This window comes from Solanum pennellii, chromosome 4 (genome assembly GCF_001406875.1).
Source record: "Solanum pennellii chromosome 4, SPENNV200".
Lineage (NCBI taxonomy): Eukaryota > Viridiplantae > Streptophyta > Magnoliopsida > Solanales > Solanaceae > Solanum > Solanum pennellii.
Genome location: NC_028640.1, coordinates 64,648,294 through 64,713,306, shown reverse-complemented (window position 1 = coordinate 64,713,306; position 65,013 = coordinate 64,648,294). Strand labels below are relative to the sequence as shown.

The 65,013-nt window shown below is 31.0% G+C and overlaps 4 protein-coding genes and 1 pseudogene across 5 annotated transcripts; 2 read left to right on the top strand and 3 right to left on the bottom strand.

The window, feature by feature from the left end:
• The first annotated feature begins 11,209 nt into the window (after positions 1-11,209).
• On the top strand, positions 11,210-16,829 carry LOC107016096 (low affinity sulfate transporter 3). The gene is made up of 12 exons (XM_015216579.2): positions 11,210-11,802; positions 11,870-11,918; positions 12,000-12,207; positions 12,295-12,466; positions 12,560-12,628; positions 13,424-13,654; positions 14,116-14,242; positions 15,009-15,295; positions 15,380-15,573; positions 15,857-15,948; positions 16,062-16,138; positions 16,388-16,829. Exons 1-12 carry the CDS (start codon positions 11,383-11,385, stop codon positions 16,529-16,531), a joined length of 2,070 nt encoding a protein of 689 aa, XP_015072065.1. The 5' UTR covers positions 11,210-11,382; the 3' UTR covers positions 16,532-16,829.
• A 1,911-nt stretch (positions 16,830-18,740) lies between these two features.
• Positions 18,741-22,286, bottom strand: LOC107017359 (annotated as a pseudogene).
• Positions 22,287-24,458: 2,172 nt separating this feature from the next.
• Positions 24,459-26,432, bottom strand: LOC107017180 (protein NEN4). Its single transcript, XM_015217451.2, has 6 exons — positions 25,594-26,432; positions 25,471-25,517; positions 25,323-25,386; positions 25,153-25,230; positions 24,893-25,072; positions 24,459-24,808 (listed from the first exon to the last, which is right to left on the bottom strand). Exons 1-6 carry the CDS (start codon positions 26,119-26,121, stop codon positions 24,719-24,721), a joined length of 987 nt encoding a protein of 328 aa, XP_015072937.2. The 5' UTR covers positions 26,122-26,432; the 3' UTR covers positions 24,459-24,718.
• A 2,386-nt stretch (positions 26,433-28,818) lies between these two features.
• On the bottom strand, positions 28,819-35,398 carry LOC107018133 (bifunctional aspartate aminotransferase and glutamate/aspartate-prephenate aminotransferase). Its single transcript, XM_015218520.1, has 10 exons — positions 35,037-35,398; positions 32,531-32,765; positions 32,340-32,433; positions 32,158-32,261; positions 31,270-31,518; positions 31,053-31,166; positions 30,828-30,911; positions 30,297-30,467; positions 30,003-30,116; positions 28,819-29,199 (listed from the first exon to the last, which is right to left on the bottom strand). Exons 1-10 carry the CDS (start codon positions 35,171-35,173, stop codon positions 29,059-29,061), a joined length of 1,443 nt encoding a protein of 480 aa, XP_015074006.1. The 5' UTR covers positions 35,174-35,398; the 3' UTR covers positions 28,819-29,058.
• An 8,853-nt stretch (positions 35,399-44,251) lies between these two features.
• LOC107018273 (general transcription factor IIH subunit 2) lies at positions 44,252-56,421 on the top strand. 2 transcript variants are annotated; one of them, XM_027916637.1, is made up of 6 exons: positions 44,252-44,449; positions 45,507-45,571; positions 47,882-48,146; positions 49,101-49,562; positions 49,777-50,149; positions 55,372-56,421. In XM_027916637.1, the coding sequence occupies exons 3-6, from the start codon at positions 47,886-47,888 to the stop codon at positions 55,518-55,520; spliced, it is 1,245 nt and encodes a 414-aa protein (XP_027772438.1). In that variant the 5' UTR covers positions 44,252-44,449; positions 45,507-45,571; positions 47,882-47,885; the 3' UTR covers positions 55,521-56,421. The 2 variants fall into 2 exon arrangements, with proteins under 2 accessions (XP_027772438.1, XP_015074195.1); XM_015218709.2 differs by lacking the exon at positions 45,507-45,571 and having other exon boundaries at positions 44,253-44,449.
• Positions 56,422-65,013: the final 8,592 nt, after the last annotated feature.

Sequence of the window (65,013 nt, the reverse complement as noted above, 5' to 3'; positions counted from 1 at the left end):
CGTGGAGCAATTTGAGTCCGAGCTTGGAGTTGTGGTGAGCTGCTTGGCTGTTCCGTGGCCCACACCCCCCTCTATTTTTTATTTATTCTGTTATTAGTATTCAAACAGGATATCCCTTATGTTAGATTTGTCAATTAGTTTCAGACTTGCATCGAATTTTAGAAGCTCTTGTACTTAAGACACCAATTCTTGGGGTGATATATTTTATCTTCCGCATTTCGTACTTATAAGGAACTCAATGTTGGAAATTCTTGCTAAGCGTTGGTCTTTTTACTCATTTGTTGGTTTAGTTGGGTTAATATGTTGGGTTGGCTTACCTATTGGGTTGGAACATAGGTGCCATCACGACTTGCAAAAATTTGGGTCGTGACATCTATTTATACAGTTTCTCATTGAACACTTATGTAATGTTCCATGTTAAGATTACTAATACTAATCAATAAATTAAAATACTGACACATTTAATATAATGATTAATTTTCTTTAGAGCACTGTTTAACTTATTTCATGTGTCGGACTCATAAATCCACTTGCAAGATATGTATGATATGGTAAAAACTTATAAGCTTCTCAAAAAAGCATGTCATCAATCTCTATATCGAAACATGAATTCGATCAACTAACTTATTATTTCACCAATATATATTATTATCATCTAATCTACTAGGTATATTGATGTATATCAAAATATTACATTTTAATTAATCAAAACGATAATTAATATATACAAATCATAATAATTATATCAGGATTGAGGATATAAATACATTTAACATTTTAGAGAATATAACTTTGTCAGTCAGTCTAAAACAACTATATGTATCTGATCCCGTTCAATACATACATAATGCATTAACACAAGATGTTGGAATTATATTGTTCCGATAATCAAGATAATTTTATATAATCTTGCGCTACAAAGTTTTATACTTATAAGCATCAATGATTTACTCATTTGTATATAAGCTAAAATCGTACACTAAATAATTTGCTATATAAGTAAACAAACATCATAAACAAATATATGATCTATTAAATTTTTTATTAAAATTTAATAAATAATTATTATTTTATAATATATGATTAATAGTACATATCTCACATTTTAATCATACTTAACAAAAACGATATTCTTCTTGATTTTTGTTTTTGCTAGTCATTAAGATATATTTATAATAATCAAGTTGATTACTTATTATGATATTCTAGAGTTGATATAGTTCATCCATAGTGGAGATGTGTATAGAGACTGAAATATGGGGAAGATGAACTAGTTGGTCATGATTTGAATAGGGAAAAAGCGTACACCATTAATTTAATGGAAAATGTGGTAGGTTGAGGAAATCACACGACGTGAAGTGGAATATATAGTATTTACACCTTTTGGAGGAACCAAATTAAATGGTCAATTTGTTGCTTGTACTCTCAATTTACGTGTCAATCATTTAATTTAACAAACAAATTTAAGAAGAAATAATTTTTTCGTGGTCCTAAATAAATTTTAGACATTATAAGTATAAATCATTTTATAAAGGATAAAAAAAGTCATAATACTAAACATGATTTTTAATTTAACTTTAGTTGACAATTATAACCATTAGTTTTATTTTTGATATGTATAAATAGACATTTAAATTAATATAAAATTGAACAAGTAGACACATTCATTCTAAATGATAAATCTGTGTTCTATATGGGCATCCTACATGTATTATGTTATGTAGGACATGTGTATGTACTTGTTCAATTTTATAAAGGCCTAAGTCATCTGCAGCCACTCAAAGTTGTCCGCATAATTCATTTAGACACCTCAACTAATCCTTGTGCCAATTGAACACTTTATTTGTTCAAAAGTCATTCCTATTAGACACAAAATGCTGACATGGCAAAAAACGTGTAATTCACTTTGCTTGAGCGCGTTAATTTATTAAAAATAATATTTTTCCTTTTTTTTCTTAATTTATACCCCTAAGTTAATTTTAAAAAAATTAATTAACAAAAAAAAAAGAAGGACAGTTCTTCTTCTTCCCTATTTCTATCAACCCTACCCCACTCCACCCGCACCCCCATACCCATGCACCAACGGTTATCTTTTCCCCCCACCATTCTAATGATTTCAAAATTCTTAGCATTTTGTTTCGTTATTTTTTTTTTCTTTTTTTTTTTGTAAAAAAAAATCTGCTAATTTAATATGTGAGAAGAAGAAAAATTCGAACACTGGAGTTAAAAATTGATCGATATTCGTCCATCTCTATTTCGATCACTCCGATTGAACAAACATCGCCACTCATTAATTTATTAAAGATGATATTAAAAAATTCAACATACTTTCAATTTTTCTTGGTCATGAACCTTAAAAATAATTTATTGACGTTTATTTATTTTCACAAAAATCTCAAAACGAATGGAGAATAACAAATGATAGGAGAATAAATTTGAATGGGAGATTTTTATTTTTGTTATCTCCATTATCAATGGTGAAATTGATGGTGGCTGCTGGGGTTCACAGGGTAGAGGAAGAAGAAAGGTCAAAGAGTTAGGTGGGGGTGGGGGAGATTTTCTTTTTAAATATTTTTGTAATTAATAAATAAAGGCTAGAAATTATTTTTCATTTTTTTAAATTGAAAAATTATATTTTATTGCTAGACTGGGTCCATGTGCCAAGTGTCATAATTTTATTTGTCATTGTTTGAAGATAATGCGCGTGAATTACATGCAAAATATTTTAAAAAAAAGTTTTCGTTTTATGTTCAATAGATACATATTCTTTAATATTAAAGTGTCTAATAGGTAATAGTCTTAGTTGAGGTGTCTAAGTAAATTATGCGAACAACTTTAAGGGGTTGTCAATGACTTAAGCCATTTTATAAAAGTTCAAGTGTTTATTTGCGCACACTACAACAAAAATAATTTTTAACGATATTAAATATTGACATTAAATGTCATTAGAACCAATGTCATTAAATGTTTTAAGACATATACAAAGAGTGTTAATTGATACTAAAAACCAATTAACGCTAATAATCATTTTTAATGTAGTGGCACAATCAATATTGAAGAGAATAGATATATGCAAAAATAAAATTAAAAAGCATATTAAGAATTATATTTTTTTTTTTTAAAATTATGTCACATAATTGGGACAGAGGGAGTACTATTCTTAGATTCTTCTTCTAGTAAACCGCAAGAATAGAATACCATTACAATCACGATGATACCTCATAATTAACCTTAGTGGGTTTTTTTCTGGCTTTTACGTGTTGTTCAGTATCCATATTGGAATTTGATTATTTTCGATTCGTGTTGCGTAAGGCCTCACTAAGGGGAAAACACTCTCTACGAAAGATTTTTTCATACCCAAAACTCGAACCCGAGACATCTAATTAAGGAAGAAACTATCTCATCCACTACAACTCATCATTTGATGGCATAATTAACCCTAGTTAAGTCAATCTAGCTCATATCTCCAAATGCTACAATTATCCCTTAATTAGCATGTAGGTTTGGATAAGTTGAATAAACCCTTGGTATGTATGATTAGTTCTTCTCTTTTTCTCAAAAAAAAAAACATTATTATATACAGTCTACCATTAACCTTGTGAAGATCATGCTACTTCATCCATGACATATCACATCATGACCAACCTTAAAGCATTGGTAAATGAATAGAGCCTGTTAAATAGGCAAGGTGGTAATAAATCTTGTATATGGACAGGATATTTGGCTAAATAAGTAACATAGGGTTCACCAATTCCACAAAGTAAAATAGTTGTCCTCTGACATAAAGGTATTTTAACTTTTCATTAAACTAGTAGCACTTTAAATTATTTATTCACTAACTAATAGCGTCATCAGAATATTGTGGACCGTGGAACACCAAAAGAGAGTTGATTTTAGAATAGTTTTACTCATACATGTACTAGTTTTACTCATACATGTACTAGTAATTAATAATTGAGCACAAACAACAGTCAATTTCTAAGTGCTATATTGTTATTTGAATGTAGCTTCGGATTATGCATGTCTATGTGATCTATTTTGACTTTAAAGAAACACCATCAAATATTTGTACCTTTTATCATTATATATTCTTCGTCAAATTATATATTATTGAAGATATAATCGGAGTATCAATCGATCAGGATTGTGATAGAATGGTAAGTATTTTTATATGTTTAACCAGCTTAAGTATATGAAGTTGTCTTTATTAGAAAGTGTTTTACCTGAATATGAAATTATTCAAGACAAATTAGAATTTAGTCGGACCCCATCAAATCAAATGAAAAAAAAAAACAATACAATATATTTGTTATTTTTCTATATCCTTGATCAGATTTAAGAAAACAGAATTTGCAATTAAATAATAGCTTTAAATTAATTTTGAAATTACACTGTGTGTACTTTATTGTCTAAGATGTTGGGACTGATTCCTCACATGATATCGAATGGAACAAGTGATTCTGTAATAGCGGTACTTCAAGTTACAAAATTTTAGTGAACTCAAAGAATGATGCAAATCACACTAAACACTTTGATTTTATTTTAAAAAACAATATAGAAGAAGAAGGGAACAGGATTTCAAATCTTTTTTCAGTGTGTAAAATTCGAGATAAGACATCTAAATCAATTCCTTCATTTTTCATTTACACTATCAAACCATCTAATCCTTTCCCTTTTTTAAGGAAAAAAGTTTGAAATATATTCGAACTTTGATCGAAATTGCTATAATAATTTCGAACTTTAGGAACCTTTTACCTCTGTACTATTTAATAGTGTATTTTAAAGGTATATATGTGTCCACGTGGATATCATAAATATTGCATCATTATAAATTGTAACTTGCCCACATGGACACATATATACCTTTCAAATACACTATAAAATAGTATAGGGGTAAAAGGTCATGCTCAAAATTTGGAAATGTTACAACAATTTCGGTCAAAGTTCAAATATATTTCGAAGCTTTTTCCCTTTTTTTTTCTTATATGGTGCGCATTAGTTAATAACCCTCCATGTTTGTAACATTAGAGTACTTTTGCCCCCCTTCAAACTTTTATCTCTCTTTTCAACTTCTCTACTGTAGGATTTTTTGTTTATAATCAACAAAGAGAGAGAACTAAGCATTTCATACACTAGACTGTGGAGGAAATCAATGTTAAAAAATGACTAACGTTCGGAAAAAATCAAATTGCAAACATGGAGATGTTATTAACATAATATATACGAGTCCGGAGCCTAAAGGGTATAAAATGTTAATAAAAATTCCAAAATGGTATATGAATATTTATTTTAACCAAAAGGGCAAAATCGCTGGAAGGGCAGCGACTTTGCTTGCCGGAAAAAGTAAAATCGCTGCCTTGGCAGCGATTTCTAAAATATTTTTTTTTAATAATTTTTTAATAAATCGTTCCCTAAGGAGCGATTTTCTTAATTTTTCATTTGAAATTTAAAAAAAATTAAAAAAAATAGGAGCAAATCGCTGCAAGTGCAGCGATTTGTCTCCAATTTTCTTGCAGCGATTTGCCTCCAATTTTCTTTTATATTTTTTTAAATCAATTTTTTAGAAAAATTTGTTTGCTACTTATTTTTTAAAAAAATTATTTTGGAATAAGTAGTAGAAAAATTTAAAATTAAAATTTCTTTAAAAAATTTAAAATTTAATTTTAAAAATTGTAAAAAAAAAAAAATTGATTGGAAAAATAAAAAAAAATAAAAAAAATTGATTGGAAAAAATTAAAAAAAAATTGGAGACAAACTAAGAGCAAATCGCTGCAAGGGCAGCGATTTGTCTCCAATTTTTTTTTATTTTTTCCAATCCATTTTTTTATTTTTTTATTTATTTTTCAAATCAATTTTTTTAATTTTTTTTTTACAATTTTTAAAATTAAATTTTAAATTTTTTAAAGAAATTTTAATTTTAAATTTTTCTACTACTTATTTCAAAATAATTTTTTTTTAATAATTTTTTAAAATAAGTAGCAAACAAATTTTTTCTAAAAAATTGATTTAAAAAAATATAAAAGAAAATTGGAGACAAATCGCTGCACTTGCAGCGATTTGCTCCTATTTTTTTTTAATTTTTTTTTAATTTCAAATAAAAAATTAAGAAAATCGCTCCTTAGGGAGCGATTTATTAAAAAAATATTTTTAAAAAAATATTTTAGAAGGCAGCGATTTTACTTTTTCCGGCAAGCAAAGTCGCTGACCTTCCAGCGATTTTGCCCTTTTGGTTAAAATAAATATTCATATACCATTTTGGAATTTTTATTAACATTTTATACCCTTTAGGCTCCGGACTCTAATATATACCATGTGATCGAACAAAGATGACTTTGAGTCTAAGCTCAAAAATAAGAGACTATTTCAAACCTTTTCTCCAAATATTACAAAAAAATGTTTCTATAGATGCATAGCATTAGAAGTTCAAATACTTATTCTTAGTCCTTCATAGTTGTAGCATACTTTTTTATGAGCAAGACAAGAAGATTAACTTGAAACTTGTTTCATGTGTGCTTAAGTTTGAATGAGGAAATGGTAGGACTAATTGGACAATAAAAACCTTTAAAGGAGATAAGAATTTGATGAAGTATTACATCAATATGCAAATGAAAGAAGCAAAAATTGAAGCATTACATCATTATCCCTTGGTGACCTTTGCATAGTTGCACTCTAGGCACTAGCTAAGTTGGTACCATTACTATTTTGTAATTAACATTTTGTGGGTGGAGAATATTTCACTTTCTTATAAACTTGTAGAAAAATAGAAATAATAGAGAGGGTACACTTCACCTTTTCTTCCATTTTTCTAGGATTGACTACCTCAAAATTCACGCAATGCATCATGAAGACAATATTACATTCCAAGTGCTCAACATAAGTCGAATAATGAGTTTTTTCAAAAAAGACGAAAATGTACTACCTACTGAATATTTTGTTGGGTTGGTATATTGGATACAATTGTTTGTTTCACAATTTTGAATTTTATTATTTTAACTAAAGCAAGGGTTAACTTCGATCATACAATTCTATTTATACTCTATATTTCTTTCACTCACACTTTAAAAACCTTAGTGTTAGAACGAGAAAGATTTTGAGAATCGACAAATAGAGGAACAAATGAAAGAAACAGGTTGCACGACGTGTTTCTTTCAGACCGAATCCGACTTGGATAAGGAGAACGTCAACCACGGGAATTAGAAGTTATAAAGTCGTGGAAGTATTGCTTTTTCGACCAGCAACCAATACAGAAAGTTTCCTTTTATAAAGGAGTTCGCAAGCAAAGTAGTTTTATTAATCAAATAAGAGTCCTAAATGAAGAAGGAAATCTACACAAAGAAGGATTTAGCGACCAATAAAGTTTTCTTATTAACTCAAGGAAAACTGCTTTGTCATTTAATTAAGGAAAATTGTGTGGAAGGTTTTTTCTATCCAAGTCCTACGTGAAAAAGGATTTCGAGTAAAACAATGTTTGAGGCAGTGAAAACAAAGATTGGTTTGAACAAGGAGTTGAAGATACGGCAAAGTCAAGTTCGAGTTGAACAAGACTTTGAGGGGATTTTATCTATAGGGTGTTAGTTTCACTTGAGAAAATTGCGCACTTACATAGAGAGAAGATCAAAACACGATCAAGAGTTTGAGATAGTTTTGAGATTTACTGGGGAGTGTTGCCTGTTTGTAAGGAAAAAATTGTAAGATTGTAATTAAGAGTTTTGATTACAATTGAGTGTGTGTAGGATTCGTCTAACAAGTTTGAGAAACTTGACGGACAGTAGAAGACTTAAACCTGGGGGGTTTTGTCTTGGATATCTAGGAATTAGAGTTTATAATTCCTTAGGTTACATAGGTTTGTAATCTTTTGTTGAGACTTGGAGTTTAATAACGTGGAGTTAAATCCTACAGAGGTGTAGGTCGTGGTTTTTACCTTTCATGAGTTTGGGTTTTTCCGCGATAAAATAATTGTATCATTATTTTACTTGCTTCACAAAAAGTAACTGTTGTAATCACTAAAAGAAAACTGTGAATTACATGAGAATTTTCCTGTGAATTAGTATGAAAATTTGCAGGAAAATAAATTTCCTGCGAATTTTCATGCTCCCCAGAAAAATTCCCATGTAATTTACAGTTTTTTTGCAGTGAACCTGTAAAGAAACATATAGAATATACGTGTTCCTTAGGCAAATTTGGGGGTCAGAATTCCAACACTTAGTGTAACACCCCCAAAAATTTTAATTAAGTTAAGATCCGATTCATTCTTCATTTATGAATAAAATCGTACCGGGTGATTCCTAAATTGTTTATATATGTAAAGGTAAATTCTTTAGTGTGTGAATGATTTTGGATATCAATTAAGGTCACTAGAATCTTGTAGCACAAAGTTGAGTTGAAAGTTCTCTTGCCAACTAAATTGTTGATGTAAGATTCTAATTGGGTCAACTTTAAATGACCATATCTCTTAGTTATGTGGTCGATAACCTATCAAATTAAAGATATTTAAATCTTCGTTCCGACGCCACCAATTTCGCAACGATTCGAGTTTTGAGTAAAAAGTTATGACCATTTTAGTAACTTGATATAGTGCAATGACGAATTAGCAGATGGGAAAACGTTAAAAGAGATCCTTTATGTCTTTTTACCTCTAAGAAAATCCTAAACGAAATTCATGACTAGTTATAGACCCAAAACAATCAGATTTTCATCTCTTAATTCATCATTTTCTTCTCTCTCAAAACCCTAAGAAAAAAAACAAAGTAGAAGACTCCATTCAACATTCTTTCAATCTTCTTCAAAAACCTTATTCTTCCAGTTATGTAAGGCTATCATAGTGTTGTACTAGTTCGTCCTCACGTCCTACATCTACTTTCACATCAGTAAAAGAGTAATCTAGGATTCTACCCCTAGATTTGAGTATCTTTGAGATAAGTTGATTTTGAGTTCTTGAGTTCCTAATTCTTTTTGAAATTCTACTCTTAATTATTGAATTTCTATGAGTTATGCATTAAGATTTTTGACAAAAAAATTTCATGTCTATATTTCAACATAAACCCTAGGAATTGAGTATTCTTGAGATGAGGAGTGTCCTTGAGTTATTGCGTTCTTGAGTTCTGAGTACTGAGTTTTCATATTGCTATTAAGGCCCCTGAGTTGAGTCATTCTTGTCGTTAATTTTGTATGAACCCTATGAATTGAGTTATAAATTTTGAGAAGTTTTTTCAAGCCAACATTTGAGTTATAAACTGAGTTTTTTTAGAAAGTAAAGATGAGTTTTGAGAAAGAGTTTTGTGTAATATGATTAGTATGATAATTCAGTTTGTCATCAATGTATGAGCAATATGGTATCTAGATATACCATCAATGTTTGTTCAGTATGATTTTCCGAGCCACCATGATCATATTAAAATATAATTTTGATATGTTTTTTAGAAAGATTTTTCTAGTAAAAATTGAGTAAGAGCATAATGGGACCATGTATTTTCAGAGCTATCAATTTTTACATTGATAAAAGAGAAACTGAAATTTCTAAATGAGTTATAAGTTCAAAAGATATTTCAAGAGCAGTTACCTCTTTTAAGAGAGTAGTTTGAGCTATTATCTCAAATCAGAAGAAGAGTTGTGTTTTTAATTAAACATATGAACATGAATATATATTATTGAGAGTAGTATTGAGCATTAATATATGATGAGTCATAAACCATGTATATATGCCAACTTGGGTAAAGGACCATACTTTTTAGATGATTCTTTATTACTTTTTAAGTATAACTTAGTGGATCCACTTAGTTGAGGTGTTCTACATCCCGGCATGGTAAAACACAATTCTGACAGTGTGGGCAAGGCGTTGTATCATCATGTAGCTCATAGTGATGGTTGTCGGTTAGAGAATCTCCCAATAGAGTTAAAGTGTATTGATATATATCATTTATTATGTTGATTTTAGAGATGAGAAAGTATTTTGTAAAGATTTAAATGATTTAAAGCCTTTATTTCGTTACATTCAGTTTGAGTACATTAGTATCTATCGCAGTCTTTCCTTTCAGTTATTTGTTATTCAGCTATATTACACATTCAATGTATTGATGTCATTTGACCTGCATCTTTTAATGATGCAGATACAAGTTCTTAGGATCCTCAACAAGAGTTTGTTAAGATCACTTCATCCGCCCGTCTGCTGAGTGAAACCTCATTGCTTTCAAAGTACTCTAGTTTTATGAGTTGTTAGTAATAGTTTTTTTGAAGAGTTTTGGGTCTTGTTCCGACACTCATCTTTGTATACTAAAGGCTTCGTAGAATAACAGTTGAGAGTCTTTCAGTTTTAGAGGTTTTCTTAAAAATTTATATTTCATACTTAGTATATACAGTAAAGTTTTGAGATTCAATAAACTGTTTTAAACGTTTCTTTAAATTTGATGTTTATGTAGGCTCAAGTTAGTCTTCTGCTTGTAGTCAATCAGAATGAGGGTTCTCTTGAGGTATAGGAGTGATTCTCGAGTGTCGGCCAGGTGTAGGCTCGAATTGTGACACTTAGCTTGTTTGATGCTCTCTAGTATTTCTCACTTTATCTCTTATTTTTTTTGCTTATTTTGTTAACAACTAAAATATCTATTTTTATTTATAAGTGGTGACAAAAGAATCTAATGAGAAATATCACTATTCTTTGGCAAATGGTGTTATGTGTTTCGCAATTCACCATGTTTTTTCTATATAAACTAGGAGCAAGCATAACGTAAAGTAACAACTGTGCTAACCATTTGGTAGTAAAAGCAGGTGAAACATATAATAACTAGTTAAAATTAGGCATAATAGATAAACATGACTCTTAACTTGGCTTCAGTTGACAAATATGAACTTTAACTTTGGGTGTGACTAGTAGACACTTAAACTTGTATAAAAACTGAACAAACAAATACATTCGTCCTACATGAAAGTCTTTTGTCTTGCATGGCGTCCTACATTTATTATGTAACATAGGACACGTGTGTGAACTTGTTCAACTTTATACAAGTTTAAGTGTCGATTTATGCACACTCAAAAATTGGAGAACATAAATATCAGTTAAAGAGCATATTTTTCTTATTTGTTGCGGTAATTTACCTTGCAACTCATTTCTGTTACGCGCAAGTCAAATCCCTTTACTAGCCCTAAAAGGATGATAAAGTAAAAGAAAAAATACGTTTTTTAAATAAGTGAAACACTTTTGTTTAGAATAAATTTTAGTCAGAAAATTAATAAAGCTGATGAAGCCTTTTAAATAGTTGGAAGGTATGGTCTGAAAAACTTCAGCTCTGTTAAAGGTTTTCAATTCACTTTGAATCCTTAGCAAGCTATTAACTTCATCTTGCAACTTATATTTATTGTGTAAATAGAAACGAAACGAGACGAAGAAAAATGGCGGTAACAAGAGAAGGTGAGACAGAGTCTTCACAGTTTACACCAAATACTGATCCATCAAACACAAAAGAGTTCTCCGGAACACTTCAATCTTTTGCTGATAGTGAGAAAGTACAACTTTCTGTGTTCTCCCAAACACTTCAAACACCCGTTGCTTCTGATAGAAGGCGCGATTGGGTACTTAATGTGCCCGAACCACCAGGACTGTTATCTAATCTGAAAACTTATTTCAAAAAAACACTACTGTGTCCTCTTGAAAACAAGATTCAATGCCTTGGAAAGCATCCTGTTTCTGCACTCGTTTCGATTCTGAACGTAATATTTCCACCACTTTCTTGGTGTAAAGAATATAATGTCACAAAATTGAGAAGGGACATCTTGGCTGGTTTAACTCTTGCAAGCCTTTGCATCCCTCAGGTAAACTTAATTTACTCTAATAACATCTGTCCTGTTTCAACATATTGATCTTTGGTTATTCATGTAGAGCATTGGCTACGCGACTCTTGCAAAACTTGATCCTCAATATGGCCTGTGTAAGTGTGATTCTTTTATATTAGCTAAATGGTTATGAATTTAGACTAAAAACATATTACTCACAATTAATTCCTCATCAGACACAAGTGTTATTCCGCCGCTTATTTATGCTATGATGGGGAGTTCAAGAGATATAGCAATTGGACCAGTTGCTGTTGTTTCATTACTCTTGTCCTCAATGGTTCCGAAACTTGAAGATCCTACTACTAATCCAATTGCATATCGAAAACTCGTGCTTACTGTTACCTTCTTTGCCGGTGTTTTTCAAGCTGCTTTTGGACTACTTAGGTAAAAAGAATTACACTACATATATAAGGTCCAAAATACTTTTTATGTTTACCTCCAAATTCTGACTCGGCCACTGATTAATAACAGGTTGGGATTTTTGGTTGATTTTCTGTCACATGCTGCTATTGTTGGTTTTATGGCTGGTGCTGCTTGTGTGATTGGACTACAACAGCTCAAATCACTGCTTGGGATTTCAAATTTTACAAACAACACAGATATTATCTCTGTCTTGGCTTCTATTTGCAAATCAATCAACACTGTAAATTCAATTTTTTCTCAATTACAATATTTTTTATATTAGCTATACAATATATTAGAACAGCTAATTTTAATGTTTGTGTTTTTTTGGCAGTTGAATCTTTATAGCTTTATAATTGGGAGTTCATTTCTGGTCTTCATCCTTTCTACCAAGTACTATCTGGCAAGTAACTATATCCTTTTTATAGCTGTAGTTTCACTCACCCTATTTTTGAATCGGAATATAATTATAAAATTTTAATAGATTTCAGTAAGAAAAATCTTAAAAGATTAACTCATAAAATTTAAATTTTGAATCCGACTCGGATCTTTATCTGTTACTCTTAGTCCATCACAGACTGAACGAAGAAGGTCAACTTCAGCGGATTAAATGAAAAGTTGTGATAGTATTGGCGTAATTCTTAAAAAGTTGTAGAAAAAAGAAGAAATACTATCAGAAGTTGTGATAATTTAGTTATTTGGAATAGGAGCAGGGATAGAGTTGATTACGAGTTGGAATGAATCATTAATCTTTGCTTAAATTTTGTATTTTTATTTTTAAAATCACTCTATATTGTGACTATATGTGGCAAATTTTGAAGGCAAAACCCATAAACTTTAATGGGTCATTGTGAAAATTTCAAGATTAAGTTTGAGATTAAAATTATACTTTGTTTGGTTAAAAGTATGAATTTAGTCCGGGATGAATTTATACATTCAACCAAACGTGTAGGTACAAATTTAATCCCAACCTTAATCCTGAATATCCCACCTTATCGCACTCAACTTGATGTTATTAGTCCAAAAATTATAATATCAGGAGTTCAGGACTATAATCCCCGAACAACTTTGTCCACGAATCAAATGGCCCCAAAATTCTGGCTTCGCTTCTGACATAAAATATTATCTACCATGTGTTTTGGTCTATATATATTTGAGAACATTTATCATTTTTTGAACACCATGTTGATATTTTCAGGCAAGAAAGTACAAGAAACTGTTCTGGTTAGCTGCAATGGCACCACTGCTGTCTGTAATAATGTCAACATTACTAGTTTTCTTGACAAGAGCTGATAAACACGGAGTTAAGATAGTGAAACACATCACTGGAGGGTTGAACCCAAGTTCACTCCATGAGTTGCAATTCAATAGTCCACATACTGCTGAAGCTGCCAAAATTGGGCTAATTGTTGCACTTGTGGCACTCACGGTACGAAGCATTGTTTTATTAAGATTAAGATGCTTGAATCTGAATATATATCTATATATTAAGAGTTGTCTACTAAAGATGGTTTGTTTTTTCAACATTAGAATGTGCAAAAAAATAAAAAATTATATTTATTTAAAATTTAATTAAATACTAAATTAATTGATAAAATCTTTTCTAAAATTATATGGTTGTTGATGGTGGTTAATGGTTGTGAGTGTCAATTTGAGATCAATGGTATTGAGTATTGACTAATGGTGGTGTTCTAGTGCTGATAGTACTACTTGACTAACATTAGTGGTTGATGATAGTGATAGTTAGTGATGATGGTGAATGATGACAGGCGTAGTTGACAATAGTGATACTAAATGATCATTGGTGGTAGTTATTGTAAACGATGACTTGTAATAGTGACGGTTGATTGTAGTTTATTAAATTTCTAAAAAATAATGTTGAACGTACAGGAAGCTATTGCAGTTGGACGATCATTTGCAACTATGAAAGGATACCGTCTTGATGGAAACAAAGAAATGTTGGCAATGGGTGTTATGAACATTACTGGATCATTAACTTCTTGTTATGTTGCAACTGGTCAGTCTTTTATTTATACTTATTATTATTATTATTATCATTTTCAAACAACAATGTTTATAATTGTTCAGTAATATTTTCCTTAATATTTGTTACTTACCAAAGTTTGTCTAGTCCCAACTTCAATGAAATGCATAATCAAGATGATTTAAATGTAAAATTGCAAAAATATAATACAAGTACTTTTAAGGGAATTTTAATGATATAGCAAACATATTGTATTACGTATTTAATAATCACAGTTATATTTTTAAAAAAAATTGCATTCTATATCTATACTTCACTTTTTTAAAAATTACTACATTGTATCAACCTACTATCTTGTATTATCTTGTATTTTTATACTGTGAATGAATATATACAATACAAGAGCGAATGATATCCAATTAAATCGCGCTCAATGTTTATATTAAATTACATTAGTTACCTAAATTAAATAATAAATGGAGGTGATAATATATGTTAATAATCATAAGTAGTCATGACCTTGTAGAAACAAGTTGGGCTAGGACCTTTTGTTTCTTTTATATTCTTGTTTTCGGTGTTTATGTCAAAAATATTATGATAACTTACATAAATTTCACTAATTTAGAAGCTAAATTCTTAGATACCCCTCTAGTTTGCAATATTACGTATTCAGAAACATGTATGTTAGGATAGATGGGGTAAAAATTAGGTGTAGATTCATTGTATCCAAATAGATTCATATGTATTTGTGATAGATACAATCTGGCTCGGGTCCCTAAAAGTTGCATGGTGCATGCAGGGTCATTCTCAAGAACAGCAGTGAATTTCAGTGCTGGTTGTGAAACAGCAGTGTCGAACATAGTGATGGCTATAACAGTGCTAATATCACTTGAATTTTGCACTAGGCTATTGTACTTCACTCCAGTAGCCATATTAGCTTCTATTATTCTGTCTGCTTTGCCTGGACTCATCAACATAAGTGAAGCTAAATACATATGGAAAATTGATAAGATGGATTTTCTTGCTTGTGCTGCTGCTTTTCTTGGTGTTCTTTTTGTATCTGTTGAGATTGGCCTTCTACTTGCGGTATGTAATGTAACTTTCTTCGATAATCACAAAACTAAGAAACTTGTGGTGTTTTTAAATAAATGTTTTAAATTTTTTATTCAGGTTGGTATATCATTTGCAAAGATAATTTTGAACTCAATCCAGCCTGGGACAGAAAAACTAGGAAGGCTTCCAGGAAGTGATTTGTTTGGAGATATGGAACAATATCCCATAGCTACAACAACTCCTGGGGCTCTTATTGTTAGAGTCAAATCTGCTTTGCTTTGTTTTGCAAATGCAAACTTTATTAGAGGAAGGTATGCTTGCCCCAAAAATATTATTTACAAGTGTTATTATAAGTATATTGTTCTTTTGGTTTTTTTCTCTCTTGTATCAATTGACACTAACAAATACTAACAAGTAAAGAATATAGCGACAGTCATTTAGCGCAATCTGTAGCTATATTATATTTAGCGACTCTGTCACTATATACATTAACTCAACTGCTGCTAAATATTTTTGCAAAAATAAATATTGCCGCTATTTATTGCCATTAAATGTGTGCGATCTAATGCCTTCAATTTGTTGTTTATTATCCAGGATATTAAACTTGGCACTGGAAGAACAAGATATAGGTGCCATAGAAAGTGCTAATCAAGATAGAGTGCAACTAGTTATTCTTGACATGTCAAGTAAGTATTGTCCAAGCTAAAGCTTGTTTGGTGTAATTTATAATGGCATAAGTTATTGTCAATATATAGTTCTTGACTAACATTCAATCAATTGTAAATGTTGATGGATGTAGATTTGCTCAACATTGACACATCTAGCATAGCTGCTCTTGAGGACCTGCAGAATGACCTAGAATCAAATGAAATGCAGGTGACTATTAATCCTCTTCAATTATATGTCTAAAAAAAATGAAAAATAAGTATGTACGGACAAATCTCTCTATAAAATTCATCCTGTATAACAACATTGCAGTATAACAGCGTCAAGAATTCTTTGAAACCGATTTGACATGTTACATCTATAATAACATTTCGTAGTAGCAACCAAAAAATATCTGAACATATGACATTGTTGAATATACACAACATGAATGAACTATTGTTTATGTTTGTTTTGCAGTTGGCACTAGCTAACCCAAGGTGGCATGTGATACACAAATTAAGGCTAGCCAATTTTTTGAAGAAAATCGAAGGGAGGATCTTTTTGACCATTGGTGAAGCCATTGAGGCGTGTTTGACCAGTAAGAACATGCTTCCTATTTGAAATGATCTGCCCAAGTTAGAACACCACAATGTTCGTCTTTTTGAAGTTAATGTTCTCAATGGTGAATCGATCAATAATTGATTCTCCTTTTGTGTGTATATATTCAAGAGGACACTAATAATAAGGAGCTAATACTATTATTGCTCCCTGTCATTGTATTGTAAGAACAAATTAAGTTGTGGCGTTCAATCTAGCTTGAATTGAACATTATCATATCATGTTATAATATATGTGTATGTTTGAAGTTTCAATCGGTAATAGATGCTTTGAGCACTGCTCACTGTGCACTTCTGCTGAACATATTGCGCTATGCTTTCACAGTGACAGAGCATATATATCATATATTATGAACAAAAAAGTTGAAAGTTGAATTACGATTTTACCCCTTCTATAAATTAAATTATTATAAAATATTTAAATATATGATTGTATAAGTTCAATTAAAATGTTAATGACTTTTAAACTTCCTAATATTAATTCCTAATTAAATATCTACTTTATTAATATTTATCATCTATAATCGATATGTATATAACAGTTTTAATTTATTTTTTTTAAATAATCTCTACTTGCTATACTTTTCCTCTTCTGACAACTTTTTCCTTCCGCCCTCTCATAAATAATATAATTGTGTGGATAAAGTACTATTATTTATGATAAATAACGAAATTTAATAATTTAAAGGGTGCAAATCTGTAAAATGGAGACACACACATTGATAATGTCCTCTTGATTATTATTAAAAAATGACTCTAGATTCATAAATTTAAATTCATTGATGCTTAATTACGTGATAAGAAGTTTAGTTGTTCTTTATACATGGTTTGCTAACTTCAATTATCTTTTTCTTATTCTTCATTTATTTATTATTATTTTCTAATTACTTATTCAACTTTTTTACTCTTGACATCCATAACTCTCATCTTTTCATATTCATAACCTCCAAATATTTAAACTAAAATTTTATGATATCTTTTGATATTCCTTCTAATTAATCTATATAAATTCAACTTCTTTATATCATGAAACCCCTACCAAGATTATTAGGCTATAATTTTTATTCTATAGTTAATGTAGATGAAAAAAAACTCTTAAATTTTGATAGGATATAAAAGAAATCGATGAGAACTTAGAGAGTTATGTACTAATTTTGTACTTATTTTTTCATCTATGTATATATCAGTCTTATAAGAATAATGTTTACATTGTATTTTTTCTCAAGTCTGTTTGTCTCTGTCTTTTTTTTTTCTCTATTAGACTTCTAATTTAGTTTTTTATGTTTTATTGCCGTAAGTCTTTATTCTTATTTTGTAATTGTTATATTTTATTGTTCAATATAATTCACACACACTCACATTGTTCTAACGTATCTATAAAAGTTCACATGAAACACACGTGCGAAGCATGTGCTCAGAAACTAGTATATATATAAGATCAAAAACCATATATCTGAATTCTGATGTTGATCAATAGGCTATTCAACATGGGAAAAACTCCTTGAAATCGTCTGTCATAAAAAACTAAATCAAGTATTCCCTAATTACTTTGGTTCAATCGTACAACCAAAATAGGAAAAACAAAACAAGAAAAATGGTAAAAGTTCCTTTAATTGAAATGAATATGCAAAGAAAAATGGTAAAAGCTCCTTTAATTGTTTTTTCAAGATTGGTTCAAATGGTACAAAATGTGAACTTCATGTGTAGAAGAAGCAGGCAGCAACAGAAGAGAACAAAGAAGAAGAAAGGAGGCAACTTTTTAGTATTTTCCATTAAAGAGAAGCTTGAGGTTTTCTTGTGTCATCTTCTGTTTCAGGTTCAGGTAGGGATTGTGTTATCTTGAGAAATTTTTGCTGTTACTAATAAGAGGGGCAATTGACAAAAGGGATATTTGACTTGCAAGATCGAAATGTGGAGTAAGCTATAAGAAAAGAAGAAGAAAAACATATTAATAATTCTTGCAAGTAAATAGACTTTAAGGTAGCTTTTGGTGCATTATTTTCGCAATACTATGACTAATGAGACTTGATCTGAGGGAGTAATAAAAAGCTTTGCGAAGATATAAAGACTGTAAATAAGAACAGGATTTTTACTGCACAATAGGCTACTTCTTGGAATTCTTTAGGATGCTTCTCAAATTCCAGAAACCTGACTTTGCACTTGTGTAAAGACATTTAAGGTCACTTGGATAAAAAGTCTTTAGAATCATAATGCACAACTAAAAACAGTGATTCGACTGAATCTCAAGATTACAACTACAAAAAAAAGGTTTCAATACATTTGTAGCAAAGCTATCTCGAGAAATTATCCTTTGGTTTGGGTCAAGCAAGCACCGGAAGTAGACACCCTTTAAGATGTTCTAAACTTATCAGTTGTATGTAGGAGAATCCCATTTTTGATTATTAATATGAGTACAGTTATTCATCTAATTAAGAGACATACTATTCTTGTAGTAAGAAGTCTTATGATTGTCAAGTTATGGCTCACCTTTTCAAGTCACATTTGCTAGCCCTATGTCAATTGCCATCGAGTCTATGTAAGTAACAGTTGTGCGCTTGTTGACAGGTATAAAAGGCAGGAAGTGCACTTCTCGAGTCTTACCTCTAGCCTAGAGAATAAATATAAAAATTCAGGTATTAGTCATCAGTCAATGCACTTCTCTGAAAATGAAAGTTGCTAATGATTCCTATCAGAAATGACAGGATGAATTAGCCTCTAGCTCGGAATATGTATGAAATAACTGAAAGTAGGATCTACAAGTGAAAATTAGGAAACATAGAAGAAATGCAGTTAACTGGTAATATAACATTATTTTACAATTATACAGCACCAGAGGTGGACGTATCCATAAAGAAGCAATCAACTAAAACGGGACTTCTATCAGAATTTTTTTAGCAACCCATGATATCTTTCATCAAATCTAACTCTTTCTACCACTAAAACTTTACACCAATCACAAAATTTCAACTAGATTCACTTTTGAGCACATTGTAATGGAAGTTCCAACAAATTAGTTACTAAGGAAGGAATTTGAACAGTACAAGTCTAATAATATTAAGTTTTCTCACTAATCATACAAACTGAAACCTATCAATCTATGAGGTTGAAGTATTAAGTATTTACTAAAAATGTAGTAAGATGAAGTCGTGTGTTTACCTCTTATGGACATCCCTGAACATGTCGATCAATCTTAAGCAAACCAAAAAACAAGTCTCCTGAACAATCTGTTTGTCAACTCCAGAAGTGGCAACTTTCACTTCCATTTCTTGACATATCATGAGGCATTCACAAGCTTTGTGCATCGAGTTACGGGATCAACTCCTACTCGAAGCCCAAGTCTAACAAGTTCTGGGATATCTACAGTTCCTTGAAGCTCCAAATCAGTAATAGCCCCTTGGTTTTCTGCATTCTCTTCCAATAGGTTTTGCACACACCAGATTCCCCACTCCCTTAAGAAAGGATTATCTTCATCTATAACACACTGTTGTAGCAGTAAAAGGATCCCATTTTTATCCCTAATCTCATCTTGGACGTACCTTCTCCTATAAGCACAATTTCCAATGATGGCAACAATATCCTCTCCGGAAACCTTGGTATGGACAACACCTAAATGAAGAACATACTGTCCCCTCCTTGATCTAATCCTCCTTCATTGCTTTCCTTATTGTTGTTGGAGGTTCAAGATCCCGAAGCAAGTTCAAAAGAAATTGAATAAGCCCAGAGGAACAAGTATGCCCATGACATCCTTTGAACTTTCTTCCTTCGAGCTTGTCAAGTGATCAGAAGCGCAAATATCTCTCAAGATGGTGAGAGAGTATCCTAGAACATCAATAGGAGCAACCCCACAGGAAAATCACTTTTCCCTCTTATTGAATAGTCAACGACCACAAAAGCACTCTTCAATATCCCAAAGATACTTAAAGCAAAATCATGAGAAACAACAATATGCTTTACTCGCTCATTCAAGGTTTCTGAAAATATACTCAATAGATTAGGCTGCTCAATAACAAATTGATCAGTTACATGTGTAACAACACCATTGTTCTCAATGGAAGGAAATGAATGTAATTTGAAGAAAATTGATGAGATGTAGGAGCCCTCAATGCAAATTTTTTAGAGTAACAACTTTAACCAAACTTCCTTAAGATCAACTGCAAAAGAGTATGAAAGCATAAGCTTACCATAATAATCAAATAACAGAAGTTTTGAATAAATATATCAGAAGTTACAAAATTAACTGATCTTTACCAGCTGATACAGTACGCAAAATTTCTATCAGAATGGGCAACCCTTGTTCCGAACATAAATCTGTTAGCAGTCCATCTGTATTCCGAACATAAATCTGTTAGCAGTCCATCTGTACCATCACAGCAAGTGTAAATGACCATACATAAAGGATCACATATATCCCGGCTTCTAACTCCAGCAATCTTCAAGAAGTTATGAGGAAACAATTGGTACCACAAGTCACATTGACATTCACCCCCACTCACTAAGTAGTTTCCTAGAAGTTGCAGCCCAGCTCGAATAATCGTACAATCAGGATCAGGAGTAAGTCCTACGTATTCTGATTTCTTATTTCCCCAGCACACAGATTTCTAAATACCTTAAGAAACGATAAAAGCAGCTGATGGTAAGAGATAGATGACAGAGTGGCAGATGGAGGACAGTGGTGACAACATTCTTGGACGACAGATCTAACCGTCCACCTCCTCCTTGGCAAGTTATATCAGCTTTTCAAGTGCCGTTTCTATCACAAGTAATAATTCTTTGGCAACATTTTCCGAGATTGTAAGCTCTGCTACAATTTTATCATCTACCGTAAGCTCCGGTACAACTTCATCATCCATTATCTATCAAGGAATGCAGAAAAATGATTAAATGAATGATAAGGGTGAGTTTGCTAAAACAACTTGTATTGCCTTCTGGAGGATTATAAACACTTGAAAAAGTGATGGAAAACTGCATATTGTATTGAAATCTGGATACTAAAACAAAGCTAAAAACACATACAAATCTAAGAACACATAAACAGGACACATAGAAAAACTATAATTAAACAAAGCTAAGAAAGAATTTACTTTAGAAATAAATCCATACTCAGATTGCAAACACACAACTGACATGAAAATTATCAAAATAAGTGAAGAACAGGCTCTACCATTTCAAAAAAAAATGAGCAAACAAATAAAAGATGACGATTAGTAAAGCAACACATGACATATGAGCTCTCAAATAGAATAAACATATATATAACATCAAATTTAAAGAATAAGCAACAAATAGGACGAAGTCCAAACGGAATCAATGTACGCATTTTAGGATCTATAGCTCAAAGGAATGGTATGAGGATCTAAGGGATTTAGGAGCAAGCGAAGAGAAGTTGAACTAAAACACAACTTCATCTAGAGCTCAACTAAAACTAGGATCAACTCATGATTGCCGAACAAATAAGATCCTTTATATATCGTTTCAGATCATTCAAAAAAAAAAACATGTAACTATCTAATCTTAAACCATCAATCTGACCAAAAATGAGCTCATTTAGTAATGAAACATAATAGGTTGTAAGCCTTACAGCCAACATTTACTTTATGCACCAAGAAAACGCCATGACATATTCTTTAAGAAAGCCACCCTTTTCTACTAATCAGACAAACATGTACTCTACATTAAAGAAATATTGCTAATTGCTATGTAAGCGTCATACTGCTATATTTTAACTAACAGATCAATATGCAGGGAAAATGACTTCTATGTTGCAGTTTATCAATAAAGGGATAAGTGACCCACCCAATTGATTATTAAACCATGTATTCAAAAAATGCAACATTACAAAGATAAAAAATGGATTAGCCATAAATTCTTTCTTTTAATAAATGTAAGCACATGGAATTACCTTAACAATGTATATAACTCAAGCCAAAAAGAATTGTCAACAAACATGCACCAGTAAAGGAAATACATCTACTTCTTCTATATTAAACAAAACACATGACTAATTCAAGATGCTAAACTAAGAGGAGAAAAGCTCTACTCAAAGCCTGACAATTCATCAAATCTTTATTTATACCAACAGATTGGTGGGCAGCTAATAATGAGTTAGGCTGGGTATTGAAATTGGGCTTATGGAATCAAGGGGTGTGTTTGGAAAATATTTTTTGTCTCATGTTTGGTTGGCTAAATCAATTTTTTGCTATCATACCCAAAACCCCATACCTGACCTCCCCATTCAAAAAAAATTAAAATTTTTAAATTTTCCTATTTTTTAAATTTCAAGTTTTAATGGGAAATATTATTTTTTTCTTTGTGATACGGTATATGTTCTTATAGTATCATTGACTAATGAGTAATTTCTGAATAAAAAACTTTAATAATATAAATACAGTATATATACTGATTTAGTATCAATAAAGCAAAACTATCAGCCTTAATGATATTGATTTAGTATCAGTAAAGCGAATTAGTTGATGGTATATAGTGTAATTATGTAGTGGTTTATGAATTAAAGGGGTATTTTTTAGGGTATTTGCTTAGTTTTCCCTAAATTATATGCTTAAAAAGTTATAACTAAGAAGATTTTACTAATTCACCCCTAAAAAAATTTCTTGAAAATTTTACAAATAAATGTCAATACTTACAAAAGAACTGACTGCAAGAATAATATAGGGAAAAATCAATAATAAGAGACAATCAATTTTAATATAATAATCAACTAATATGGGACAAGAGACTGAGTGAGTAATAAAAAGTTTTGCAAAGATAAAAAGATTGTAATAAAAACAAGATTTTTACTTTCAGAAAAACTACATAAATGGGTTATAAAACTCAAAATAATTACATGTACATACTCCAATATAAAGTAATTCAAAAAAACTCATTCTCTCAAAACCAAATTACAACTCATACCCCTCATTAATTATGATCGATAATTTTCGCTTAACAGTATCATATGTTATATTAATGTTATTAAAGCTGATAATTTCGCTTGACTGATACTAAAATTGCATAATAATACTCTATAAGATGTGTTTATACATACTTCTATATATTTGCAAAACATTTTACAAACTTGTATAAAAACTGGATTTCGCCTTTTATGAAATTCAACCCTTGAAAATCCACCAAAATTGGTCAAGAACATCGCCAAATAGTTTAAATATGCGTTGAATAACTTTATTTTAACCACAACTTCAAAATGATATCCTCAATCGTCAATCTAAATGTTGATGGATGTAGATTTGCTCAACATTGACAAATCTACCATAGCTACTCTTGAGGACCTGCAGAATGACCTAGAATCAAATGGAAGGCAGGTGATATTAATCCTCTTCAATTATATGTCTACAACATGAAAAAGAAAAAATGAAAAAGAAGTATGTACGGTCAGACCTCTCTATAAAATTCATTCTCTATAACGACATTTCACTATAACGTCAAGTTTTCTTTAGAACCAATTTGACATGTTATATCTATAATAACATTTTGTTGTAGTAACCAAAAAATATCTGAACAAATGATGTTGTTGAAGATACACAACATGAATCAATTAATGTTTATGTTTGTTTTGCAGTTGGCACTAATCAACCCAATGTGTCATGTGATGCACAAATTAAGGCTAACCAATTTTTTTGAAGAAAACTGAAGGGAAGGTCCTTTTGACATTAGTGAAGTCATTGAGGCATGTTTGACTAGTAAGAACATGCTTCTTGTTTGATCTGCCAATGTTAGAACAGCGTAATATTCGTGTTTTTGAAGTAAATGTTCTCAATGGTGAATCGATCAGTACTTGATTCTCCTTTTGTGTGTATGTGTATGTTTGATGTTTCAATCTGTATCATATGTGAGTCAATTTCGCCTACATTGGGGCTCAGTTACATACATCTAATGCCAGTTTAACGCGATCTTTAGAACGTTAGCTAGCCTTTCACTTGGCTCAAATCAAAGAATATCAGCTGAAATTTATTCATTGAGAGGTACAAACATTTACAGAGAACTCCACAACTTGAAGAATCAGTTACCAAAGAATATAGATTCGTTAACTTAGAACCGAGTGAATTTTCCATCAAGAGGCACATAGTGGACCAAAAAGAATTCCTCCAGGCATTTTCCAAGAAAGTGAACTTGTAGGTATATATGCACCCCTTATGCTTGAATTCCGATAAATGAGAGAAGGATGGATTCTTCTTGTTCATCGGAAGAGAGTCTGCGAATGCTTTAGTAAAGTATTCAGAGGCTTGTTTTGAGCTTTACACAACAAGTTCCTCACACCTGCAGTCACCTAATGAATAGTCCAATAATTCCAAAGTCAGAAAATGAACTAATACCATCATGCATATAGTAAAGAGTTAAACGAAAAATGAACCTTTCCCAAGCTCTGTCTTGCATAAGGAACAGTTCTTTGATATCCAATAGCACTTGTCGATGGAGGAGATTTCCGGCTTGTTTCTTCTCTGCACGGAAATTTCCCTCTGCTACTACTCCTTGTTGTTATTGAGGAAGGACTACTCTGCCACTTATTGATCGGAGAACTTGGAATATTTTGCTGATAAGAAAAAATAACCTCATAAGTTTTCTTTTCTTAGATCAATTTGATTTGATGAATATGCATGCATACATACATACCACTTGGCTTCTACTTCTTGTAGTAATGCTGGTTGTGCCTTGACAGTTCCCAATTGACAAATCTGGTAGACTTGATTCCTAACAGTAGAAATGAATCGCGATTAAGCAAAATATATATAATCAAACTTGGAAGTAGTTTTGCCACGATAAAATAAGTTACAAAAACATACAAGAAATAGAACTGTTGCACAATGTTTTAGGACTTCCAAATTCATCCGAACATCGTCTAAGCTCCTGCCATTCACGTTAAACAATCCAAATTAGGATCCATTTTCATAAATAAAATTTAACCATAAAGTTTAAGCTTTTGAGTCTAACCTGTGTTTTTGCTCCCCGAGATCAAAGTAAGCTGCTAACGAAGCCATCTACAATAACGAATAATTTAAGAAGCAATAATCATCAAAACTGAACTTTATATCGAGTGAAATGTACATGGTGTACCTTCATGTTTCCAGCTCTTTTACCAAATTTCTCAGATAAAACACCTAAGGAATCGATAATTCCAACAGGCACAGGTGCAGGGTAACCAATTTCAGCGAAAGCAGCTTTAATACGAACACAATCAAATCTCTGTATGTTATGACCTGCCCAAATCCTACCATCCAAAATGTTGAAGATCTTTTGTGCAACTTGTTCAAATGAAGGTGCATTAGCAACTGCTTTTCGCGTAATACCATCGACTCTCCCTGACTTTAATCCAACAACTGACAAATCCCCTGGCCTAATAAGGGTGCAGTAGCTCTCAAGTTCAACAAGCTTTCTTGAACAAACTACCATTGCACCAAACTCCAACACCCAAAATTTCTGTCCAGGTTTCGATGGAACGTTTGTTTCCAAGTCAAAAAACACAATCTCTGAGGACCTTTTGTTGATTGATATGTTAGGAGTTGCCATTTTATTTTTATTTTTTTGCCTTTTAGGGGTTGAACAAGTTGTTATTTGATGAAAGTGATGGAAATGATGGTCCATTTGTGTTATATATATATGGAAAAAAAATCAAAGAATGTAAAGATTGAAGAATATTCTTTCATGACATTAATTGGTAGATTGTATTGTAAATCAAGTTAGACTAAGTTTTGGTGTTTGTACAAAGTTGTCCTTAGCTTCTACTTGATGATATCCTTTTAAAGGGAATTCCAGTTAGATAGGTAACATTCCCTCTCCTACTCTCCATGGTTTTGTCAACCTGATAGTAGTTGGAGAAATTATTACGTATTATTTCATAATGTAATATATTGTATTGCTAATTTCATGCTTCTTATTTTATTCTTATTGAGAAATTTGATTTCATTTTGTATTGTATTGTAAATTTCATGCTTCTTATTTTATTCTTACTGAGAAATTTGATTTCATTATCGCAGAAATGTTATGACATGTTTAAGATTGTAAGTTTCAACACTTTTATATATAGCCACACACAAATGTTATGTCATTTTTTATATCAAAATTTTCAAAAATCATTTCTTTGTTAAACTCTTCGTCAATTCAAACTATGTCACATGCGGAAGAAGTAGAAGGATAGTACTCCCTCTGTTTCAGAAAGAATGTTCCTGTTTTTTTTTTAGTTTATTTCAAAAAGAATGACTCATTTCCTTTTTTGGCGACACTTTAACTTTAACTTTCCACGTGGCATGTTTAAGGGCCCGTTTGGATGGGCTTAATAAAAGCAGCTTTAAAAAAGTACTTTTGAAAGTGCTGAAACTTATTTTCAAAATAAGCAGTTATGCGTTTGGATAAAAGTGCTGAAGTTAAAAAAAAAGTTGTTGATGTGTTTGGCAAATAAGTGCTGATAAACAGCTTTTTAAATCAAAATGTCTGAAATACCCTTAAAAGCTGTTAACATAATAAAAGTTAATTAATTTATATTTTACAGCCATAAATAATTATATTTTGCTATCATTCACATATTTCTTTCTCATCACAAATTATGTATAAGAGGAATATAAACTTATTATAGATTTTAAAGATATATAATTTGAATAGATTAAAGAACGATTTAAGATTTTATTTTAGTTTCATCCATAGGTAATAATAATTGTCTATCATTCACATATTTCTTTATTATCACAAATTATTTATAAGAGGAATATAAATTTTTATTTAAGTTATATGTGTAACTTATTTTACATTTTAATAATATATAATTTGAATAGATCACTTGAAAGATTTAAGATTTATTTTATTTTCATTCATTAGTAATAGTAATTGTCTATCATCCACACGTGAAAAGGGAAAAATAGAAGAAAGAGATGTTAGGGTTATGTAGGTAATTTGGAGATTGTATAAAAATATTAAGGGCAAAAAGGTAAAAATGTGGTCAACTTAAAACAGCTTATAAGTTGGAAAAAAAAAAAGCACCCCTACCCCAGCTTTTAACTTTTGACTTAAAATAAGTTTTTTTTAACTTAAAATAAGTTATTTTGAGTATTGCCAAACAGCTAAATAAGTCAAAAATCAGCTTTTAAGTCAGTTTGACCAGCTTTTAAGCTGAGCCAAACAGGATTAAAAAAGTCATTTTGGTACATTTGACATAACTTTAATTTAGAACTACAAGATTAAAAAATCTTCTTTCTTTTTTTAAATTACGTTTCAAGTCAAATTAGGTCATCCTTTTTTAAACGAAGGGAGTATAAAGAAAGTACGACTTTATAAAAGTATTTCTGAAAAGTTAAAAATGTTAGTTAGGCTAAATAAGTTTTAACTCGAGAAAGTGTAACTTTACATTGGACTCAAAATGAACATAATAAGAAAAGAAAAAGATTACACGTTTTGAATAGTAATATAAAAACATGCAATCAATATTGCCTTTTTGGGGGGTTTAAAAATAGTAAAATAGTTTTTTTTTTCTTTTATTAATTAATGAGAAATTGAAACAAAAGGAAGTCCAAGAAGATAAGTAATCCCCTGTTCCCTTGCGTTAGTTAACAGAAAAAGTTGGCAACGCATGCTCAGATGGTGTACCATATCACACGTTAATTCTTTTTTGATCCGTTAAATTATGTCTAAATTTTTTATAATTCATAAAACTACTTCCTTTAACGAAATATAAGATATAATAAATAAAAATATGAAATATATAAATCACATCTATCAAATGAGATGTCGTCAATTGAATTTCATGTCACACCACGAAAGCTGTGGGATTGAATAGGATTTGGCAACTCTTAATCAAAGGTATTACGAGCCTTATGAAAAAAAAAAAAGTAAATAGAGGTGAAAGCGAAAAGTATTTTTCATATAGTTTTTAAATGTCTCACATTTTATTTTAAGTCATCAAATCTATGTAACTTAATTTAGCTTTAAAAATTTGTCAATTTAACTTATGAAATGCACAATATCACATCTACAAAGGAACAAAGGAAGTACTATATATATAAAAAGAGAATTGTTCTCGAAGTTGACTTACGAAATGCACAAGATCACAATTCACAACTACAAAGGAACAAAGGGAGTACTATATATATAGAAAGAGAATTGTTCTCAAAGTTAATAGGTGCGCGTGACCCCTTCCTCGCCATGTCGCATGGTAAGGAACCTTCGGACACTATACTGCCCCAGCATGAACAGAATTAGATAGCTATAGGGTTGAAACTTAAAAACATATCTAACACGTTTAAGGGTTACAAAGGGCATAGTTAAGTACAAATTAACAGTTGAGGGGCAAAATTGTGACTAATTCTACATCACTGACTTATAAATTTTTTTAGAGATAAATGTCACACTCAATTATTTTCATTTTCAATCATCAACTGAGAAATTGCACACAAATTAACAATGTCAGTGTACAGGAATGCACTTAAGAATACATAAAATGAGAGAACATGGAGGGTTGGGTCAGACTACATATTATTTATGCATGTTTGGCTGTAGCACAACCCAAATAAGCAAATATTAGTGATTCATGTTTTACACTGGGACAGGAGGTCTGAGAGTAACCAATGCTTTCTTGATTCTCTCCACAGCTGCCTGCAAGGTCGAAAGGGATGCTGCATAGGAGATACGGATACATGTGTCATCCCCAAATGCATCCCCAGGGACAAGCGCAACCTGTTTAAGGTAAGAGTGAGGCACATGCATTAGGGGATTGGAGAATAGAAATGAGAGGCAAGGAGCAGGGGCGGAGCTAGAACTTTTTGACAATGGATTCAAAGAAGTAACAAGAAGGGGAGCCTTGGAGTAACTCATAAAGCTGCTGCCTCTTGCAGAAATGCAAGGTAAGGCTGCGAACAATAGGCCCTTATGGTCGGGCCCTTCCCCGAACCCTGTGCATAGCGGGAGCTTTTAGTGCACTGGGTTGCCCCCCTTTATTCAAAAAAAGTAAAAAGAATATTTCTCTAGAGAGAATCTAATCTGCAACAATGCGCTAAACATTAAGACCTTCAGCTGCTGAGCTAAAGTTCATATTATGTCAAGGGGATTCAAAACTTAATATCTATACACTCACAAACGAATTGACCTTATATATACCGTGTAAACTTTCTAACGATTAACCCCCGTAGTTCTGCCCCTAGTAAGGAGCTAATGCACAGCAGTCAGATTTTTCCAGGATTGTCTTTCTGGATTTTGACCAGATTATATTTGCCTAACAATCGAGAATGACATAGTTAAGAAGGAAAACTTTTCTGCAGAATCCGCAGGTTTTAGATGCTCAAGTAGATAATGCTCTCATGGTCAGTATTAAGAGTTGTTTGAAAGCTGCAGTATCCATATTTTCTGAACAAAGGTCAAGAGAGTGTATCCTCAAATTTATTTTTAGTGCAAGCAACTTTGGTCCTATAGGTAACTAAAAATTCTGCTCATATGTTGTTTTGTGGCTATGCTTATTAAAGTTCATAAATGATGAATCTTACTTGAGATTTATCCAGCAAATATCGGCAAAGAGATTCTGAGTTGTTGACAGAGCCAAATCCATCAACCTCTACTCCGTAATAAGAGCTTAAATCAATAAATAGATAAAATGCTCCCTGCAAAAGAAAAAAGGAAGTTTGGGCTCAATATATCAGGGGTAAGAGTGCAAAAAGGAAATAAGTGAACAGAGTTTACAACTACTCGATGCATATAATCCTGTTTATCTACTTTTTAAGTCCTCCGTAAAGAAACTTTACTATTAGGTACACTCATAATTCATACAACTGGACTGTTACCCGAGGCTCTGAAATTTTGACACCATCAATTTCCCCAAAGCTCTTGACAAGGAAATCTCGCCGCTCACGAAATGCTTTTACCATAGTTGCAACTGCTTCTCCACCAGCATAGCCCAGTCCCAAAGCAGCCACAGCTGCTTTTTGTGAGATGCTACTTGCACCTGACGTGAACTGCAACAGCAGAGAAATAGATTTAGAAGTAAACTCTCGCATAGGGGGAATAGACAGTGGATATATGAAGACTGTTATTTAGACAGTGAACACTTCTTTTACTATTATCCATGTGTCTATATTGAATAGGTAAATATTCTGGTCAAATAAAAGACCACATTCAAGGAAAGTACTTCAATGGATACATTAGACACACCAAAATAAGTATGGTCGGATGAAAACTGGTTTTGTCAATCATGTTAAACAAAATCCAACGATGAAACTCAGTTTCCAGACCAGTTAACTTGTTAACAAGAATTCCTAAGGAAAAATACCACATTCATTTAAGTCGATAAACTTATTAAGAACAAAATATATTACCTGGCTCTGTAACTTATTACATGCAGAAACAAAGTGTTTAGGACCAGCAATATAGCCAAGTCTCCAACCAGTCATTGCAAAGGCCTACAAGAATGCATAAATTATAAGGCACACCTCCAGAAATATATATTCCCATATTTGTAAAAGAAATAGTCATTGCCAAGGAATTCAAACGCATGGGAGAACTAAGGAATTATAATGTTCATACAATAAGAGCTGCATTACCTTAGAGAAACCATTTACAGTGAGAGTCCTATCCCACATACCAGGCAAAGATGCAAAGCTGGTATGAGTTGCTGGTGCATAAATAATGTGTTCGTAAATTTCATCTGATATCACCTGCAGACCAGAAAGCATTTTTTGTGGGGCGGGAAGGGGGTAGTTCAGATTCAAAGAACAGATTCGGATCATATTTCGGACGAGTTAGACATGATGAACCTACAAGAAGCCTCGGGTGCCTAGCCACAATCTCAGCAATCTCCTCAAGCAATTTCCGAGGGTAAACAGACCCTGTTGGGTTGGATGGAGAACAAAGAATCAGAAGTCTTGACTTTTCAGTCAGTTTAGATTCAAGAAGCTTTGGATCTAATAGAAAATCTTCAGATATGCTGGTCGGAAGAATCACAGGCGTTGCATCTGCCATCCTTGCCATTTCAGGGTAACTCACCCAATAGGGAGCTGGAATAAGAACCTGTGCCGTGTATGTGCATTAATAAGCCAGCAAACTTCAGAAGTGAAGTACTTATATCTCAGAGCTAACAAATATAATCTTCATTACATAAACTGTGGCAATACTAATTGAGTGATTATTATTGTAAAATTCCATTGTTTAACATCCATATTTGAGGAGGAAAAACTAAAGAGTATCAAACCTTATCTCCTGCATCTGATACTTTAAGATAGAGAGAAGACAAACGGAAGATAAATGAAAGTTTTCTTTTCAGGGGGAAGGGGAGGAATGCAGCAAACTGATTTAACTAATGGTACTAACATTATATTTCCCATCACAATCAAACCAGCTATAGTATTTTTCTACCAAGAGATTAAACAATAGACAAAAGGTGAAATATGCTGGCGCTTCCTTTAATGAAAACAAAATAACTTTTTGAGTTAAAATTTTGTATCCAAACAATGAGTGCAGCAATCAAAAGAAAAAGAGGCTTTGCTTAAAATCAAACAGTTATTAACTTTTTAAGTCATTCACCACCAAAGTAAAATTGTGGGAAGACCCGTTATAACAAAAAAAAATATAAAAAAGACATGTTATAACAATTCAACATGGAAATGACAATTATGTGGAAAGTTAATTGTCCTCGATGTGTAGATTTACCTCATCCCCTGGAGAACAAACTGCAAGCACTGCCTGAACAATACTTTGTTTTGCCCCATTGCTTACCACAATCTGATCAGGAGAGTATGATAGCCCATTCTCCTCTACATCAAGAAATCAGATCAGAAAAGCAAATAGAAACAAAAACCTGTGTAATGAACATAAACTAGAGAAATTAGTACCTTTTAATTTATGACAAATAGCCGACCGAAGTTCCATTGTACCTGCATTTGGTGTATACCTGGTATGACCTTCACGAATTGCATTTATGCCAGCCTGAATAAGTGGACTAATTTAGTGAACAGAGAAAAGAATAGAATATTGATTTCCTCAGAATAGGTATAGATCAGGTTATGTGATTACGAAGTATTACCTCTGCTATTGGGGCTGGAGTATCAAAATCAGGTTCACCAGCTGCTAATCTAATAACAGGTACACCAGCTTGCACGAGGGCAGTTGCCTGATCAGTTATAGCAACCGTTTTTGAAGGCTTTACTGAATTTACCCTGGGGCTGAGAGAGAGATCAACCTCAACTCTGTCCATGTTCTGTGCTATGACAACTGAACCTGTTCCACGTGAGTATAGCTGTCTCTTTGCCCCTGAAGATCTGCCAGACATATATAAACAAATATTCTGATTCAGCAAAAACATATAGGGGGAGTAATTTTTTACTGAATTCTTATCAAGGTTCAACTTCACATCCCTTATGTCATGTTATTAGAGAAAAGCAAATATATGAAAGTCCATGTTTTTTTGTCTTTGTCAGAGAGAGGATAAAAACAGTGAAAAGACATCTCTTCAAGCTCGTGTTACCTTTTGATAAAAACGACATTTCTTCAAGCTCTCTCTCTCTCTCTCTCTTTCCTTTTCCCCTTTCTTTTTTTGACTGGTAATAATAAGTTTAAATAATAAAAGTAGCAAATCACATTTACATGTTCATTCAAACATTTCAATATCACAACTTTTGTCTCTTCCGGTTAAGTTAACCTTCTTGGGATGGCCTAGAATGAAAATCAGGTAATATACCAAAATTGACAGGGAAACACTATTTTTGCAATTGGAAACATTTTATAAACAGAACCAAGGGTAGCTAAAGATTGAATGTCAGAAAAAGAAAAAAAAACACTAGCACAGTAGATTAGAAAAACATTAGTGAGAGAACAAAAGGAAAAGAGAAGGCTTGTCGTCCCCAATAAATAAGAAGAAAGATGAAAGATTACACATACGTCATCATCATTTAATAATGGTTAATTGGTTATACTTGCAATTCTTTATCAAAAAATAATCATACTTAAGATCTTTACCAAAAAAAGGATTATTCTTAAGGATCTTTATCAGAAAATATTATGCTTAAGATTCTTCATCAAAAAATTAAGCTAAGATTCTTTATCAAATGATGATTGTACTTAAGATTCTACCAGTGTCTCTCTCTGTAGCATTATCTTCTTTCTTAGCCACAAACTAATAATAGTGATGACATTAATTCTATGTTGCTCGGACTCTTCAAAAATGTCGACCAGTGTCTCGGATCCTCCAAAAATAGTGTATTTTGAAAGATCTGACACCGGTGCGGCAACATTTTTGGAGAGTCCGAGCAACTTAGCATTAATTAGTTCTGTGGGCCACGGTTTCATAGAGTGTCAATTACTGTAAGAGTTCTTGACCAAAATCATCCCTATTATTTCACCCTAACTTTCATTACATCCTTACGCTATCCTACTAAACCAGCAACATCCTTTAGGTTTTCCAAACTTCACCAAAATCATCCTTCTGTAATCTTTTCCGTCCTTTTCTAACAGAACCCTTCTTTTGTCATGTGGACCTCATACTTTCTTTTCCTTATTAATTTCATACAAGCTAGCTCTTGAAAGAGCAGAAACAATGAACGCTGATCAACATAAAAATCAATAACAATATAAAATTTTCTTCTCCAATTTTTTTCACTCTTAGCATTTTCTCTCCAACAAGCCTGATTCCTTGATGCTACAACTCTGCAGCAAATGCTGGAGTGTTGCACAAATCTTTTTAAGTGCCCTCCTAGTTTAACTTTCATGATCACCCATTCTCTTTTCTTTTCATACACTGTGGATATTCCTACTTCCAGCTACAGATCTTTCAACAACGTTGGAATAGATCCTCTAGTCGGAGAACCTGCTAAATTACTTTGCGAATCTTATGATACACAATTCTTTCTCCAAGAAAAGTTGAGACGATACATAGACTCCAACTCCGAAGCAATTGACGTCATTTTGGGGATTGAACACTTTTAAAAGGAGATGAATACAAGATTAAAACTTTTAAAACCCCATATGATATCTACATGTGCAAGGAATATAGGTAGCTATCAGGAGTCATAAGAAACTAGGCTAGTCTTGTGTGTTGGGATTCTGCTATCTCATCTATCTTTCTGCTGTATTTCTCTTCTCAACTCCTCTCTATTTCATTCAAACTTTGTTCACTGTTTCATTGCTATTAGTGGCTTGCAATTCTGTTTAGTTAAAGCTAATATATTATTTGTTTGGGTTATTACACACTGACTCCAACTCCGAATCAATTGACGTCATTTTGGGGATTGAATACACTTTTAAAAAGTATATGAATACAACATCAAAAAATTTGAACCAACCCCAGTATGATATCTACATGTTCAATGTAATAACCTTCTAACTGTGACCTCCTATCTCCTTCCTCCTCCCAAGAGATCGAACCTCTACTTCATAAAAATCGAAACTTTCACCATCCCAAGCATTTTCTCAAGTCCAAAAAACATACTAACAATAAGATTCCTCTAACTAATCAACCAACTTCATTATTTTGTTAACAATTCAAAATTCTTTGAGGTAATTAGAATAAAAAACAAGGGGATATAGAAAATTACCTGAGAGAGAGACCTTGTAGGTTAGAAGAGAAGGAGATTGATGTGGGGTTGAGTGAATCTGAATGAAGTCCAGAAATGGTGGGTGCTGAACCAATTCTTGATGAACCCAATAGAGAAGAAGATGAAGCAGCAGTCATTTGGTGGGTTCTATAAGCAATTTCAAAGTTGGGTTTTCAAGTGGACGATGAAACTTCATTTGGGCGATGGAATAAATATGTTTTTATATGTAGTGAAACGGAAGAGGGTTGGTAAGATTAGAAGAAAGAAGCCTAATTGTTGTTGGAGGCTGCTTTCCTCTTCTTTGGTTGGTGAAGTAGTTGTCTTTTTTCTTTCATTTGATCGTAGCGTTTAAATTTATCGTTAGGTAACAATTAAAAGACACATTTTATGTAAGGATTGATTAGTGTGATCGCATTGTCATTTTGATATCTTTTTTTAATTTATGGTTAATTATTATGGTTTAATAATTATATTTCATATTTTACTTTACATTTTTATAGTAGATCTATTGCATATGTCCTATTTTTCTTATAGGTTTATCATTTAAATTAGGCTAAAGTATTTATCACTCCTGAACTTGAAGCTTTTTATTTAGTATACACTTAAATTATATTCTGTTTTAATTACCCCCTCAAACTTGTTTATTCCACTATCACGTACACCTTTTTATCTGTTGCTCCTAGTGTGACTACACACGCGCATTAGCTGGCAAAAATAGTGATGATGTGGATTTCCACCTGGATAAATAATAGTCATCCAGATAAATTAAAATGGCAAAAAATAAATATCATATTCCAACTCCTTTCCCGGTCGCTGTCAATCTCCACCACCAACCACCGTATCTCCTCTTCTCATCTTTCTTTCCGATGCAAAATCAATTCTTCACTCTAACCTCCTTTCCGCTGCAAAACAACACGATTTCTTCCAACTCACATAACACTCCATCTCCTCTCACCTTGCTCAATCAGCTAAATCGGAATCCTTATCCATTTTCAACAATGAGAAACAACACTGCTACCCGAAGAACTGGCCCTTGGGCTTCGATAATGATGACGACGACGACGGTGATGTCGTCTACAGCTGGTCAATATTATAAAAAATAGAGATTTTACATTTTTTTTGTTGTTGCAGCTTTATGACGTGGCAAAAAATCACTCCCTCATGCGTCTAGTAGAGTGTGATTTCTATTTCTATGTCAGGTGAACAAATTATAAATTTATGATATTATATGACGATTGAAAACGATACAATCTATTCAAATACTATATTATAATACAATCAACGCAATATAACATAATATAATATATTATGAAACAATACGTCAATACGTAATTAGCTAAGAGAGTTTTTATTTTATGAAAAAAAAACTAGCTAGGACAAGAAGTGTGCTTGGGTTGTATGCTTGTAACTTGTAAGTCAAGGGTATGGGGAACCATCTTAGTACTTCCATTGTTTTACTAATTTATTTGTTTCACTTTTCTTTTTTATATTTTACTAAGCTTAAATTATTTTTAAAAAAAAGTAATATACATCATAATTAATAACTTAAAATAATTAATCATATATATTTAAAAAAAATTACGTTAAAAATATTATAAATCGAGATAATTAACACCTTAAAATGTTTTTAAAATATCTTAAAAATTTGATTGGCTCTCGCAATTCTACCAATGCTACGTAAATTGAGATAAGAGAAAAAATAAATATTATTTAAAAATTACATAAAGAATACTATAAATTACAATAATTAACAATTTAAAAACGTATAAAAACATTGATTGGATCTCTATAATTCATTTGTGTCATGTAAACTGAAACAAGCGAGTAATATATATTATTTAAAATTGACATAAATATTATAATCAATAACTTCAAAAAATATAAAAAAAAATTAATTGACTCTCTAAATTTCATAGGTGTCGCACAAAAAAGCTAAAACCTTAGGAAAAAATTTTTGTTTAAAGGACAATATCAAATTCAAAATCTATTGTAATTAGTTGATACAATAACTCAAGTATCTCTGTAATTATCAAAAAAATAAGTTTCAACATAGCAACCAAAACCATACTTAATCAATCGGCGTTAGTTGTAGACAACTAGATTTTGGAAGTGTGATTTCCACAACATTTGCTTTGTATATTCAATAGTCAAATCTAGAGTTCTAATGTATCATTAATTAGTAGTAATAATTTAAATTATTAGAAATTAGTACATTATATTTTTCTCTTCTTTCTCTATTCTTGATATACGCGTAGGTTAGGTTAGATATTTTTATTTATTTATTATTGTCCAAAAAAATCTCAAAATTATACATTTTTATCATTATTAGTAACATTTTCAATTGAAGATATACCGAAATTTCCAAATCTTACAAGTAGTAGTTAGAAATAGATATATATTTATCTGAAATTTATAATGTTTTGTCTGATGATATTTTTTTAAAAAAATACATAAGTAACCCTAGAAATAGAAAAAACACGTTCACTATCATCATCGATTAATTTTGTGATTTATTGCAAGTTGAACTATCTTGAACAAAACTTTAACTTTGCTAAAGAATTTGATTATATATATTTTAACTTTTAAAACGACATAATATATCAATATAAAAATTCTGAACGTCATTACTCTAATAAGTACTATAATAAGTGTATCTTATATTATAAATTTTAATAACCAAAATAGAATCAAATTATGTCCCTACGTTAGCCTCGTTTGATCATAGATTTATTTTTTTCTTTAAATTTTATTCTGAAATTTTATTTGAACATTAATGTAAAATTTTTTTGAAATTCAAAAAAATAATTAAAAAAATTTACTCGCAACTCAGAAAAATAACTTTAATTTATATTAATGTTCAAACAGAACTCCAATTCATAAATATCAAATTATTAGGGCCAGGCCAAGTCATATTAAATAAGAAAGTATATAAAAGAATTCAATATTATTTTTACCATAATTTTTCTAGAAGTGTATTTTATAAATTAATTTTGTTAATGATTATTTGAAATTTTATATTTGACTATTATTTAAGAGAAATATTTAATACTAAGAATAGTATGAGATTTTTTTTCTTCTTAATTTGAAAAATAAAATAAAATAAATTAAGAAGCCAAGTAAATAAAATAGAGAAAACAAAAAGTATTCTACACCAAAATAGAATAAATATCTAACTAGAAAAGTTTTTATGAAAATTGAAAGCAAATTAGTTAGGACCTTTTCTCAACCCCACGTTGCCATTAGTGAAAAGGGAAAAGGGCACGTAGATACAATTTAAAGCGTGTATTAACAAAAAAGACCTAACGTGAGGCGAGACATTGTCACGATCCAGTATCATAAATTATGATGACACTTATATTTTCAATCGATAGTTAAGTCAATTCAATACTTTTATCAATTCAATTCAATGTTAAAGTAGAAAGATAAACGAAAACATAACATTCAAACACTAAGTCATTTATAAGTATGAAATGCAGAAACCTAAATTACCATAATTACAAGAGCTTCTAAAATATGATACAAGTCTGGAACTGAATGACAATCTAGACGTGAAAAATATCATGTCTAAATACTTAAATAAAATAATAATGTCTAAAGACAGAGACGGAGGTGTGGATCACAAAACAACTAAGTAGCTCACCGCCACTCAAGATAATTCAAAACTCAGCTCTGAAAGCTCCACGAAATACATTCGTATTTGAAAAAATCTACATCACAAAAAAGTGCAGCAAGTGTAGTATGAGTACGAAACCACGCGTATTCAATATATCTAATAGACCGATAACGAAGAAGTAGTGAAAGGAGTATATAATAAAATAATTCTTTACTTTTATAATTTCACAATATATTTATCAACCAAGTTTTCATCAATATGGACAATCAAATTTTCACGTGTGTCCAACCTCCAAATAAGCACATTATCAACAGGAGTGAAGATGTAATGAGATGCAATGCAATATGAGACCATAAAATGAATGTCTCAGATGTCAAGTACTCTCTCAACTGTATATACATGATACTCATCGAAAATACATCGAGAGTTCATGACCCATGGGGGACTTGTGAGGTCCATATACCGACACAGACGATCTCCACGTGTTTGTGCGAAAAATCTCAACGCACTATCACAAAATTAAATAATCCTCAGCAAGGACAATCTACACGTGCCCAACTTATAATCATAATCAATCACTCGCACTGACAATCTACACGTGCCCAAGTTATAATTATAATTCGATCTAAACATGGATGATCTCCAAGTGTTAGACCTTTATTCATACTCATTCTCATGTCAGTGCATGTGAACGATATGATATCAATAAAAAAGGGATGATGCAACATCTCAATATATCAACTGTCGCTATGACATATATTCACTTCAATCATCACAATTATACGGGTTCAATAAAAAAACACAACTAAAATGAAGTCAGTAAATAAATCAGCTAATGCTCTTATGCTTTGGCATTCTCGAATTACAATCTATCATATTATAATAATAAATTTTTCGTTTAATAAACATCGGTACTAGTATCAATGCCCGTCACACCATTGGTACTAGACCCCCATCTTTCGCCCTTATTGTCTATTTCATTTTTAATCTTTAATTAGGAAAATGTCCTTCAACGTAGTCTAAAAGTCTTAACATACCTTAAATACCGAACACATGTCACGAATTCTTAAGATTTTATCTTTTTCTTTCGTAAAACTTCATAATATTCTCAATATATCAAATGTGCATTATTCGTGAGTAAACAAATTTGTGGACACTCATATTATTATATCTCTAGCCTAGACCCAACATTCATTTTAATCTATCATTAAACTCATAATTTATTGGTGCCAACTAATATATTAAGTCTCATATTCTTAAGTTTTTAAGTCTAGGTTTAAGTCTTAAGTCCTCTAAATATTATAAATTTAATTGTATTCATATAGTACGATACAATTAATAATTAATTACATATCTCAATATTAAAAATTAAATTTATGATATGAAACAAATAATAAGGTTTGAAACTAAAGCTACTAATTAATTTTAAAACAAAGGTGACAACCATTAAACTCAAAATTGTTGACCACTGACTTCAAAATAAATGTTCATCAATGTAACAATTACACCAAATTTTCTTCTTAAGGGCTTAACCTAAAATCTTCATATCCTTCCAAATTATTAAGAAATCAATAATTTCTTATGTTGTTGCCATTATTGAATAGCTACTCAATTTTTTTGCAGAAAAAAACACAATTTCAATTGTTTCCACTCCATTAATATAATATTGATATTATTTTATAACCTACCTCTAGTAATGGCAAAATGTGTTCTCTTAAATCTTCCCACCCTAAAAGAAATGACCACACAGTGGTTGATTATTAGTAGACAAAAGTCATGGTATTAATTGATTTTCTTCACCAACAAATATAAAAAGGTAACATTAACAAAGAGAGTATTAAACCATAAATCAATCTGATCATGAAAGACTTAGCCAAAAATCTTACCTGAAGGCAGAGTAATCACATATTCCTCTTGCCATTCGTAATTTGATGCCACAGAGGATTGTGAGTTTCCATTGATTAATTTTACATCCCCTTTAACTCTAATTTTAATTTATACACGGGCCAAGGAATTAGGATATTAAGTAAATGGAAAATTAGTAAATTAGTCAAAATCCCTAACATTATTATTAAAAATATCTACATTTTAAAATAATTATTTAAAATGTCATTATGTCAATATTTATGTAAATAAAATGTATCTTAATACAATTAATTTTCTATTTTTTTATTTCTCAAATCAATCCCACATATTTTGACTCCACTGTCACACTAAGCATTATCAACTTCCTCTCCCTCTAGGGTTTTTTGTACTCCAAATCTCTTTTTTTTTCTCTCTCATGCGTTCTTCACCATGCGAAATCTCTCTCTTTCTCTCTCTCATGTGTTCTTCACCATGCGCTCTAGAGTAGTCCAAAAAGAAGAAGAGTTATGGGTGCTGAAGATGTTGATGAACAAGTTGAAGTTCAAATGGATAAAGAGATCTTATAGAGCATATCTAAGCGTCTACATGACCCTATCCGCATGCGAAATCCTCCCCCAGTTCGAAATATGGATATCACCAACAAAAGAAAAATTACATGTACTTCATCTATAACAGCGAAATCAAAATGAGAAAATACAACTTCTTGAACATCAAACTTGTATGTTTATTCATTCTAGTTTTCATGTTGTATTTTATATAATGAAACTTGTATTTCTTTATCAGTTTGTATTCACTCCAATATGTATACCAAATTGCTTTTTGGAAGTTTGATCAACAAGGGGGACAATGCCATGTAGTTTACTTTTGGATTCGTAGCTGATGAGAAGTTTAAGTAAATATGTTCATTTTTTAAAATACTTTTTTCCCTAAATTACTCCTTTTGTTATTAAATAATTGTATTCTTTCAATTAAAACAAATAATAAAAATAGAAATCAGATACATAACAAACTAAAATATTGACATTTTAAATAAATATTGAAAGTGTTGCTAAGAAGTCCTATTAAATACTAAAGTATTGACATTTTGAAAATTTTTCCGTAAATAAATTATAGAGTTGACCCATTAACCACCAATTAAATTGCATATTTAGAATCTATTTGTGAACTAAATAGTCTTAGTTAAATGAACAGTCTAAAGTTACCAATTTTAATTCACAAAAAGAGTTAAAATAGTTATATTTCTCAAAATGACCTAGCGGGTCGTTATAAACGTTTTATACAAAATGGGATGAGGAATAAGTCTTGTGATACATATATATATTTTATAAATCTACATGCCATATATTTTATGATGTCCAATTTTGTAATTTTATTATTAAGAAAATATATAAAAGTAAAACATTCAATAGTGCTAAAAATAAATTTTAAGAAATTATTATTAATATAAAAAAATATATTATAATCATCTAGGACATATGCCTTATAAATCTACGCTTTCAACTTGCAATAAGGGTTGGCATGGTATGATGTGGTATTTAAAAGTTTTATTACCGTAATTTTGATATTTGATTTTTAAAAATATTATAATATTACATATCAATTTAATTTAGTATGATTTGATATATTAAAATTTGATTTTGATATTCTACTGATAAGTCGGTAAAAATAATTTGTTCAAATTTGACTAATATATAATCTTGTCATAAAGTACTATGACTTCGACAACTAAAAAGAGGTCTCAATTGTATCATACTAACACATTGACGTGTGTGTGTATATATACTCACACACGCGCGTGTGTGTGTGTGTGTGCGTGCGTGCGTGCGTGTGTGCGTGCGTGTGTGTGTGTGTGTGTGTGAAAATACCGACCTAAAAATAACTGACCTCAAATGCAAGTCGGTTATTTTCGACCTCCGGAGGTCGGTATTGTTAAAAAGAATTAAAAAACTTTAGAAAATCGACTACACGGAGTCGATTTTTATGCAAAATAAAGCGGGTAAATCAAATACTGACCTCTGGATGTTAGAATTTTTCCCGAAGAAAATGAGTTGCAATAAAACTGACCTCTTGATTTCGGTACTAAATATAAATAAATAAATAACAATTTTTTTTATTTTTTCTCAATAAAATATAAAAAACAAAACTGAGAAATATTTTGAATTAAAATTTTTATTTAAATCGTCATTCGGAGGGCGATTTATGTAAATTAAAAATAAAAAAATATAATATCGACTTACGGAAGTCGAAAAAATTAAATAGTATGTAACTAAATTAATTTTCATTAAAATATTTATATAATAATTTCCAGAAATTAATGAATTAATATTTCCAATTAACTTTAAATAAATCGTTCTCCGGATGACGGTTTTAGATAAGTTAAAAAATAAATTAATATATAATACCGACTTTCCAATGTCAGTATTGTTTAATTATCATGAGTACTTCTTATTAATCTTAAAATTTGATGTGATATTGATATCATGAGACATGTATTTTTTATTGAATCTAATTACTTTTAATAAAAGCGACATCCGTAGGTTGGTTTGTTTAAAATATTCCTAGTAATCATAATTTTGCTATTGTACGTATACTAAATTTTCATTTTACACGTTCAACCAATTGTTTAAAAAAGTATAATAATTTTGTATACTTTTGTATAAAAAGTTAGAATTCGTGGAATAAACAAGAAAACATCAATAATTCATGTTTAGAGTATGAAATTACGTTGATATGAATTAGTAGATAGTTAGTAATGTACAAATTCTCTCAGTTTGTTGTCAAATCATGATTTTTTTTTCAAAGCAGGGACCATTTATTAGAAATAAAAGGAAAAAGCATATCATGTCATGATCTGGTCCCAAAACAAACTACTTTGTCCAAAATCAAAATACAGAAATGAACAACCCAAAAAAGGAAAAAAGAGTTGGTCGTCTTTGAGCTTGAACTTCCATGGAGGATAAAGAGGAGGTGCTGCCTTTGGAGTGAAATCCATCACATGCTGCAACCAGATGCGTTCAGTTTGATTCCATCCCACTGAATCCACATTGCTTGAACAACTTAAGTAAGAAACGATCTATTCCATAACTCGTTGTTGATGTTGTAAACGCTCTTTGAGTTGGTTCTTCAATTAGCTGTTTAATTATTTGTACGTATAACCTTCAATGTCTTCTCTCGTTTTATGAAACAGATAATAGAACACCGTGTATTACTATTCAAAGGAAGTTCGATTAAGATTATTATGTTCGATCTTGAATGGATGTTAAGTGTAGTGATCATATCGTAGGCAATGGACATGTAAAAGATAACTCATCATAGTGTGAAATACATTGATTATATACTCCTCGAGTAGTTTAACAAATCAAGTCTTATAGATTAGTTATTCGGATATGAAATATGTTTTCTATCAATTAAAGAAGAGATATTGATGTTCAATTCAAGGAGATTTATATATTAAATTTGATATTGATAAACTTCTGTTGATCGATAAGATTAAATTTATATAATTAAAAGGTATATAATTTAAATTTATAACATTAAATTTACGTTGATGTAGTTAAATTAAATTTATAATAGATATATAATTTTAATTAATATAATCGACCTCTTAAGGTGAGTTTATAGTAAAATTGATATATTTAATTATTATTTTATTTAAATAATATCAACTTCATTATGTCCATATTTATTTGGAATAAAATATTTATAAATATAAATAATTATTTTAAAAAAGAATGATAATCTCAAAAAAAACCTTTTAAGGTTTAAGTCTCCCTTTCCCTTCTAAACCTCTCTCACGCCCACCCATCCTCGACCCAACCCCCACCGGCGCTGCCTCGATCAGCAGCAGCAGGAGGTCGCGCTACCTTCCCTGACTCGATCATCAGCAAGTCGCAGCAGAAAACTCCGGTAGCAGCAGCAAACTCCGGCAGATTAGGTAATGTAATCAAGCTCTTCTATTGTATCTTTTTATAGGGTTGGATTATATTATTAGTAGTATGTATTGCTGGCGTTTGAATAAAAACAATAAATAAGTGTCATCAATAGGTTGGGTTGGACACATTGAAGGGGTCATTCAATTGAGTTTGGTTGTTGTTCAATGTGGATCCTTCGATTGAGTTTATACACATTAAAATTTGAACACTTTAAAGTGTTCAATTGAGTTTGGTTGTTGACATGTTCTCTTTGATTTACTGTCAAGTGCCAAACTTTCCCCATAAGGATGTTGATTTTGGCAAGTTGGACAGTCAATATATTGAAAACGGTAAGAGAATGTTAAGTGCATGTTGAATTTGCGTCTAAACCAGTATGTTGCTGTTACATATTATCTATGTTTCAGTTGCTCTAATAAACTAACCAATACAACACATTCCCATGTCATCATATACAATTCTACCTTTCCAATATTGGACAGTCATACCAATTACATGTGTATGCCTTACAATTTGATGTCAATATTGATTTATAATACTGATTGTACTTTAGAGATCTCATATATGTACAACTATGAACTGAAAACTTGTGTTTGTGCATGAAATAAAGGAGTCTGCAAATACCTCAAGGTGTTGTAAACTCAGACTGAAGCACTGAATGGATTTGACTACAAACTTCAATTGCATTAGTATTGCTTCTAGTAAAGTATACCATCCAGTTGAATTAACTACAGTCTAAATGTAATAATCTGAAATTTGATGCAATATGAAGAGACTAAAGTTACAACTACAGTTTGGTTGTTGTTTATATACATTAAAATTTGAACATTCTTGTTGGAATTCTTGGTTTCTCAACCCCGGACACAATCATGATAACATATACATTACAATAACTAGTGGAAGAAAGAGAGGAAGTATTGAAAATAAGAGAAACCTATTTTAAGTTATCAAGAAAAAGAAAAAACAACACAAACTTGTGTACTAACTGTCAAACGCTAATAATCACTAAAATCTCTCTATATGACCACTAAAGAAATTTTAAATTGTTTCTTTTCGTGATAGGCAACTAAGGAAACTCAACATCTAAAAAAGTTGATACAAGACTATATTGCTACTTTGATTATAAGGTTTGGTGTTTCTAAATTTCTAAAGTTCAAGTACAATTGTTTTTTGTAATGTGTTTGTGTCCATCTAGTGTTGATATTAAGCTTTAATTTAGGAATAATGTGTTTGTTAAGCATAAGTATCAACACTAGTTGATTCTATTTTCATTTTTTTTGCAAGATCAATTTGTGTCCATCTAGTGTTCATCTCAAATTTTAATTTAAGAATAATATGTTTGTTAAGCATAAGTACCGATATGATATTTTAAATATCAAATACAAAAAAATTAAAAGATATATCAATATACAATGATATCAAAATCACGATTTTAAAAATTTTGATATGGTCTGATATTTTGGTATATACCATACCATGTAAATCCCTAATTTGCGCCTCAAAGCATTTCTTGAACACTCCAAAACTTGTCACAGAAATGACTTTGAAAACACTGATTTAAAGAAGATACCATGAAAAATTCAATTGGTCCACAAATTCTGTAAATTCCCAAATAAGCCTCTTGACCTCAAGATCCTCGCTATTCACTCTTATGATATAGACTAGTTACAAAGAGCCCGTTCAACTGTGCAAGCACAAATTAAATATACATAACTTTATTTATCTCAATTTATGTGGCAATGAATATACTTAGGAGAGTCAATAAATTTTTATGTGAGTTTTAAATGTTATAGGTTGTTAATTGTTGTAATTTACAATTTTTTTTATGTAATTTACAAATAATATCGTAGATTTATCTCAGTTTATGTGGCACAAGTGAAATTTAAAGAGTCAACTAATTTAAATTTCAAATTATTAATTATATCATATATAATACTATTTCTTTTGTAATTTCTAAACACATAACATACGAAAAATAAAAATAAAACAAATAAATTTTAACAGTGAAAACTTTAAATATAAATCGAGAAAATCTTTATAGTACAATTTTTTTATACATAACATACTAAATAAATTAAAACAAAGAAAACACACTACATATAAATAGAGGAAATTCAATGAGAGTGTAAAAGTCACAACTCAACTACATAGGGTTCATCAAGAATCGGTTCAAAACTCACTGGGGATTCACTCAACCCCACATCGATCTCTATCTTCTAACCTCCAAGGTCCCTTTCTCTAGTAAGTTTCTCCGTACCGTTGTTGTTTTTTGGTTGTTAATTGCAATTACTCAAAGAACTCTGAATTGTTAACAAAATATTGAAGTTGGGGAATTAATTTTTGTTTAGTTGGAGGAATCTTATTGTAAGTATGTTTTGTCGACTTGAGAAAATCCTTGGGATGGTGAAAGTTTCGATTTTTATCTAGTAGGGGAAAGAGAGTTCCGAGAATATTTCCAATTTTATGAATGCGAGAATTAATTTGTTAGTGTTTCTTTGTTTACTTGTTAGAATCAAGAGCATTTTCAAATTCCTTTTATCAACGAAAACCTCTGTCTTTTGTAGTCTCAATTGTTTTTTTTACGTCTAGTTTCCTTGTACAAATATTATATGCATTTTCTTTATCAATGAAGCTTCCTCTCTTCATTTTTCCAAATCGTATTTCTACATTAACACCTAGCTTTGTTCTAGCATTAATATTTACTTATGTCACTTGGATTAATATAACTACTTGGATCTTTAATCATCTAGATCAGTTAAAATTATCTAGCTTAAGCACTTAAATCCCACCTAGTTTGAATTTGTAGGGAACCTAGTTGTGGACCTTGAATGATGCCTATTACTTTTCTTTTGAGGTAATTTGAACTCTTAATGATCTCAGGTTGTGGAGACTAGTAAATTGAATTATTTGCAATTAGTTGTAGTAAATAGGTTTCCTGATGCGCAAGAGGGGTGTTGCCTAGTGGTCAATGAAGTGGATTGAGAACCCTAAGGTCGTTGGTTCAAATCCCAGTAGAGACAAAAAATAAGGTGATTTCATCCCATTTGTGGTCGTTACCTAGTACCTCTTGGTAAGAGGTACATGTATCCCACGGAATTAATCGGCCCGGACACCACAATTATATTAAAAAAATTAGGTGTTCTAACACACCTTAACCCAGTAGGTGATAACTCTTCTCTTTAGCCCATTAAAAGAGTTGTCACATGTTGAAGCCCGCTTTTGCGAGAAAATGGGGCATGACACACTTAGGGGGAAAAGTGAAGTATAGAAATAGCAAAGCACTAGGTACATATTGGAAAATAGTGCATACAGTAAGGATGTGTAATGCAAGGAACTCAGAACACCTACATACAGTATCTTGTACTAATACTGAGTTTGTACAATTAGTTTCTCAAGTATCTGGTTATCTTATTAAGAGTTGGCATTATATCTAACAGGGAAATGAACACGGAAGAAAAAAGATTTAATCAAGAAGAGGAGGATGAGGAGGAAAATGGGAGAGGTCGAGAAGCATGGGAAAGAACTTATGCAGATGAAAGATCATGGGAGTCTTTGCAAGAGGATGAATCAGGACTCCTTCGTCCAATTGACAACAAAACTCTATCCCATGCTCAGTATCGACGACGTCTCCGCACTGCAACTGCTGCACGAATTCAGAAGGGTTTGATTCGGTACCTCTACATTATCATTGATTTCTCCAGGGTATGTAAAATCCTATATGATTGCAAAATAACTGCAGTATTGTAATTGGTTACTGACATTTAAAGGTTTAATTTTATTTTTTTTTGCAAAATATGAAACACTTATTTAAGCATCTATAGTTATCTGTTTGTAAATGAGTTATCTCCGGAAGAAGTTAATCAGGTTCAATTTCCCAGACAATCTGCTGATCTTCTTCTGATGCTAGCAAATTGTTTCTTAAGAAGGAATACAACAGGGTCCTTTTTAAAGAACCAGCAGCTCTTCGTTTTATGGATTTCTATTTGCATCTAGGGCTGAAGATTTAGTGATTGCAACTGGTTGATTATGCTATGAGATATTGGTAAAACTAAGCAATTGGGTCGTCTTTGATCAGTTTAATGAATATTCAAGTGAATACCTACTTTCTGTTTTGATGTCACCATATTTCTTTAAACCACGTTTTGAAATTCTAAAATTGTGAATTGAGTTTATAAGACAATTATTGCATTTTGAAAATGTCCCTTAATGGGGTTGTGCTTATCACTGCATTGGACGTTTTCTTTTATCATCGACAAGGTGCTTTAACAGACAATCTTAAACATTTGCATGTAAGCCTCTGGCTGATAGTTCTCCTTTCAAGATGTCAGCATCCTTTTCCGTGACATTTTCCTAGTTTTCTTTTTTTCGCATTGCTCGAAAGTTTTTGTGAGCATGGTTGCATCTACTTGATACTTTTCCTACATGCTTATATTCCGCAACGCCCACGCCAACTTGGAAAGCTAGAAGAAAAATCAAAATTCTTTGAGTACTAGAAATCTCGACATAATAGTAGAGACTTTTAGTGTTCATTTCAATTAAGTCTGGATGACTTTACAAATGACTTTTTGAAAGAGAGAGAGACAGTAATGTCTCATAATATCTTGGACTTTTACATCTTTTGAGTTTGTAATTGCTCACCTGAATTTTGAATTTTAGGCAGCTGCAGAAATGGATTATAAACCAAGCAGAATGGTTGTAGTTGCTAGACAAGTGGAGGCTTTTATAAGAGAATTTTTTGACCAGAATCCCCTGAGTCAAATTGGCTTGGTGATCTTGAAAGATGGAGTAGCTCATTGCTTAACAGATCTTGGTGGCAGTCCCGAGGCTCATATCAAGGCATTGATGGGTAAATTGGGGACCTCAGGTGATGCATCCCTTCAGAATGGCCTAGATCTTGTGTGTGATCTCCTAAACCAAATCCCATCGTATGGTCATCGTGAAGCCCTTATCTTGTATTCAGCTCTTAGCACATGTGATCCGGGGGATATACTGGAAACCATCCAAAAATGCAAAGCGTCCAAGATAAGGTGCTCAGTAATTGGTCTCTCTGCAGAACTCTACATATGCAAGCATCTCTGTCAAGAGACTGGTGGAATGTATTTTGTTGCATTGGATGAGGTAAGGAATTGAGCTCTGAAGTAGTGGTAATACCAGAACTTGTGAAACAAAAACTAATAGAATAAGGAAATCTTTTGCTGGAAATTTAGGATAAATTTGGTTCTATTAGCCTACTATGTAAAATGTCTCATTGAATGATATGATTAATAATATGTGGCAAGCATAATATTGTTAAAACTTTTTATGATTTGATTCGTTGTTATTGCTCTGTCAGCCTCATTTAAAAGAGTTGGTATTGGAGCATGCCCCACCTCCTCCAGCTATTGCAGAGTTCGCTGTTGCAAATTTGATTAAGATGGGGTTCCCCCAAAGAACAGCAGAGGGTGTCATTTCAATTTGTTCATGTCATAAAGAGGCTAAAGTTGGTGGTGGATACACTTGTCCGAGATGCAAAGCGCGCATATGTGAGCTGCCGACTGAGTGTTGCATTTGCGGACTGACCCTTGTATCTTCTCCACATTTGGCAAGGTCATATCACCATCTCTTCCCAATAAGGCCATTTGATGACGTTTCACTCTCAGCTCTGAGAGATTTTCACAAGTTACCAAAGAATTGCTTTGGTTGCCAACTGAGTCTTCTAAATCCTGGTAAGAGCACTCTTCTTATTCACAAAATTGAAACTATCTTGAGGTAAAATATTTATGCCGAAAAACAAGGAAATCTGTCTTATTTTCTTACTCTTCAAGATTACTCTATAAATAACCACTGAAGTGAATCCGTGATCCAATGAAGCACTTGGTCACACAATATATTTGTAAAAACGACTTGCAATTTTTTGGTTCAGAATTGAAACTTCCAGTGGTAAAAGAGATTCATGCCAAAATGAGGAAATATGTCTCTCTGTTTGCTGTCAAGACTGCATTGTAAGTAACCTTTAGAGTGAATCTGGGACCCAATGAAGCACCTGAGCTGGTATTTCTTATCAAAATAAATAAATAAAAATGGAACACCTGAGATTTGCATTTTTTTTTGAAACTGGTAACATTGTATTCCTCAGCATCCTTAATGCTGGCCACCAGTTTTGCAGATATTATCATTATCTATGTATATGCTAGGATGTTCGATAATTTGATAATTTTCAAGTAGAGTAGTTATCAGATTAACCGTGGGTACATAACCCTGACCTGAAGCATCTGCTGTTGCTAAGGATGTCAATGAAGTTCCTTTCTTTTTTTTTTTTAATTGGTAAAAGTTGTGTTCATCAGCATTCAGGGCTATGCTGGCCTCCTCCAAAATTTACGAAAGAGTCATGGATAGTTACAAGGAACCTATAAAATCCACTTATTGGATTTCTTCTATATTCTGTTCTTTACGCCAAAAACCTAAAGTAGTATGAAGTTCCTTTCTTTAAGTTCATAGCTGCAGAGAACTGTAGAAGGCATTTACATAATTGTTTGTCATCTGAGATATCTTGTATGTGCATTTGTCCGATTTGTAAAGAACGAAAGAAAAAACACGCACTAATCGTAACTGAGCTTTTGTTGAACTGAAGCAAAAGAAATGTCTCTAGTGTTCTACAGAAGAAACAAGATGTTTAGTTTCTAGAGCTTAAATTATTCACGTCCAAGATAATAAGTTCTTTTGTGTTACAATTCTGTGCTTCTCGCTGGTTGTTTCTAATTATGTCCTTTGAGGACTGTTTTGAGGCAAAACTTCAAAGCAATGTTGAAATTTGGTCTTTTAAGGAAGTGGCCTGTTGAACTAGTGTTTGTATTCAGTCAGATTTTTTTTTTTTTTGCCAGATTTCTTGTAACTTGTGATGAAATTAGGAAATTATTCTGTAAAATGAGTTGTTCTTGGACCAAACATTAATTGGGATCATAAAATCTGGAAAGGAAGCAATTTGTCTCTTCTTAATGCAAGTCCTAATTCATAGACAACCACTTAAAGTTCCTGCGGCTTTTCATTTAGACACCTTAATTGAAGCTGTTACGCAGCAAACACCTAGGGTGTGTTCAGTATGATGGAAAGTGTTTTCTTAGAAAATGTTTTCTAGGAAAATAAGTGGACTTCTTACATTTTTTTGATGAAGTAATTGATTCAATTCATATCATCAAAAAGATACCAAGTAGTTACAGAAGAGTGAGTGTGTTTGGTACGCAGGCAGAATTTTTTTCTAAAAGCATTTGTATATAATTTGAACAATACTATGAGAGGTGAAGTTGAAGGGTAGGGTGTGCGGGGTGGTGGGCATGGGGGCTACAAGGGTGTTGCTGAAGATGAGGTGTGTTGGGAAGTAGGAAGGACACTATCAATGTGGAATCTCACTTGTGTAACTTGTTTACATTTTCCAAACAATGTGTTCGTCCATACCGAACAAACCCCCTAATGAGTAATGTATATCTAAAATGTGCCTATTGAACACTTCATGCTTAGCTAGTAAAAAAATAAAATGTGTGAGCTTACATGTGAGGATGTGGCAAATTAGCAAATTGAACAAAACCACGTGACTTTAGAATCCAACTAATAAAAAAAGGAAAAAGAAAACACTAGTTTTTGTATTCAGCCTGAATGTTTTTTTTTTCCGCCAAATTTTTTTTCACTTATTTCTGAATCAGTCGATAGTATTAATTGAATTAGAGCAAATTTCAATAGTTCTGAAACAAGCTTCCACCATATCAAAACTTACAAAAAAGAACAGGCACTACTACTATAGCAGAAATATATACTATACAGGAACCATAGAATAATGATGATGGAGATGTATTGCGGCCTTTTCCTGTTCGTCAACTCAAACCTCATACTAATTACACCATAGTTTAACCACCACACCAAGCAGAATCCCATATCCTTTACCAACATTAGCATAACTGCTCTTCTTTTCTTGACAGCAAGACTTTTTCAGACAAATCAAAACTCAGAACCAAACCTCCCCTCAACCCCCAAAACCACAAAAAGTCCTGTTCTGTCTCTTGAGAGCATCCCGACAACATTTATAGCAGGCACCCTCTTCCTATGAGCATGCTCAGTATAAGTAACAGAATCATGAATCACATTCTCCAAGAAGATCTGAGCACCCCCTAGTCTCCTCATAGATTAGCCCACTGATACACTTCACTGCCCCTCTACATGCCAAATGCCTAATGGCTGACTTTGTGATTCAATGAATGTTATCACAGAGGACCTTACGGTGAGTGTTAGGGATGCGTTGGAAGTTATTAATTTAAGTATGTAATTATTTATTTAGTGGCTTTATTTATTATTCTAGAATAGGGTTTATATTTCATAGTTTTATAAGGATTAGGTTAAGTTATAGTTATTAGTTTGGAGGATTTAGGTCTCCTACTTTCATAAGAATTAGAATTACTATTGATGTAATAAGACTCCTATTAAAGGGGCTTTTGATGAATAAATCAGTAAGTCATAATTCAACAAAAATTTAAGAGATCAGAGTTCTATCTTCTAATGAATTCTAAGGTTTCAATCCCTTTAACGAGCTGATTTATATATCGCCTTGTGAATCGATCCTTCCCTAAATATTCATAACAATGAGTTTTGCTCCTCCGTTCCCACGACCTGACATGTTCAGTCAACCTTTAGTTTCTCTGAAATTGGAAGCTTCTGAATTTCTAAGACTGTTAGGGAGACAATGATGAAGACAAATTTCTTGTAACTTGTGTGATGAATTAGGAAATTATTCTGTAAAATGAGTTGTGCTTGGACAGCACATGCTTCGGATAATAAAACCTGGAAAGGAAGCAGTTTCTCTCTTCTTAATGCAAGTGCAAGTACATAGACAACCTCTTACAGTTGCCGCGACCTTTTATTTACACACCTTAATTGAAGCCGTTATCCATCAAACACCTAATTTATGTCTAAAATGTGCCTATTGAACACATCATGCCTAGTTAGTAAAAATTAAATGCATGAGTTCACAAGTGATGATGTGGTAAAATGGAAAGTCGAACAAAGTCATGTAGATTTTGAATCCGACTAATTGAAAAAGGAAAAAGAAAACACTATCTTTAGAAAAAAAACCTCCACCTTGTCATCTTCCCAAGCTCATCCTTCACTTGTCTGATTTCTTTCTGGTTCATTCCTCCATGTTCTTCCTTACCCCATGAAAATCTCTCCATAAATTTGCTCTCGAAATACCTCAAAAAACAAAAAAAAAAAAATTAGAAATACGTCACTCTATTTTAAACAACACTAATCATGCCTATAAATATTAAGTCATCCCTACCTTACTCAGCTGCCCAACGTACAACTAAACCTCAGTCCCAAGCAAGTTGCGGTCGGCTATAGAAATCCTCACTAACCATATTACTTCAGTTAAACCATCTCAGACCAACATTATATAAAGTAATAGTAATAAAATAAAGCAACATAAGTTCTCTATCTTTGCTACTGTCATATAAATTTCTGAAACGGTAAACAACTCTGATTAAAGTATAGGTCTTAGGACATAAAGTAAAAGTGTTAGCATGATTAAAACATATTCTTAATTAATAGGTATCTCCTACATAGATCTTTTTCTTCCATTGTGCCCTATCTTTAACTAAACCTTGCATGAACCTCACTAGATAGTAAGTCTTTCATACAACTTCCTTCCAAGCGATTTAGGTACCTCTTCCCTTTTTATTACTTTCTCTCACCACATAACCGGTGGATTTGAAGTTCGATGCAAAACATAAACATGCCATCTCAAGTAACCTCTTATTTTTTCCTCGATGTGTGCTACTTGAACCTTCTTGTGAATGCAATTGTTTCTAATCTTGTCTAGTCTTGTGTGGCTGCCCGTCCATCTTAGCATCTTCATTTCCATGCCACTCATCTTGATGCTTTACTTTAGAAATCCAACAATGGAGTTGTCTTTTCTCAGGCAAAGTTATATAAACCACATTTCAAGGCTACAAAATCACCAACTGTCAATGGATGCTTTGTTAGACTGAACTAATGAGGTTCATCATCTTCTTTTTCTTCTACTTGTTCATGGGTTGCCGTCCCCTTAGTTTCGGTAGATTCAAGTGTTGATACAATAGTGGGTGTCAGGGGTTTTGCTTGAAATTGGAAGGCCGTCAATCTGTGGGGTTGGAATGGTGTAGTGAATCACCATTCACTACACTGGGTATGTTGTTGTTGAATGGTGTAGTGAATCACCATTTGCTACAACGGGGTATGTTGTTATTGTTGAATGGTGTAGTGAATTTGCACTGGGTATTTTTTTTTTTGTTGAATGGTGTAGTGAATGGATGATGTGCTGTAGTAGTAAAAGCTGGGTGTTCTATTTATTAATGGTGTTCTCTCCATCGACGAGTCTTGGTTTCTGATGGTATTACTCTTATTGGAAACTGAAGGATGCTAGTTGGTATTTTTCACTGGTGGGATTTTATTTAGGAGGGAGAGTTGATGGCTGCGGTGGTTTCTGGTGATTGGTAGTATGTCCAAACTGATGTGGGGAGGTGGTGGCAGCATCAGAGAGGAGCTGGAGGAGAAAAAAGGAAAGAAATAAAACAAATATATTACATTACAATTCATGAGCTCAAAATTGTGAAAGTCAGTCATTCTGCCACATAACTGTGAGGTGTTCAAACTTCAAACGTCATATTTTGGATATACGTTAAGTTGTCTAAAAGACAATAACCTCAATCGAGGTGAAGTCGTGGCCACATTAAGATTTAAGGGGGATGTCCATGTGTTTGGCCTAATGCAAACTTAATATACAGGAGTCTCACTTTTTGCTTGTTCCACTTTTCTTATTATGCATCAAGATATTCTCACTTTTTGCTTGATCCCCTTTGCTCTTCATTCATCAGGATATTCTCACATTTTGCTTGTTTCACTTTTTTCTTTATTTGATTTGATGCAGGAAATTTGCCAGGTCCGCAGGTTGCTTGTCCAAACTGCAAACAACACTTCTGCCTTGATTGTGATATTTATATACATGAGAGCTTGCACAATTGTCCAGGTTGTGAGAGCTTAAGGAATTCCAAGACCATTAGTGATATGGAAGAATGATAAGGATGTCTATTTCTGAAGTTTATTCCTTAAACGGAACAAGCTAAATCGCAAAATGTAATGTTATGTTGGATGTCCTTTCCAAGTACCAGAAATCTTGTTTTACAGCATGTCGTGAGGAAAAGTCAAGCTGGCTGCTTTCATAGGATTTTTACTGTTGGATCCAAGCCAATTTTTATGGAACAGCTATGGGAGACACCACTACTAATCTTAAAGGTAAAACTTCTATGGTCTAATCCAACGTTTTGTAGCAATGCAGGATCACGGCATATATCATTCAAATGTCACAAACAGATTGTTGTTTCTTTGTACCCTCAAATTCTGACTTAAAAAGAAGAAGAAAAGGTAAGACAGTGATAAGATCTGTTTTACCTTTGAGCCTCAGGATTTTGACATTTATTTATGGGACAATCCATTGGTGAAATCACTTTTGAGTGCATTTCAAAGGGTAGAGGCCTTCACTACGGGTAGATGAGTATAATTTATCAGCGATTGTTAAGCCAAGAGATATGTTCAGGAGGACACTTAACATTACATTAGCTCTTATAATATGTTATGGCAGTGCCACCACTGCGAATGACACTTTTGCTGGAATACCTGTGCTGGTTTTTGTATACTCTAAGTTGATTTAAATCAAACACACTCAGAGCCTGCATCGGGTTGTTGGGTTCGATTCAATTTTTGTTGTTCGGTTTCATCTCAGTTATTTGGTATGGACTGGTATGCAGGGATTCAAAATCAAGTTAGTATTATATATTTACTTTGGTTAATTACTTATGATATCCAAGTTCACAGTCCTTGATAACAGTGACTTGCTGGATTACACAAGATGCCATTGAATTTGCTTGTGAAAATACATTTATGCTGTGTTGATATTGGGCTTCATTTTGTTTTTTCCTTACTTGGTCTCTCTAGTTCATTTTTATTATTATTACTGAAAAGGGGGAAGGGTCAGTACTTACTATTGAAAATTTCATAAAAATTATCCTACGTTGTATTATATATATATATCGTTATACAAATAACCACAATTTTTATCATTCCTTTGTTAACCCCATCTATTTTAACCACGTGGCGTGCCAATTCACCCCACCTACCTTTCTCCCGCGAGCATTGAGAATCACCAACACTGTTGACCATCGCCATTACTATAAACCATCTACGATATTTCCATTTTAAAAAAAGAATATTCTAAAAAAAAAATTAAAAAAAAAAAAAAAATCGCTGGCTATTTTCTTTTAGTTTTTTTTTTTTAAAAAAATTGAAATGCAGCGATTTTCTAATTTTTTTTTTAAAAAAAAATGGACAATCTCTCATCTGCATATAGAAAATAAAAATATTTTTAAAAAAATCTATAATAAAATAAAAAATATGAAGAAGGTAGTAAACTCACCAATGAAGCTAATGATCGGTGATAAAAAAAATATGAAGATTAACATTATATGACATTGTGGAAATATAAATAAAAGAGGTTAAAAAGTTAGAATTCTATTTGAACTCAAACATCATTTAAATTTAAATTCAATATAAAAGAAAATATTTTTGTTACCTTACTTATTCTTAATTTTTTAAAAACAATGCATATTTTATTATAAGCTATATATTTGAATTTCAAAAAAGTATTTGAAAATCAATAAAAATTTATTTTTCCTACTATTTTCTTTAAAAAAAATCTAGACAGCGGTTTTCTAAAAAAAAATTTTTTTTTATTAAAAAAAATTAAAAATCGCTGCCAAGATAGCGATTTGATATTTTTTTTTAAAAAAAAATCACATATTGCAAAATCGCTGCAGTAGCAGCGATTTTACTTTTTCCGGTGGAGGAAATCGCTGTTGTTCAAGCAATTTTGCCGTTTTGGTTAATATAAAATTTTATATATCGTTTTGAAATTTTTGTTAATATTTTATACCTTTAGGCTGCGGACTCTGATTTTTTTAGTTTATCCTTAAAACATCATATAATATTGCTTTTGGAAAAAAAGGAATTCAATTAGAAAACGCGTTAGATTATTAATTTGCTAGATATTCATGGGTATCAAATTTTATTCAAGGTCTTCATAATGAGAAGGAAAAAAAGTCATTTGCTTTATATATGTATATAAGCTTACTCGTTCCCACAAGGCCACAATAATATATTAATTAAAGAAGCATAAAAGAATTTACTAATTATATATAAATGATCGCATAATCAAATGGACCCACTTAATTATTTTATTTTTCTAATAACTTGCTTTGTAAAATTTAATATAATACATACCGGTCCGATTAGAATTCTTTGACCTAGGACTTATTAAATGCACACATACTTTGGTACTACTTGTCTACAGTTTCTCTATATAAAAGATTTACTTGACTTTGTAAATAGTTGAACCAGTCTTTAACTTATAATTGAATTTTATGTTAATAATAATAAACTTACATAATCAAGAAGCTAAGCTAAGCTAAGCTAAGAGTGACATAAAGTAACTTAAAATTCTGTGAACGCAACGTATTGTTATACTTTTTATACTATCAATAGAAATATATATGTACATAAATGTTTTTTTGATTAATAGATGACTGTCTGTCGAAGACTTCTTGTCTATCTCTACATATCAGGTTTGTGTCACACCACTCACGATCCAACCATATAATGCGTATTTTCTGTTTTGATCAAACAAATCTCACAAATTTCTCTCTCTCAAGTTATATATGCCATTATCAAACCATAAAACATATATTCCCTCCGTTTCATTTCGTTTGACACTTTCTGAATTTCGAGATTCAAACAAGTTTATTTTTTACCATAAATTTTTCATAGTTATCAATTATTGTAACTTATAGTACTTTTTACGTGGTTTACAAATATATAAATTTTATTTCAAAAGAATTGAAGATTTCATGCGCAAATTCTCGATTAAACTTAAACTGTTTGACTCTCAAAAAAATGAAAAATATCACATAGATTGAAACAGAGGAAAAGAGTATGAAGCTTGTCAGCCTAAAAATCCATCGATCCTTCGCTTTAATTTGGCTTTGTCGATGACATCTCCTACTTGGATATATCCAATAATCCTTAAATTATATTGTCCCTCAACCTTATCAATTATATGTTTGACCTAACTAAAAGACCTTGTAAAAATATTCTAGTATTACTTTTTAGCTAGGCCTATAATTTATTTAGACAACGACTTGGATTGTAAGGACCAATGCAAATTGCAATACTTTTAAACAAGACTTAAATTCTTCTAAATCAACTGGAAAATTCATTTAGTATTTTAACATACTCGACTTGATTGCAATTGCTAAAATAATAATTAATTGTATCATGAAATGATATTCAGTATTCATAAAAAATCGTGACCTGAAATAAGTTAGGCTTTAGTCTTTGTCACAATGTGGAATTTGTAGTATCTGATTAAAAGTGATGTAATATTGTAAATCACTTTTTTAATAGTGATGATGATATATATAAGTTAAATCTTTTTCCGTAAACTTTTCTCAGACAGAAAAATCAATATTTTCAATGAAAAGACTTGCGTTTGAATGTTCATGTTTGCTTACACATTGTATAAAGATTACATTGAATAAATCAAATTGCTTGCCAGCAAGCTAACAGTTCTTTTAGAAGTATTCGACTTCTAGATCGTTGAATAAATTAAATAGCTTTTACCAAAATTATAAATTACATCAAAATAATTTGCGTAATTTTTGTGATTCTTAAAATTGATAACAAGTATGATCAAAGATAGTAAAAAAAAAAAGATTCTACTCAAGCCTCAAAATAACAAAATAGAAAAATCCTTTTGTTTTGTTATCAGAGGCCAAGTTAGGAGTTCAAAGTTTGAATATATAATATTAGTGCGAAAAATATTTTAATCATCTTTTCTTATCAATCAATGATCAATCAATATATATATAAAGTTAATGAATTTGTTCGAACCACTAATCCCAATTCGATTGTCAATTTAATGCAGTCCAGTCAAACTACTGATTAGTATATTGTGGGAAAATATCTATGCATTTAAGAACAGAATAAGACAAAAATGAATAATGCGCTTCATATTTGGCTTAGAAACTGATGTTAGAGAACCATTTTTCCAAACTATGTCCATGTATTGATTTAATTATAATTAAAAATAACATGTTTGTACAAATATTAGTTAACTATTATTTGACTTAGTATCCTATAGATTTTGAGCCAGCAAAATTGCTGTAAAAATTTATATTTAATAATAAAAAATTATTATCGTTAATTAATTATCGTTAAAAATTATTTTGACATAGTAAAAACTGTTAGTGCACGGGGGAGTACATTTTTTCAAGTCAACTTTGGCAATTTACAAGCGCATTATTGTGCCATAAACAAAATGTAGGACAATACCATCCTATTTTGGATAATTTTAAGTGCATAGTTGACTAAAATAAATTGTGGTGCAGTGGTAAAATTATCTTATTTTTAATTAGAGTTTTTAGTTTGAAATTTGAGTATGGAGAAAATTCTATTAATAGCTACAAAGCGTCATCATTAAATGAGTCATGCAGTGTGCGGTTCAAATTTAATAGAGAACCCAATACGGACTCCAAAATACTGAATAAAAATAGAAGTGCAAAGTTGATCCTTTTTTTGGAAAAAAATAAAAATATCATTTCTCAACCTAGAGCTTAAGATCTAATTCCCTCCTCTCCACAAAATCGAAACCAAAAACAAAGAGTCAATATTAACATTGAGATAATGTCGTGACTAAGATGTTTGGGAGTTGAGACTCTATCAATTAATAAAAATTTTTTATGGTAAATTCACTATATCAATTATTATTTTCTTAATTGGTATGTCTAGTAAGAAATTGATAAGTAAATCGAAACAGAGAGAATAATTAATTAAGTTATGAATACTCCCTCTGTCCCTATTTACTTGTCCATATTTCCTCTATTAGTTGTTCTTATTTACTTGTCTATTTTGACAAATCAAGAAAGAACAATTTCTTTTTTCTATTACACTCTTTTTTAAACTTCTTGAAAATTTTCAAGTTTTATTCATCATTTTTAAAATCATAACTAATAACAATAAAATTATAACTTTATTATGCTAATTATTGCTATCTTAATATATGTATCATTTCTAAAGTGGACAACTAATCAGGGACAGGATTATTAATTAGTAGAGTTGACAGCGAAATTATGGACCCAAGAACGTTTCCACTACCAATATATAAGAGGGATTAAGCACACACGGTTCCCATAAATATCCAATAAGTTCAAGGATAATTTAATCATTTTAAATTTATTATGAATGCTTGTAAATTAGGACTCTCAAAATATCTCATGTGTTAGTACATATTATTTAAAATGTATGTTCAAAATATCATAAAAATAATTAATAACAAAGTTTATATTTAAAATAAATAAATAATATATAATGAGTCCGAACTTATCTTTTAACATTGCTATCTACTTTCACTTATAAAAGGCAATCAAAAATCGTTAAAAATAAGAAGACTTTGGTGTTTGGGCATATTATATCCCTTTCAAATTTTCGAAGTCTTGATTGAGAAATGACAATTAAAAAACTTTCAGATTATTTTGAATTGGGATTTGGGGTTACTATAATCTTTAATTTGTATAAAAGTGAGTTTCTCAAATTATAATTAAGGGAGCAAACAAAAATAGAGTGATCTTAGGAAGAGGTAAAAATATATATAATTACTTTTAATTTGCTACGCTGCTCTAAATTCAGCTTTTTCATGACAAAATTAAATAATTTAACGTATAATTTAGGTGAGAGAGGATTTAAAATTATTTCGAATTGAAGATATAACGTTTTAATAGGTATAATTCCTATTTTAAAGTTTCATTATTATAATTGTTAAAATAATTATTTGAAGGTACGTAGTTATATTACTTTTAAAAAGTCGTAATTCCTCTATAACTTTTCCACCAAAATGTTGTTAGAGAATATTTCTCCACTGTTTAAAGCTTCAATTAACGTTTGCTCTTTTTCTTCTTTTTCCTTTTTAAATTTCAATTTATTATTATACAAAACTTAAAGGTCAAATAATCATGTTTATAAAGACAAGGGACCAACGACCAAAAGAAAAGGATACACGTTACTTAGATGAATCTTTTTCAATCTACACCTCGTGGACATGAATAAAAATATTTTACTTTTTGATGATTTATAATATGCTCTTTTTATTTCATATTAATTGATTACTATGTTAAAATTAATTATATCATATTAGTTGATCATCTTATAAAAATTAAAAATATATTAATTAAAATTTTCTTATAAATAACTCTTGTAATTAATTCTTTTTGAAATTGTTTATAAAATTCTCAAAAAAAATTTAAGATGATTAATTAATAAAATTATAATTTTTTAAATATTATGTGCGAAATAAAAAATAATTAACTAATATAGGACAAAACTCACTATACAAAAATGGGGAAAGGGTCTGATATACCTCTCAACTTTGTCATTTGGAGCTGATATACCCCTCGTTATAAAAGTGGCTCATATATGCCCTTACCGTTATACAAACGGCTCATATATACCCCTGCCGTTACAAAATGACTCACATATACCCTTCATTTAACAGAAGTTAAAAAAATTAGTTTTAAATTTATATTTATTACTTCTAATTTTTTTTAAAAAAATTATTTAGGGGTATATATGATTCTTCTATCAAAGTTTTTTCATACATAAATTATTTTTTGACTTCTTTTATTATAATTATTTGAGTTTCTTATTCTTATTTTGTTTTTCTCTTTCATTCCTTAGTTTAAAGAGAAAAAAAAATTAAACTATTTTTTTGTGTGTATTGTAATTTAATTTCGTATTCGAAGAAAAAATTTGGTCATCTACAATAAGTTTTACAAGAATATTAGTGAAATATAAATAAATTTGATTATCAAAATAATAATTATAAATTAGTCATTGAAACAAAAAAAAAGTCAAAAAAAATATGTTTGACGAGCATTAAAATTACTCATATAGGTATATATTTTTTAGAAAAAAATAATAAAAATTTAGACTAAAATTATTTTTTTCATTTCCGTTAGAGAAAAATGATATATGTTAGCCATTTATTTACAAATAAGAATATATATGAGTTACTTTCATAACAAGGGGTATAAATGACAAAGTTGAGGGGTATATTAGACCCTTTTTCCTATAAAAAAAATATATCCTTTTACCCTCTCTGTTTACACACAACGCGGTTTCACATGGAAATCTTCCCTTTTTTATATATATATTATTCGATGTAATACTGTTTATGGCCAACTTTTCTATTTATTTATCATATCTTATATTTGTTTTCTACTCTTTTCTTAAATGTGTATTTTCAGAAAACTAAAAATATTTTGACCACCCAACTAATCACCTTCCTTTAAAACATTCCTTAAACTATAATTCTCCCTAGGGGGATATTATGTTGAGAGAAAAAATTCATTTGATTGAAAAAATCATAAGAAGTGTGATGAGTGTTTAAATGGGAAGAAAAATTATTTTGGAGAAAGAATCATTCTGTTTATAAAATTAATATTCTATTTAATTAGGAAGAGAATAAGAGAGAATTATTTAGAAAAAATGTCAATTTATTATGAAATTCATATCAAATTAGGATGAGAGAATGAAGAACCTGTTTTATGATTTGAAAGGAGACATTATTTCCTTCAATTTTTTTAAAATTTTTTTTTTACTAATTCTTTCTTCTTTTATTTTTTCTTTATGCATCTTAAATTAAAATTAAACATTTTATATATATCTATATATATGTATACACGTTCAATAATGTTCAGTAACAACATAATATTTAGTTGTTGAGATCATTTCATTATTTATGGCTACTAAAACAATTAAAAATCTTTAAAAATTTAAAGTAAAAACAAACATAACATTTACTTTGTAAAACGTTTTCAAAAATAAAGAACAGATATTATTACACTTTTTTTTGTATTTTATTATTGATAGCGTTTCACCAATTATTTTATTTTGTATATGAGAGATAGTGGGTGGGCCATTTTTTAAGCATCATAGCATTTATATATTTTTATATATAAAAATTTAAAAATAACAACACTTCTATAGTATTTAGGTGTATTATTATTGAATTTATCGGTTCTTTAATTTATTCATATTCGTATTAGGAAAAAAAAGAAGCAAAGAATTATTAAAAGGATTTCCAATCAGCAATAAAATAATACAGATACTTGCTAGTCCAATACTTATAAAATATAAATAAAATATTGGTTACATTTTTATTTTATAAATTTAAAATCTTTTAAATATTTTAAGGGACTGAAAATTTTACCTTATAATTTTATATTTAAACTAGCTATATCTAATTCCTTCTTCATTAATGTTATTATTATTTTTTCTATATTTTCTTAATGTTATCATTAATATTATTTATATCATATAATTAAATTACTCATTTTTCTTTTTCTTTTTTTTCATTTTCTATTTTCAAGTATAACCAATTAATTTGCTATTATAACTTTATAAAGATTACATTTTTCTTTCCTTCTTTTTCTTACAGAATTTGATTTGTTATTCTTAAATTTTTAGATCATCCCTTTATCAAAAAAATTGTATCTATATATTAATATACACTAAAGTTGGATGATAATAAAAGTAAAGTAACATGTCTTATCGGATAGTATCAATATTTATTTTTTTCTTAGAATATTGAATATTTTTCCTATTTTTTAATAAAAAAAGCTTGTACAAATGTATATTTCTTTCCTCATTAGTTATTGACATTTATCTAATTTCATCAAATTTTCTCTCTACTTGTCTTTTTTTTTTTTAATCCATCCTCATTAATTATTAATATTTATTTCATTTCTTTAAGTGTCTCTCTTCTCCTCTTTCTTCTTCTTCTTTCAAATAAAAAATAAATATAACTTCCCTCATTATCATCATTTATTCCTTTTTTTCTTAAAATGTCTCTTCTACCATTTATTTTCTTGTCTCTCTTTTTCTTTAACTAAACAAAAAATTATCTTAATATACTCAACTAATTGAATTCCTTATATAAATACGAGTCTTAAGTAAAGGAGGAACTCACACAATAATAGAGGGTATTAATATTGATTGGGTAGTAATTTAATCATTATTTCAAATTTTTATTTAAAAAATCAATAAAATCACTACACTTTCATTTCTCCCCACCATTTAAATAGTTACTATACAACTATGAGTGCTAAATTGACATTCAAATTATTATTTTATATTTTGTCCTTTTAAATTCGCTGACGCCGACTCATTATTTTTAGCGTCTCTAATTCAAAGTCGAACATGAAAATTTGGTTTCATTCGGCTCCTTTATGAAGATGAGTCGATAGTATTTACTAGCAATAACATAATGATGATAATCACTCAATATATATTTTCTGATGGTCAATTTTTTTTATATATATATATATATATATATCAGTAATTATTATCGTTATTTAACAATAAATTTAAATAATATGATATAATAAATTATTTATATTTTATTAATGAG

Bases quoted from the DNA above. Each gene is read 5' to 3' on its own strand.
- LOC107017180 (XM_015217451.2), bottom strand. From the start codon at position 26,121: ATGGACCATCATTTCCATCACTTTCATCAAATAACAACTTGTTCAACC. The intron at 25,231-25,322 runs GTATGTTTTTGT...TTCTACTGTTAG, and splicing joins GTGCAACAGTTCTATTTCTT to GAATCAAGTCTACCAGATTT. The intron at 25,073-25,152 runs GTATGTATGTAT...TTTTCTTATCAG, and splicing joins CAAGAAGTAGAAGCCAAGTG to CAAAATATTCCAAGTTCTCC.
- LOC107016096 (XM_015216579.2), top strand. From the start codon at position 11,383: ATGGCGGTAACAAGAGAAGGTGAGACAGAGTCTTCACAGTTTACACCA. The intron at 12,208-12,294 runs GTAAAAAGAATT...GATTAATAACAG, and splicing joins GCTGCTTTTGGACTACTTAG to GTTGGGATTTTTGGTTGATT. The intron at 15,574-15,856 runs GTATGCTTGCCC...TTTATTATCCAG, and splicing joins GCAAACTTTATTAGAGGAAG to GATATTAAACTTGGCACTGG.
- LOC107018133 (XM_015218520.1), bottom strand. From the start codon at position 35,173: ATGACTGCTGCTTCATCTTCTTCTCTATTGGGTTCATCAAGAATTGGT. The intron at 32,262-32,339 runs GTACTAATTTCT...TTCTTGATGTAG, and splicing joins TATTTGTCATAAATTAAAAG to AGGAGAATGGGCTATCATAC. The intron at 30,912-31,052 runs GTAATGCAGCTC...GCATTCTTGTAG, and splicing joins CTGTAAATGGTTTCTCTAAG to GCCTTTGCAATGACTGGTTG.
- LOC107018273 (XM_027916637.1), top strand. From the start codon at position 47,886: ATGAACACGGAAGAAAAAAGATTTAATCAAGAAGAGGAGGATGAGGAG. The intron at 48,147-49,100 runs GTATGTAAAATC...TTTGAATTTTAG, and splicing joins TTATCATTGATTTCTCCAGG to GCAGCTGCAGAAATGGATTA. The intron at 50,150-55,371 runs GTAAGAGCACTC...GATTTGATGCAG, and splicing joins ACTGAGTCTTCTAAATCCTG to GAAATTTGCCAGGTCCGCAG.